We start from the raw sequence: 72,089 nt of genomic DNA on the forward strand, positions 1-72,089 counted from the left end.
TTGGACACTTGAAACTTGGTTTTGGAAGTAGCTAACCTTTTAGAGAAGTTACTATGTGTGAATTTTATCCTGTTCATTCCTACTTTCAAAATGCAGGAATTAAATCCTGAAGTCATCTTAAGGGAAAATGCATAAATGATAATGTCATTATCATAGAATCATAGAAATCATAGAATCACAGAATCATAATGGTGTAGGTTGGAAGAGATCAGAAAGATCATTTTTTCCCAATCCCTTCCACTGTGGGCAGGGAGATCTTCCATTAGACCAGGTTCAAGCTCTCAAAATCTGATCTAACCTGGCCTTGAACACTTGCAAGAATGGAGCATACACAATTTCTCTGAGCAACCACTTCCAGTGCCTCACCATCCTCACATTATGGAATATTTTCTTAACATCTAACCTAAACCTACTCTCTTTCAGTTTGTACTCATTCCCCCATGCCCTGTCAATACATGCCCTTATAAATAGTCTCTCTAATTTTTTTTTATTGTAGGCTCACTTCAGGTACTGGAAGGCTACAAGTATGTCACGATAAAGACTGAACAATCCCAGATGGTATATTTTCTATAAGGATAAATTGTGACCTAGCTTTGTACTCTACTTTTGTTTAATTTAAATTTCTTGTTGACAAACACAAATTTCTCTTTATTTTCTCCATCTGAGTGATTCTGGCTTATAAATTGAAAGTTCTGCCAGTCATAAATTACTTCACTTTCTCCAGCAAGATACTACAGAACAATCTCTGACGAAAAGGTAAATTATTTACATTATTCTAATTCCACCAGTCTTTATATATGGGCTAAAACAACATTATGTTTAATTAATAAACTTCTTAAAGAAGGCCATCAGACCATTAGAGAACATAACTATTTATAAAGGGGAAAAAAATTACAATTATTGTTTTTCAGCATAAACATTTCCAACTGTCAGGCTTTGTGTTTGAAAAGACGCCACTCAGGAGGAACAAATTTGGAGGTAAAACAAGACCAAAACTTTCGTCTCAGATTCCAGCCAGGTTATTCCAGTCAGGTGTTGTTACCAAAACCCAGTAAAACCAGAACTCCTTAACAGCAATGTAGTATTAAGAAGGAGGCATTCTTTATTCAGCAGGATGCAAATTGGGGTGTCTTCTCCAAACCATTGTGTGTACTGAGTACATAAAAAGCTCTTGTTTAAATACTGTATTTTACATACATATTTATAGGTTTTTCCAAAGGAAACACACATTTAATAATCATTTCCCCAAAGTCACTGGCATGTGCTCTTTCCCATCAGCACATGTGTTCTTCTGTCTCAGGGGTCTCTTTGGTGGTCCCTGGTGATTGGTGACCCCAAAGTCATAATTGACTACTTGGTGAACTGGGCTGGTTACTCCAGTTCTTCTTTTTGCTTAATGTTTAACATGATGGTGCAAACTAAGCCTCATGTGGTTCCATAGGCTAGAGGGTTTTGAAGAATAAGCATTGTGTTAACTCCCCTGTGGAAAGTACATTCCCCAGGTATGCAAAGCAATTTACCTGCAGCCCCTGGAGGGCATGACACTACTGCAAACAGACATGTCCTGAAGAAAGCTGAAGTGCATTGGAAGCCCATGCTGGAGCAGGCTCCTGCCAGCACCTGCAGCTTATGGAGAGAAGTCCACACAGAACCAGGTTTTCTGGATGTGTGGGGGAGTCGTACTAAAGCAATTTGTTCCCAAAGAAGTGTACACCATGGAAAGGCCCTATTCTGGACAAGGAAGGAAATTCCATTCAGAAAGTGTTATGGTCTGACCACAGCGCCCATTCCATATCGCTCTGTGTTTACTCTGTTATTAATTGGCAATAAATTAAAATAATCTTCTCTGACCTGAGAGTTTTTTGCCCATAAGGGTAAACTGGTGAGTGATGTTCCTGTCCTTATCTCAACCAATGACCTTTCCATCTTCTCTCTGGGTTTTGGAGAGGAGAAGTAGTGAGAAAGGATCTGGGTGGCAGCCAGACAAGGCTAACCTACCACACTTGTCCTTATGGAATCAGCTTTTTCTTGGTAATGTCCCTAGGATGAACGGAAGCAATTTCTAAAGCTTAAGGTTTTCAATTTTCCATGAAAATATGTGCAAAAGTTTCTTAACTGATCTTTAATTGATTAATAGAAATTTTCTCTGCTGGTTTATGACAAAACTTTTAGTCATTCTTGAAATCTGGACTGATGTGTTGTCATGAAAACTGTTTTGTTTCCGTAAAGAGAGGGGGACGATGGGATCAAGAGGAGTAACAGGTCAGCAATGACACTAGCAGTCAAGACTCAACATATTGAAGTGTTTGCAGTGGTACATGATAAAGTTTGACAGCATTGCTCCTGGCTCAGAGGCAGGAATCAGTTGCCAAATACAGCAGAGTTTTTAAATATTATTATTTGTTCTGTTTGATAGCCAGAAATCTTTTTTTTCATCTGCTGAACTGCTTTTCCATTAATTGAATGGATATGCTTTCACTGCTGTAGTGTTTCCCAGATATGTCCTGAGCTAAAAACAGTATGGAAAATTTTGCTTACTATGGCAGAACCACAGCCAGATATTTTTATTTAAAAGCTTGCATTTAAGAGTTGCTTTTCATGATGCTATTTTAGAAAATATCTTCAATTTCCCTACTCCAATGTATGGATGCATTCCTAATGGATTATCTGTGGCTGCTGAGGTGTGTGACTGTCCTATGCTAGTGCGAAAAGAATGGTTAATGATGCTTTCTAACTGAGCTGCAGCAATGGGTTTTGGCAGCTGCCAGGACCCACTGTGACACTGTACACATGTAAGGACTGGTGTGAGCACTGTAAGGCTTTTCTGGTGCTTCAGCTGTGAGGGCTCCATGCATGCAGCAGACACAGAAATGTTTTCCCCAGGCATGGTGGAAATTGGCAATGTGGAAAACTCCTGGAAGCAGATTTCAGGAATGGTTTTAAACTGTCCTTTGCAACAAATTTTGGACCTTCAAGTTCTCAAAGATCTTTTTCAACCTAGCTAATTCTGTGATTCTGTGAAGTCAATTCTGAAACTCTGTCCATTGCTGCCGTGCCTACCCTGAAGCTCCCTGGCTTTGCCTGCCTGACCGAGGCATGGTCAGCAGTGGGGGACACTCCCCTGTTTCATGAGGAGATTCGGGGAGTGGCTAAGACAGAGCGCTTCGCTGTCTGCCTTGTATGGAGGAGAGGACGTAATGAGGGAGTTGACTCAAGGCTGGGGAAAATGTCTCAGGTTTAATGCAAGCTCCTGGGAGCTCTGAATGCCATTGTCCTGGCGGCCAAAAGTGGCCTCAAGGCTCTCGAAATTGTCTTAAGTACCATGGCGGTAACAAGGGGGAGGGGATGCCCACCACCCTATGGGGGAATTCGGGGGAGTGGAAGGTGGAGGGACAGACAGACACACAAACCAATGGGGGAAGTTCAAGGGAGGGAACCCTGGCCCTCATCCACTCACTCGATGCCCAAGGTGGAAGATTCTGGGAGAGTAGGATAGGGAGCCGAGTGATGGACAGGGTGCCAGGGAAGGGACAGGGGAATGACTGAGCATTTTCAGGGAGATTGGCATTGAGGGAAAGGCGGGAAAGCTCGGGGTGGAACCACCGTGAGAAAATGGGGAGTGAAGGGGCAAACCATTACAGGACTGTTACAGAGATATAAAAACACAATACAACAGTCCATGACATATTAATATAAGGAAATGATCACATTAGTGTATGCAATTCTGTCCAAAAAAAGTCCATTGTGTTTGTGAGGAATGTGTTCATGATCCCACTCAGTTATTTTAGAGAACATTATACAACTAACAACCCCATATTTTTTACCAAAAGCTGTACTGCTAAACATGAACACACAAGACCTAATTTGCAAGGTGCCTCAGTCATTATAGACAGTGTAGTAATGCTTTCCAGGTGGCAATTTGGCACTTAACAGCTCAAATAAATTCCCTTTACTAATTTAACTTTCTAAAATCTCCCTAACACTAACAGGCCTGATTTATTCATTGCTTCTATTACAGAGGAAAAGAAAAAAACAAAACAAAACAAAACAAAACAAAAAAAAAAAACTGGTAAACTCTGCTTTCATTGGGACATAAGCACAGCTTTTTTAGAAGCTGACAGTTCAGATGAAAACCTTACAGGAGGTCAGGAACCCTTCCCAGTCTTGTGGACAGAGTGGTCAGGATAAACTTAAATTTCACGGCAGATACGACAGTCTGTTTCCAAAGGCTAGGTTTGTTAATAACTCCTGCTCTTCCATAATGCTCTGGAGAGCTTTCCTATCACTTCAGTTGTGAAGGAACCATAAGGCATGCACAAACTAAATGTCATCTTAATTGCTCTGGAAAAAAAGAAACTTGAAAAAAACACTGTTGTGTTTGTCTCTCTTCATCCACTAAATATAATTAAACAAGCCCCCATCCTGCCACACCTGCAGTTAATAGATTTTGGTACAGTTTCTCACTTGCATCAGTCAAGCTGCTGTAACTTATTTTACCATCTGTTAAAGCAAAAAAACTAAGTACCTGCTAGTCCACAAATAATATCAATATTGTAACCATTGTGAGAAAAAATTAAAAACTGAAGCCTTGATATTAAAATCGGCAGCCAAGGATAATCCACAAGAACCTATTAAGGTATTGTTTTTTGGGTTTTTTGTTTGTCTGTTTGTTTGTTTTTATTTTTTTTTTTTTTTGTTTTTTTTTGGTTTTTTTGGTTTTTTTTTTTTTGCTAATACATTAAGTGGCTTGGCTTAACTTACATTTAATGTAAGAACTAGAACTCAGCAAATTGTGCTTTAAAGTTTGTTATAGTGACTATGATCTGGAAAATAACTTGTTATCAAAATGAAATCTTTTTTTAAAAGAAAGAAATGATGAAAACAGCAGAGGCAGCTTTTTCTAATTCAAATGAGAATTGCCAGAAAGAGGACACGAAGAAAGAAAGGGATAGTTTGAAAGGTCATGACAGGATGAAACAATAGAAAAACAGTTACTCTGAAGAAACTGATGTGAAGAAAGGTATTGAAGAGCAAAATTGGTAATGAAGATCCAAGCACTACTTTAAGAGGACATAAAGGTGAGCATATGGCTTATTGTGTTCCAATTCTGGTATGTCTCATTTAATAAAATACAATAATAAAACTTTTTTGAATATGAAAGGGATAAGAATTTTTTTTTTAATAAATTCCTGGGTGTGGAAGTCCATAAACTGTGTTCACACATGCAATGTCATATGCATGAAAATAAAAACATTTTCTCAAGAAATGTTAAAAAAATATTTAAACAGTTGACACAATAAGATAATATAATAAAAAGCCACTCTGCTCTTCACAAGGATTTACTCCTCTCTTAAAAAATAAGATATCTTGTATTAAATTATCATAACTTAAACTATCCTAAATTATACCATTCTTCATTATTTTCCTTGATTTCGCTAATGTCTAATGGTGGTGTAGGATAGTCAAGACCTAATGGAAAGGGGGAAATATTATTTAGGTAAAAAAACCTTATATTTGTAATTTCTCAGCAGAAAATCTAATAGCACAGTCTAGTTATCATTTCCAACTGCACAAAACCCATAATAACTGGCAAATGTGATGTCAAAAAAAACCAATATCACTGAAAATAACATTTTACCTATTTCTCCCCTTGTCTCTTTACTTGTATTCTTTACTTAGCACTACTGTTGCTGAATGCAGACAAATATTCACCACGAGAAACTCCTCTTAATATAATGCAAAAATCTTTTATTGCCATAGGACATTGATTTTTTTTTTAAACTCTGTAGATCAAAGAAGTGAAACTATGTGCCAGGTTCATTTTATTAATTTTAATCATGTCACCAGGCCCATACAGGTTTGACTATTGTCAAATTTACTATTGACAGTTATTTTGGATGTTGTAGGACTGTGGATATACAGACTTATACTGTATATAAGGTTTACTGTGGTGAATTCAAACTAGTGCTCTGAAATGATGTATGTAGTTCATAAAAACTGCATTTTAAAATTTTATGTGAGAAGATTTACACAGTATCTCCTGTGACATAGCCCTACTGAAGTTTTCAGGATCAAAACTGTTTAAACACTGAATATATGAAAAGAGAGTAGAGAGTGCTTACTGGTTATAGGATCAGGAAAAATTAAAAAAAAAATCCTGATATCTTTATACATTTAAGAGATATTAATACCTTTAGCAACAACTTCTAGATGAGTTGCACCATTTATAAGGAGAAGAATCAGATGGAAATAATTGGAATGAAGGTGCAAGTAAGACTTTGTAGGATAAGGCTTTCTTTATGCTTCTTTATGGTTTATGTCAGGGTTTATTCCTGTCTGACAAACAGCCCACACAGCTGTTTGCTCATTTCCTGCCCCTCTCCAACAGACATGGCATCAGAAGGGTAAAATTGAGAAAACTCATGAGTTGAGATTAAGATAGCTTAATAGCTCAAGAAAAAACTGTGGACATAAACAAAGCAAAACAAGGAATTCATTTCATTCACCCCTCCCCATGGTCAGGCAGGTGTTCAGCCATTCCCAGGAAAACAAGGTTCCATCACATGTGACAAAATTGCATTTTGTCATCCCATATCTCAGGAAGACAAATGCCATCCCTGCAAACATTCCCCTTTCTTTTCCTTTAACCAGCTTTATATCCTAAACATGCCACCATAAGGTCTGGAATGTCCCTTTGGTCACTCACGGTCAGCTCTCCCAGCTGTGTCCCCTCCCAACTCCTTGTGCTCCCCCAGCCCACTCACTGGTGGGGTAGGGTGAGAGGCTGGAAAGGCCTTGGCTCTGTGTAACTAAAAGGTCTGCTCAGCAGTAACTAAAACATTTCTGTCTTCCCAACATGGCTTCCAGCATAAATCTAAAACACAGCTTCATATCAGCTACTATGGGGAAAATTAGCACTACCCCAGCCAAAACCAACACAAATAGGGAGTAACTTTTTTCCTATGTGACTGTGCCCTCTCTTTAGCATTTGGAAAAAAAAAATCCTACAAGTTCAATTAATTGTTAGAAACATGCACTAAATCTCACAAGAATGGATTATCTGTAGTTGCCAAATGTTGAAAAAAATGCAAAATGAGACAATTCTACATTTCTAGCCAATGCTTTTATCCATTTATGCATAATTACTGATCCATGGCAAGAAAAGAAATTATTTCATTGCTGTGAGTCTTCTTTTGACTTTGGCAATATTCCCTAGAGGATTCTATCCAAGATTTTCCCTTGTGAAGCCATGCAGACTCTCCTATCCAATATTTTCTCTGGTGAACCAATGCAGAGTTTCCTCCATTTTTTTGTTAGTGTATGCACAGCAGATATGTCAAGACATGTAGCAGAAGTAAACTCAGGAATAAAATTTAAAATATCCACAAACTTAGGAGCAGAAAATGGTATTTTGGACTAAATTACTTGTGTCAGGCAAGGAAAAATCTAGCTATACTAGAAAATGAATGAATCTTAGAAGCAAAATCACTAACTTTGCTCCTTCTTTGTGAAAGAAAGTCTGTACTGCCTACCTAAGAAAATAAGCAAGAACACTAGAATCGCAATTGATTTAGAGAGGGTGGGAAGTATAATGATAAAGACCATGATCAAATTTCCTGTTCCTTTTGCACTACATCTCATTCAATAGTCAAGCAATAGATAGTAGCTGTTGCTTGCTCAGATATTTCAAGATTCAAAGAGGCAGATGTTATAGTTCCTCTTTATGGCTATGACCAAGTATAGCACTATTCCATATTCCAATTATTTTTAGCAGAAAACCCACAAACATATATGATGCTGAATCCTTTTTTTGTTTTTTTTTGTTTTTTTTTTAAACATAGATTGAAAAGAGTGATGTTAGGAATTTAAATAAAAAGTGAGAATTTTGACTGTAGTTTGAATTTCCTTAACTTTTTTTTTCTGGTCAGAAGGTTATGTGTTGAAGAATATAGAAAAAGTCCTTCCATGAACTAACAATCATAAAGCATAAAAGAAAGATGTTTCAAAAATCTTCACTGAATGATTATGCAAGCAGTAGCAACAGCAAGATTTTTATCTCCATTAGAAAAACCTGTCTCCTATCTTGCAAAATAAGCTTAAGTGTTCACACTGATGAGTATAAAGTCTTACGGGAAATATTTAAGCTTATAAGAAACCTACAGAGAGGACACTGGCCCTAAAACTTCAGAAAAAAAACTGGCAATAAATTCAGATCCTATGGCAAATGTTAAGATTTCCACCCATCTGCTTACACATGAAACTTCTCTTTTTCTCCACTGTCTTCACATAAACCTGAATAACCTAGCAAATGCCTCTGTAGAGGAATGTAGAAAACTGTCTTCCTGCAGGAGCTCTGGACCAGGAGCATGCTTGCATATGCCTGTACCTGTGATTTTAGACACTGTCAAAAACGAAATATGTTAACTTGTGCTCAGTGCTACACCAACATGAACTAAGTCCCCACTGGATCAGGTCACAAATGGAAAAATGTGTCTACATAAAAACCTTTAAGAACAAACATAAAAGTATGCAATTATTCTCCAGAAGGCAACAGTTAAAAAGGGTTTTTTTCTTCTAGCATGCTGATTGGCCAAAATGTGTTGAGGCTGTTAAAGGCAGTTCTGAAGCAACTTATGAGTTTCTCATCTTCTTCCTTTAGATTTCACAAGATGCTGAAGTTCCCCTTATGGCTGTTGTAAATGCTCCAGGGACTTTTGGTTCCAGTGATATGGTGGTTCAGCAGACCGAGGCTTCCATTAAATATGGTACTATTCCTCCAAGGAGAGCAAATGGTTGCTCCTTTGACTGACCACAGCCTCTTTCCTGGAGAAACTTTTCCTGTCAGACCAATCCATTACAGAAATAATCAGCAATTCAGTGCCTTTTTGTACTCCAGTTTTAACAAGGTCTCTTCCACCTTTCTTTATGCTTTGTCATTCTCTCCTGTGCTATTCTGTACTAAAAGCAAGCACTCTTGTTTGTAATGCATAAGAATTTTTGTATTCCTGTTAAAAATCAAAAATGGACAACGGGACAATGAAAAGGATCTGCTGAAACAAAAATATTCCAATCATATTAATAGTTGCTCAGGATCCAGCTGCTGAGATTACAGGTTAAAATTCCCATTTCTCAGGTGAAGCTGTGTAGTGGGAGAAGTTAGGTGGTTGGATTCCACTGAAAAAATGCATATAATTAAAATAACACCACTATTTATCAGCAATTAGCTCTATTAACTCCAGAGTGATTGTTGTATGTATTTCAACAAATATTTCAAATATTTGTTTCATTTGTTTGAAATTCAAAGATATCTCATAACTCCTTGATAGGATGTTTAAAGAAAGACAGAAAAACTAAGCAACAATGTTCCATTTTCATGAGGATCTACCCTTCAGAAAGATATAAATGACAGGCTCCAAATTGTAAATTGATAGAAGTATTTGCTTTTGGATTCTTCTTCCTTTGTATCTCATACTTAGTTGTACCTCATCCATCACGCTGCCTGTCCCACCTCATTCTCCTTCAAATGCTCGAGGAACCTGGATTGTCTGAGATCAAGAGAAAGCAAAGTCAGGAGGGTTCTTCTTTTTTTTCCCCTGTACTAGCCCTAAAAAACTTTTAGCCTCTATGAAAAGCGATGAATTTTTTTATCTGTGAAAGTTAAAAGGCCACATACTGGGGAGAAAAAAAAGGAAACTCTATAAAAGACTTCAGTATCAGTTCTAAGTTTATATTGTGGGCACTGCTTTTCCCCTAACTGTCAGGATTTCAGATTTCTTTTAAAATAATTTTTCCACATCTTTGTATTCTTTTTTAAATTTGGAGAATTTTTGACTCACCAACTCAGTGCAAAGATCAAGTTTTTTATTTTATTAGCAAGTTTATGCTAGAAAAGTTATTTTTTATTTTCAGGAAGGACTTTCATAGTTTTCTGCAGCAAGCTTATTAGTGTCACATGCAAAATGGATACTCTGCAATATTGAGGAGAAAGGGTGGTTTCTAGCAAGTGGCACTGGATCCATCTGCCAAAGGAACAGCCATCCCAAAGTTTTTGCTTTCATATGGCTTCCTCTGGGAAGGGACGTTCTTTATACAGAGCCCTACTCTACTTGCAGGCACATATGTTATTTAAAATGGTACCATATAGTCACTTGGAAATGAGTCTTCTGGCACGGGGTTAGACAGAAGAAAAAAGTACTCTCTCTTTTTATTCACTCTCCCTGTTCCCAGTTTCCCCACTTCCCTATTTCCATGTTTGTGTTCTTCTCCATCCTACACACAAAGGAACTGTGATGACTTATGCTGGGCTACAGAACATTTGTGCATGTATCTAACTTTTTAATGGTATCTTCCTTTTTGTTCAAGAAATCAAGTGCTGGCTGTGTGTATTTCTCACAAAAATGAAGTGTTTGCAACTGGACTGCAATGTGATTCCCTTTCCAGTTAACACACCAAGGGAGCATGATGCCTCTTGTACAGCCTCTGGAAATTCATGAAAATGCATCATGAAATGCTTGAGACTCAAGATTTAAAGCATTTGTAGTTGATGTGACCTAACAAATCTGCAGGTGCCAGCATGCAGCATGCAGTATGCAGCTAGGCTGTCAGAAGTAGCCAGCTCCTGAAATTAAAGAGCAGGTAGTCTCATAAATCAAGTAAGGTGAAAAGACATTAATCTTTATAAAATATTTTTTTAAGTTACATATAATTTGCCTAAAATCTTCTTGTATGTTTATACCATGAGTGGACTTTGCATCATACATTGGCCCTGTGAGTGGCTGCAAAGATATTTTTTGCCCTTTTAGGAGGTATCAAGTAAAGAAATTGGTAGAAAACTGCTGGCAAGGTTTTGGACAGAGGATGAAGGAAGCAGCACCTGAGTTCTTGTGCTACAAACTTTCTGCAGTTATGTGGTGGGTGGGAGGAGAAGCTGAGTTAAAGCTTTCAAATCCTGAATGGTCAGGTCCACCACATGGGTAGTATCTCCTTCCCCGCTGGAGCTTCATGACCCTGATGCATGCATTTCTGTGTGTGCCCAAGGGGCACTAATTAAAGACATCCTTTACAGACAACTTTACAGACAACTAATTTATAGTTACTGTTTCTAAATAAAAGACATACCTGGTTTATATAGAACCATATCTTTTCACCCTTACACAGGGGACCACTGACAATGTAAGTAGTTAATTAATGCAAACAGTGTGGTGGAATTTAGCTCTAGGTGACGGTGCTAAAATATTATTTCTACTACATTAGGTGCAATCTAGTACCATGATGAAGATCCAGAGGATGTGGGAAGCCTTTCATGATTCCAAACATAAGGGCTCAGCTGCTCAGTGTAGGCAGGAGCATGGTATGTGCAGAGGCTGCTAAGCTATGCAGTCATCATAAAGGAAGAAATCCATAATGGAACTTGTGAAAAATCCAAGAAATGGGTTTTTTTTGCACACATTAGAAGATGCACATGTGGTATTTGCAGAACATTCTTCTTAAACGCTGCAGGAACTCCACTTATAAAATATTTAAGTCACTGTGCTTATTCCTGAGAAGATAGGAAAGAAAAGATCCTTTTCTAATCCTAAAAAGTTCTTTGGAAAACTAGGCTAGAAAGAAGTATCAGAGAAAGAGCAAACAGGATCATTTCATTATACCTGGTGACCTTGAAACAGATACAGTCTGAGAAATAACACATGCAAGGAAAGAAACTGGGAAATATTCAGAATTAAGACAAAATTCTGAAACAAATAGGAGGAAAAAGGTGTGACAAAGGATACAAATATTGCATTAAAAATTGCTGCTGAGACTGTATAAACCACTAGCAAGTATGCTAATGGAAAAATGGAAATATTTGCCTCTTTTATACCATCTTTATATTGCTCCAATTTTGACAGTCTTTGTGGTTGTGCAGTACCACCACCTAGGTCATCCATTTCCATTTGCTTTGGAAAAGTCACAAATTTCCACACAGTGGAGATGAAGGGAGCAGACCATTGTTGTTGCAGTGTAAGTCAACATAGTAAATTAAAATGCAATAAATTTACAGGACACTAATTTGTCTTCAGTAGCAAATTGTGTATACATTTTGTTCTTTTTAAGATTATGTGAGAGAGCTTAATCAACCTCAGAAACAGAATCTGAGCTTAAGCTGAATAAAGATTAAAGAATAAAGTAAAATAGAATGGAAAGTAAAAAAATCCTTGCCTACAGAAAATAAACCTAACAAAAATACCACAGTAAGATCTATGTTCTTGTGACAAAATAAAAAAAAATAAGAGAGACCTAGAAGGTAAAAAGTAAACTGATATGATTTAACAGTAAGTCATATGAGGTTGCTGTAGCTAAAATATCTCTAGTGAGCATAATTGGCTGCAGCTTAAATTACCGCAAGCTATTCTAAATTATGATGGCTGAAATTATTATAAATAGGCAGAGATATAAAACAAACAGATTGTTTTCCTTAATGAAACTCAAAAGTTTGGAAAAGAGTCAGTGAATTGGCTCAATAACCAAGAATTTAAAGTTGCAGATAAGGAAATTAGGTACTGCTGGGAAGTTAAACTGTTTGTTTTCATTAGCTTTCAGGGCAGTAGCTGAAAGTGTAGGTATGTGGAATCTGGCTTCTTCTGAAAGCGAAGACAAGGGCAGCGAAGCAGGGATTCAAAATCCTATTTGATATTCACATAGATTGCATGAATATTTACTGTTAAACTATTTTATGTGAAAGAGAATAAAAAGCTTAAGCTTGAAATTAAGCAGCAATCTCTATGATGATTGGGATTTCCTACAGAGCTTTTCTACTACAGCTGGTTTTTTTGTCACCACTGGAAACAGGATATCAGACTTGACAGCTAAGGTGTCACAAAGAAATGCTGGGGCAGAAGGAGAACAAAACGACCCCAAAACCAGACACAAAGTAATTTACCAAACTTCCTGGTGTCAGTAATATATTTTGTGCTAAATCCATGACCTATAAGTCACAATATACCCTCTCTCCTGAGAAAAAATCGAACTACTGTTTGGGGAAAGCTGGATAGTATGAAATACCTTACCTGTACAACATGGGATTTTTGGATTTGTTTTGTGGGGTTTTTTGTGGGTTTTTTTCTTCTTTTAGTAAGAATAATTAGTGGAATACAAGTTTATAATGTAAAAAAATCAAAAGAAATCTCAGTGTGTGGAAGAAACTTAGTAATTGCAGTGGCAGATGGGTTTGCCTCCAAGAGACAACATTGTTACTTACATGACATTCTCTATATAGAGTCTCCTCAAGTCATCTGTCCAAGCAAAAATAACTAATTTTTTCCCCCTATTTTTTGGATTACATCAATATGATGCAGCTGCTGCCTCAGCTGGAGAAAAAATCATTCTCCTCAAGTAAGAAATAATTAAGTAAGGGTGAGTGCCAAAAGCAGAATCACTTTGAAACTGAAAGCTCTGAATATAGACAACCCAGAATGTCAGATTTTTTTTTTGGTATTTGAAGTAATAGTAAAAGCATGTTTTTTGTAGTTCGTGTTTCAACCTGTTTAAAATAACCTCTAATGACACATATGCTGTATTCTTAATTATCATTTTAATAAAACTATGAGAATGGTTTTGAGTGAAAAAACGCAAGGTTAAAGGGAAAGTTTTTCCTAAGTTAAATTTTATATTGCAAAATTGTGACAATTTGTAAGTAAAAATGGGCCTAATTTCTCACTTTGTATGAAAATAACCAGGAATCACTACAATGACGAAGGAAATTGCTTTATTGCCTTAAAAGTCTATATTTTTCTCAAGTAATACTGTTTTCTGAAAGAAAAAATAAAGAGACTAAAGACTCGGATAGTCTGTTGTTTCAGTCTTTAGTGACCTACAGGATTTCTTCACTCTTCAATTTCTTCACTCACTATCTGCCTACAACTCATAAAAAAAAAAACAGAAAAAAAAGTATCATAATCCTCTATCACTTGATGTAAAGGAATTCTCCCATTATTAGTTTGAAGAAAAGTGGTGCTATCATAAGAACTGGGATGTTATTTCCCTCTCCAAAATACAAACCTACACATACACTTTGCAACGCAGACAATTGATGAAATTCACTACCTTTTGAGAAACTACAGCAGTTACAAGTCTCCAACCGAACCATCAGAACTGCTAACATGGCCAGTGAAGTGATTAAAAGTGGCCATTGGCTTTTATAATTAACTAGTTTTCACAAAGAAAAAAATAGAAAAAAATGGTATTACAAATTATGCATGAAGAATGGATAATTTTTACTTACATTGGCATTGATGTTATACAAGCATACAGGAAAGCTGGTCTTAGTAATAACGTGACTCTCATAATTTTTGTCTGGAAATAGGTCAAAGTAATGAGGTTTTTTGTGAAAAATGCTGAATACTTATAATAAATCAATTGGTCACATACATGCCTAATGCTGTTAAAGCTGTGGAAAAGCATTTATTTTTCCTCTTTCCAAATTTTAGTCAAAGAGCACAACTTTTTTCTAATATATTCATTTTCTGAAACAGTCCTTTACTCCCCAAATATAGTGAAGCTATTGATGGCTTTCTTGTTATTTGTAGTGAATATTCAGTTGATTTCTCTTATGCTCAAAATCAGTCATTCTCACACTTTTTAGAAATCTGGTGTGCAATCATTAAAAGATAGAGCATTCAAAGCTCCAGTGAGACCAGTTGACTGTTTAATATAGAAGTCATTCATATAAAAATAAAAGGATGCTGGAATAACTAATGACAATCAAAAAGGGTTTATGTAACTTTTATTTAACTCTGCCAAACAACTATGATATAAGAAATTTTGATGCCAAAAAACCCTCAGAAATTATGGCAGATATTGACAAGATATTTTACTTTAATAATATTTTACTTTTTTCTGTTAAAAAAAGAATTTCTCTAAATGAGAGTAGATCATTAAAACTGGATGATAACAAGATACATGCAAAAATAAAAGCCAATGTTTGCCAATGCATCATCATAGCTCATATACAATCTTGACAGAGAGATCTGAGTTTTCCTTAATAGTAGCTCAAAGTTTCTAACAAATTTATGGGAGAAAATCGATGTAATCAATGACAGTTTGTCTAGATTTTCTAGACTGGTAAAAAGTTTTTAATGCATGTCTGTTTTACATAGTGGTCTGCATCAATTGATGGGGTGATCTCCATTGAAAAAAATATTAATTAACAGAAGTAAGTAGAGCTCCAGATGTCTACAAACAATGGACAATATCCCCATGTTGACAGGAAAATTTGATGACAGTACTGAGATCTTAGTTGTACTCATAGGTATCCTAGAGGAAACTGTCAGTATATTATTATAATTAGGAAAGAAAGTATTATCTCTGAAATACAAATTGTACAGTATTAAGATGAAGTAGATTGAAAATTTAACCTGTGCATACATTATCTGGGTTCCATTTTGATGTCCAGAAAAAAAAAAAAAAAAAAAAAAAGTGGAAAAGTGTCTGAGAAAAACTAAATTAATTATGTCTATCTGAAAAGTATTTTTATAGTGTGGAAAATAGTAAGATCACTGCATGTAATATGATCAAAAAGGGATTAAGAGGTGATCTGCTGGTGATCTACAAGTAACAACAGTATGGGAAGTGACTCAATATCTCTGTTTACCATGTAAGTGGTATGAAAACCTGATGAAATCTGTCTGGCACATGGTTTAACCTTTCAGGCTAGTTTACCAAATAGAACATCTCTAGAGATGTGCTAGATTTTACCTCTGAAGTTTTTACATTGAGACTGGACAACTATCCTGTGGATGTGCTAAAATTTAAACAGATATTTTATGTTGAATACAGGAATTGCTGGGAGACTTTCTTCAGCCTGTGTTATTTAATGAGTCAGGCTATTAAAGATCATAATGTTCTCTTTAATTTCAAAATCTATTAAACTTATTTGATTGAGTCTAACAGGTGAGTACCTGTTATACCTTTTACAGGGAGCTAAAATGGTGGGGAAAAGCACAGACTACATCTAACCTTGGAATGGAAAAGCAAAATCAGTTGATTCAGAAAGCCTTGTGATAGTTAACAGAATGTTTAATTGAAAATAGCCCTTGAGAATTTTACTGTGGAAGAGCATGCAAGCTTGAAACTGCCTACATCTTCTTATTAAAGGCTCTTTACTGATGATATTGCCAATTAAATGAACAATTATTTGTGCTAATTAAAATATGATATAGTAATATATTTTCTACTGGTTCAAGATATATTCAAGTGAGCTTATAGAGGAACTAGCCTACCAAATCATAGCTGAACAAACTGTCTTTTGGCTAAAAGCATGGGAAAGAACTAGCTGCCCTATATATACTTCCCATATAGCCTTTGCCCATGAAGAATTTCTGTTCTGAAAAAATGTTTGAAATAAAGCCCCTAAATTAGATACAAAAGTAACAAGCTATAAATATGCAACCTTGGCAATAATTTGGAAGAGTCATGGGGTAGGACTTGTCTGACCATATTTTAGAAGTGAATGTTAGGCTAAAATTATTGGATCACAGACTATTTCACTTGTCTACATTGATTCCATAGAGTCCATCACCCATATTAGGTACAGTTGGATAGCTGTCTTGGAAGCCTGGACACCACTCATACTTAGACACCAAAATATGAAAAAGAAATGGTATATAAGCAACAAGTGCTTTGGAAGACTGACAGGAAAGCAAGGAAGTGCACCACATTGAACCTCTGTTGCAGAATCAGTTTAAAAGACAGTGCAAGGTCCCACACCCTCCCCATCCCACTCACTCCACGCCACAGAGCAGAGCAACCTGCAAGTGCTTTCTCCAGCCAAAGGGCTCCCTGTAGTGCAAGTACAGGAGTAAATACAGGCAAGTGACTCCACCCTCCCTTCATATGGTCTGATATCTGAGACTGAGGCTTGCAGAGAATAAAATGGCATGAAAACACAAACCACCTTGCAGCATCTACATCTGCTGTGGTCCGTGGGAAGGTCAGGAAAGGCAGTAGAAATGAGGCAGGCTGTAGCTCTGTAAATTGTGCCAGTACAGTGGCATTGGCTAATGCAGCACTCTCCACCTGGGAAAGCCTGAAGGAATTACTGAGTTTCAGTATGTATATCTCCTCCCCTTGGTTCTTGGGTGTAGCATGGAAATGCACTTTGTTTAACTTTCTTGAAAATCTCAGTACAGAAATAAGTGTACCTAAAGCATATGCCACACTGAAATCTCAGCTGCCCATTTCTAGGGAATTTCCATCCCTTGAAACAATCTACCCACTGCTTTTTAAAAAAAGGGACTCTAATATATACCTTGCTCAGAGCAAACAAGGCTGTCTTTAATTTTTCCAGCCACAGTAAAATGCTCCTGCCTCTTCCTGACAGTTTGACCTGTAGGAAAATTAAGCTGATTGACCCAAAACCTAGAGATGCTCAAAATGATGTCTAAAAAAAAAAAAAAAAAGAAAATATTTAGAGGATGGTCATAACATTCACAAAGTAACTTGAAACCAGTAAAATAGCAGGACAGCAACTCAACATTAACAGCTGTGTTTCTCTGGATCAGCCCAGTTTCCAATAATTGATTTTTGACTCAAGAGCTAAGAAAGTCAGGGCACTTCTGGAAATTAGGTCCGCTTCAAACCCAATTGCTGAGTCGTATATTAATGTTTTGAGTTTTTTCTAAACACTTGATTTGAATGTCAAGTTTAAGAATAAGATCTTTCTTCAATTCTTTACTTCAGTACTTTAGCTAAGGCTTACAATTGGCTTTTTAGTTAAGTGCAATGTACCACAATTAAAAAAAAAAATAAATGCAGTGTTTCTTTTCACTGACCAGTCTATAGCTGTAACTGGTAAACATGAAACAGCTGTTGAATCTTTGGAATAATTGTGACATCTGAGAAGCTGGATAATCACTGGAACAATTTTCTCACTATTTAACCTAATCTGTGTGTATTCAACAGTCTGGCCCTTCATAGGGTAAATACAGCAGCCATGCAGATGGGAAAAGAGAGAAGGAATGACTGTCTAGCCATGCTGTTATTATGTAGCAAGGAGTAGGATGAATAAGTTGTCGTTAAAATTATCAGATTCAGACTAAGCTCCGCAGTTCTGTTTTATTGCCTTTCTGAAACATTGCATGTTATTAATTTTAATATGTTGTAGGAATGCCCAAACGAATGGATCAGAAATTACTTGCCTCACAAATGGAAATGATTAATGTGCATTTTCAATTGGTACTTGATGGATTTTTGATCCGTGATGATACTTCTAGTTGAAGTCCTTGTCCCAGTGAAATCAAGTGAACAGGCAATTTGTAACTGATTTCAAAGTACCAAACTTTCCTGGTGGCTCTTTGTTTTCATTGGTTTGGGCCTCATTTATCTAGCCATTGTACTTGGGCAGAGAGATAGTATATCACATATTCACGGCTGGAAAGCTCTATAAATGTGATGATAGCTGTACTATTATAAATAGCATTCACTGACTAAATAATGCATGGTGTTTCTAACTAATGCAAGCTTCTTTAAAGCTCTGAGTATGTAAGCAATGTTTTTGTAAGCCCTTTAAAGTATCTGAGAGATTAGATAAAAATATCTTACTAATTCTGAAAGACAAAGTTCATGCATGACTCAGATGATCATTTCATTTCCTTTGGTTCCCCCATGCCCTTCACTGTACACCAACTGAGGTTGCCCTTTAATAGAGAGAACAAAGAGTAGGATACATACAATTAAAATAAACAGTTTCTTTTAAAGTACCATTATTATGATAACCACTGTTCTTTTACATTTATTTGTTTAAAGGTGAATTTATTTGCTGCTTTTCCCATATTACTTATTCTTTATGTCTTGGATCTCCCCACTGAGGTAAGAAACAAAACTTTAAAACCATGAACATTAGATGAGAGACTGATTAAATAATTTTAAACCTTGAATCCTTATTTTCTTTCCTGATCTGCTGTGAGGTATGTGTAGGATACCCCACGAGAACCATATCTGTCATAAGTGGGACAGGATGAGGCATGACCAAGATGAGCAGTGACCAAGCCTAGGCCAAGCTCTGTGAAGATGCTCTCAGGCTGGGCTGCATGGACTCTTTCAGATGCTCTCACTATTCAATGTTACTGCTGCCCAGAAAATTCAGCTATTGCTCTGAAAATCTATTGCTTGTTTCTGTGACTGAATTCAACTGAACTTGTACAAGGATAGACACAAGAAGACATCTTCATTTTAGAAGTCTTGCATGTATTTGTCTAATATAGTGGACTGTGAAATTTAAGTCCTGATTGAAAGTTAGGATTGGAGTAGGGACTTTGACTTAGGCATCACTTGTCTCTGCCTTAGGCTTTTTAACTACACTGGGATATCTTTCTCACCTTCACACCCCATTTGAGAAGTTTATATATATATATGTGAAGCAGTATTTTCTGAAAAAAAAATGTTTGAAAATCATTTGACTTGCTATATTCTTTGCTGTAGTGTAGTTCTGAAAGATAAGAGGAGGGAAAATACCTGGGGATGGAGGTTATGAACAAAGCCAAAACAAATTCAGATGGAGCTGTAATCTGTTACAGTTTAAAAAGTTTTAAAGTTTTTTTTTTATTTAAAAATAAAAAGAGTTAAAAACAACCAGGTTTATCCATTAATTTATCAATTGCCTTCCTGAGATGCTTTTACCTATCTCTTTCAGTGAGAAAAATTTTGTAAAGTCTTCAGGCCTTTGTATAAAATGCTACTGCAGATACCCTTTAGTTGTTCTTAGTTGTGTGGACCATAGTCACACATTAAAAGTGGACTGAATGTGTTTGTTCCCTGATGCCCAAATATCATGGTGCTGAATATTAGGACAAGGTATCATTTAATGTTAGACATTACATTTCCTGAAACACTTTCTGGTTCACATCTCACTCCAGAACAATTAGCAGGATCAATAATGGGCAAAGCTGTTTCCACAAGGAGTGTAAATTCCTGGTTGCCCAATACTGGCATTTTATTTAATGAATGCCCGTCATAAAAAAGAATAAGAATTCTGTCTGGAAGCATCAAAACATTATTCTTGGGAGAGACTTGTTGCTATAACTAGAATTAACCAGATTTTGCTTTCTCTTGCATTGTTAGAGCAAGTAATATTGAGCTCCTCAAGAATGGAGTGAGGAATTTCATGCCAGTAATTTGAGAAGTCACAGAAAAAATAACAAAAGAGTGTAGTTGAATCTACTTAATTAAAAAAAAAAAAATTCGCAAAAGAAATTCGAATGTTTCTAAGTCAAAATACAATGTTATTACTGTGTATTAATTTTGTATCTGTATCTTAGTTGTATGTCACAAAAGTTGACCTGAACCATCAAAACTGATGAAAATGGGAAATATTTTTATGGATGAGGGATAAGTGCACTGTAATTTACTACATCTATCAGTTATAAGGCACTTTACAGAAAGATAAAGCAGAAATAAGAAACAAATATACAGTAATACAGGCAATCAGGTTAAATGAACCCATACTAACAGTAGGTCATGAGACCAGACTCTTTATATTATTGCTTCTTTCTAGGGCTTGACAGATGTAAGGAAGAGAAATGTACAGCTGAAAATGATTTATTCATCACGTTTCTCTGGATATGATGCTATAATGTCATTATTAGTTACAACAGAGGGCAGCTAGATGACAACATTCATGCTGCGTGGTGCAAGGTAAGACTGTTGGACATCACAGGTGGCACTCCCACACTTAGACTCTTATTTAAAACCAAGATCAATTGAGAAAGTGGAAATGTAAGAGCATTCCCAGATCCCTTTTTCTGGACCAAAGATTTGGGTTTATTTGTAGAATATACTTTTCTACATGGTAGATTTATAGAGAAATCACATTGCTCTAATTTTAATACTCGAAGAAAGACTTCATCTGAGAGCAATCATTCCTACACATGTTTTTCAGACAGTGCAGCATGCTTCCTCTGGTGTGCCCTCTTGTACCACCATATCCACCTCCTCCATGATCATTTCGGGATGATTCACTCTTCATTCTTGCACAGATGAATCACTGTGCCCACAATCCGCATGTGCGTGTCAGTATTAAAGCTCAGAATTTTGGGGAACAAGATGACAATGTTCAGAAGACATGATGTTACATAAGTGTACTCTTGTACTATTTTCATCTGTTTCATCTTTGAAAGGCAACAATGAACAAAACATTACTGTGTTGGTGTATGAGAAGCAAGGCTTTAGCAGGACACTGCTCACATTCTACCTTGTGACTTGGTCCATATGTATTTTCCTAAGGCTGCTTGATTTTTTTTGTTTAAAATACAGGGATTTGTTTTCATTGATGTTATTTATATGTGATTTTATTTATTTCTATGTTAACTAGCTGTACTTCTTTTCAATGACTAGTCAAATTCTATTGTACCAAGTAATAAAGTCACACGAAGAGGAGAAGACAGACTGCCACCTTTAGTATAAATGGCAACTGTGATACATCAGTCTGCCAGGAATAAAGTCAAACCAAATTAACGCAAATGCATGAATGAAATAATGAAATGCCTGATGAAATAAGTAGAACTCTAAATTATGTTTTCAAATCTTCCATGTTCAGGATCTAGTGAACATGTTCAGCAGAGTAAAAACAGAGTCAAGTAGTGTACCCTCTTGAAAGTGTCTTTGCCACACAACGAGTTATCACAGCATAGAAAGTTATTATTTACGTATTCTGTAGTGAGTTTCTGAGTCTGTTTTGATGCCTGGATGACTGTAAAACAAGAAAAACAAGTCAGAAACTCTAATGGCTCTAAGAGGAAAAACATCTGAAAGCCACAGATGAAGTCAAGAAGCAATTATTCCCATAACTGCATTTGACCCATTCTACCAAATTATAAGAAACTTTTGTTTATCACAAATCAGAGGATCAGAGGATCTTTCAGACTGGGAGGGACCTCAAGAGTTCTCTGGTTCAACTTCAGCTCACAGCAGGGGCAGTTCTGAGGTCAGACCAGGCTGCTCAGGTCTTCATCTTTTCAGGAACTGGAAACCTCCAATAACAGAAACTGCACAGCCTCCTTGGACAACCGGTGCTGCTGCCTGACTGTGTTCATGGGAAAACAACTCCCCTTATATCTGTTGTGACTCTCTAGTTTCCATTCATGTCAGTTGTCTCTTACCCTTCTACCAATGTGATGAGCCCAACTCTGCCCTCTGTGTGAATTCTTTGCAGGCACTGCAGCTGCTGTTAGGTACTACCAAAGTTATTTCTGCACCAAGGTGAGCATATTTAGCTCCCTTAACTTCTCCCCACAGCACAAATGCTCCAGCTCCCACCACAGTGGTGATTTCTGCTGAAGAGTCTCCAATTCCCTGATGTCTTCTTGTACTGTGGGCTGACAGCTGGACATAGTATGCAGGTGTACTGCAGTGAGTGTTGAGCAGGGGAAATAATCACTACCTCTGTTCTTGCACATGCAGCCCAAGATGCCTTTGGCTGTTTCTGTTTCTGGGGCACATTTCTGGCCAATGCCCAGCTTATTGCCCCCATGAAGCCTAGGCTTTTCCCACAGGCCTGCTTCCCAAACAGTTGATCCCCAGCCTGTGTCACTTGGAGGGGTTCATCTGCCCTAGATACAGAATTTTGCTTTTGTTCTTGTTCAAATTTGTAAGGTTCCCACTGCACCATTCCCCCAGTCACTTTGAATTGCTCTGAATGGCAGTTTAGTAGCTGCCCCCACCCCCTTATTTGGAGTCAAGGGCAAACATGGTAAACAAGGAGTCTGTAAGTTCCTCTAGCTCATTAATAAGGGTGCTAAACAAGGCAGGTCCCAGGACAGACTCCTGCACTACTTCTCTTGTTACTGGCCTCCAAGTAAGGTATACAACTACTGCCCTCCGACCATTCAGCTGTGTTTTATTCATTTTCTTCTCCATCCATTCTTCTTTACCCAGAGACCAAAGCTTCTTTATATGGATACAAGAATATTGTGGAAAACAGTGTAGAAAATATTGCTGAATTCAAGCTAAGTTATGTCTAGAGATCTTTCCTTGTCCACAAATCCACTCATTTTATTATGAAAGGTGATGAGGGTGTCTGTTTTACTGCAGAAGGCAAACAGCTCGGTCAGGCATGATTTGCACTTGATAAATCACTTCTGTCCATTTCTGATCACCTTCACCTTCATGCTCACAGAGATGTACTCTATGAGGACTCATTCTGTGGTTTTACTAAATACCTGATGAGAGGAAGTAAAGGAGATGGAGCCAGGTTTTTCTCAGTGATGTTCAGTGATGGCATAAGAGAAAACAGGCACAAACTAAAATACTGGAAATGTCCTTTAAACATAAATACCCCCCCCTTTTTTTTTTTTTTTTTTTTTGGAGGAGGGGCAGTGTTTGAAGTTTGTCAAACACTGGAACAGGTTGTCCAGATATGTTGTGGAATAGCTATTCTTGGAGATATTGAAAACCTGTTTGGACACAGTTCTGAGCAACCTAGTGCAGGTGACTCTGCTTTGAGCAGGGATTTTGGGCTAGACCATCTTCAGCATTCCAGTCACAGCCATTCTGTAATTTTTCTCAAGCAACCCCTTACTCAGCCACAGCCAGTCTGTATCCTCTTTCTTGAGCCCCTTTGAGAAGCAGAGGCCTGTGAGACCTTGTGGTGATGGCTGAGGCAGAGAAGGCATTGACTACCTCAGACTAATCTGTGTTCACTGTCACTAAATCAAACATTCAGCTACAGCCACAGCCCCACCTATCTGGCTTTTTCCTACTAAAATTAGGTCTTCTGGTTGCTCTTTCATTCCGCTGTGAACATCTTCTCCACCAGAGCATTAACGTTGTTGATAACATCTGAACTCCTGTATGTCTGGGAAGTGTTTCTAAGTCCTCCTTTCTAATCTGCTTCTCCCTTCCACCTTTTCCACCACCAACTCCCAGCTTAGCCACACCAGTTTGCTGATATGTCTATTTGTTTTCCTGAGTATTGGAATGGATCATTCTTGTACTCAGAGTCTGTCCTTAAAGAACTACCAGCTTTCCTGAGCAACTCCTCTCCTCTGATCTGCATCCCATGGGATGACACCTAACAGCTCCCTGATCGATCCAAAGTGTGTTTGCCTGAAATCCAGGGTCAGTGCTCTGCTCCAGCCTTATTCACTCCCCTTGAGACCTTCAACTCCATGATTTCATGCTTGTTATAAACGAGTACCGTGACTTTAGCAAACTCCGCATATGATGATTCTTTCACAGCCTCTTCATTTTCACTCTTCTCCTCATCTCAGCCAATAACTGGGTAAGCAACGGGACATTGTCATCTGAATATGATGAAACCAAGATGTTAAGAAGCATAAACCAATAAACTGTTCAGACTGCAGGATCATAAACTGCTTCAGAGGCAACTCTAAAATTGTACATTATAGCATCTAATCTGAATAATATACTTAGCTGCAAACCACAAATAGTAAATTTTGAACGAGTATTTGTAAATTGTGTGGCATTATGAAAGCTTAAAAATTATTGGTATGTATAAAGCTAGCTATAATTTAAAGAAATGTTGACTTTCTATTTTACATACCCACTACTTCACTGCTTACAGTGTTTATTAATAAACACTGAGTTGCTGTTTTACTTTCCACCTTGCAAACTGAAAGCTCTAAACTAAACTTACAATTTGAACTTGGAACACTTCAACACATTAAATAAGGAAGTCAACAGACAATCCAAAGTATGGCATTGGCACTGACTTCATGCAACACTAAATCAGAGATCATATTTATACAGATTGTTTTGCCAGGTGAATGATCACCTTGGGGCAAGTGAAGCTATAAAGCTGTCATTTCCCACAGAAACCCTGTTTATGCAGAACAGGGCACAATGGTGGTTTCATTGTGGAAACTATTTTCCTGGAATTCTGTTTTCTTAAACTACCCTTGTATTATTGAAAAGATAGCTGTAAGAACTTTTTCTTCAAAAACTAAAATTAACCCTTTATATTTTTGACAAGTAAAACACTGGTAGAGGTTCAAAATCTTTTTTTTTTTTTTTTTTGTTCTGGGGAACAGAATGCCTTTGTGACTATGACTGTGAACTCAAAGGAGCCTTAGCGAATATCATTTACACTCTGTATTTAATCTCATCTTTCTTAGAATAATATTCTGCCAAGATTTCTATCTAAAAAATATTTTGATGCTGCTGCTATTTTCAGAGACAGAGATAGCAGGTTTAGGATTTTACTGATGATTTTCAGTTAAGGGCACACAGTTTAAATTTTTGTCTGAATGTCTGAAGAACTTACTAACCTTCAAGACCATCATAAATATTTGCTTCTGCACTGTTTTTGTGTCATTCTGTTATGATTACATCCTACACTGTGAACTGAATGCTGATTTCAAACAGTATGAGAGAGCAACACAGTGAATGTCTTTTGACTAATAGTTGTTTAGAATGATGACATTTCAAACGAAAATGCATGCATATGTTGTCTTTGAAGACATAATAAAATGAGTGTCTAAACTGTAAGAAACATCAGAAAAATCCACTGCTTTTTTTGAATGCATACTTCTGGACATAATCTTTCCTTGCTGTGTGGGAATTTTATGTTTATTTCCACTGTACGCTGAGATAAGAATACCCTTCACAGGTCTGTGAAATCAGATAGATCTTCTTCATGGAGGTGAATTGTATTACATGCAAGCTGTCTTCCAAGTAAATATTTAATTAGCTGCTCTTATTGAGATGTAATCATTCAGCATCTTTGCTCAGTTCAAGTGGAATACATTGCATAAGAGATGACACTAAGGTCTGAAAAGGTGACAGCCTGTTCTGCCGAATCACTCCAAGCTTGATTTTCTGATAGCCCACAATACAGTTCAGAAAAACCTGTGTTAAATGGTGGCTTCAGCATGACACAGAGGAGGTGACATAGGGTAAAGGATCAGAGAAGGCAAGCATGACTTTGGAAGACAAACAGGAAACAAATCTGCACTGTGCAGACAGTTTAGGCAAAAAAAGGCATGTAAAGCAATTGTTTTCAAATTTCCTGTGAAGTGAAATACCAGGGACGGGCTGAACTTGTGCAGAACTGCAAACCACTTTATAAGAAAGTCTTTGTGAAAATGTGGCACATAGGACTGCAAGGAAACCAATACCAACTAAGAGCAAAGAGGCACCAATCAAGCAAAATATATCTAGAAAGAACAGGACATTAAGAGTCCTTCCTTACTCAGTGGGAATTTGAGAAGAGAATTCATGCTATTTAATTTTTAAGAACCAGAGTTGCTTGGATTTGTATGTGGTGTATTTTTCATGTACTGTATAAAGTTCAGAACTAGACCAATTATAATTACTAACAAGGACTTTTCTTTACAAGAGGTAGCGTGTCCTGGATAAACTCCATTATAATAAATTGGATTTAGCTTATCTAATTTTAAATTCAAACTTATTTGGCAAGTAATATTGAACACTTTCTCTATTTTTTTTATTTGGCAAAGCCATTTAGAATCTGTCAAGATAAAAGACATGCATTTATAGCTGCAATTACTTTATATGCAGATATCCTTCCTCCTGCAGGCTATTCCTATACTCTGAGTTTTCCAGAGGTGTGGAAACACATTTTAATTATAAACTAGATAAAACGTGGTGGTTTTAATATAATTTATGTAGAAAACTTTACTTTTGTGAATGTTTTAAATATGCAGCCATAGCAATATGGAGTGTCTGTCACTTTTCATCTTTCCTAGCCCAGTTGTGACATTCACTTTGAACTGTGTGCACCTTCTAAATATTTTTTTATGGACCTCTAGAAGAATCTGCAGAAACACTTTAAAAAATTCTAAAAGTGATTTCTGTAGCAGAAACTTCTATATTAAATTAAAAAGCAACAAACCCATGTGTATTTCTACCATATTAAATTTAAATTTGGGACCACATCACAGATTTCTGTCTGACATTCCTTTCTAGTCACAGATGCAACTGTCCACTTCAGAGGAATAAGGAAGTATTGAGATTTTAAACATCTTTAATTCCAATTTATGAAAGTGAAGAATAGGGCCGGACAAATTTAATAATTTTGCCAAATTAAAAACATTGCCTCCCAGATTTTTATTTTTATTTTTATTATGTAGGGAACTGAAAATATTTATTCAGCTCTCCTTTTTTTTTCAGATAAACCTTTGGAATATTTTGGTTCCCAGCCCTCGTGTGGGTGCCTGGACATCTGTCTGCACTGGGCACATGGGGGATTTCTATTGGACTGCTTGGAGGATCAGTGGATGCTCACATCAATGCTTCTTCTTTAGGTTTTGCCTGTGCATTTACTTGTATTTTGTAGCTTATTCATCCTTGTGCCTCAAATATGTGCTGTAACCAATTTTTCTTTTTTTTTCATTGTGAAGTTGAAAACTTTCTGTAAAGAGATGTACTGGTCTTTTCTAGCACAAGAAATTTTATACTGTATATCTTCATAATGGAACTTTCCAGTGAAGTTGTAAGGTTCTTTGTGAGCATGTGGGAAGGTGCTAAAATATTCAGCAGATTCATTCTCTTCTTGAAATTTGCACAGAACTTGTATCTCAGAAATGAAACCTCAAGAAAGGGTAAGTGTTTACAACTTTTACTGACCTGACATAATTTTGTTGTTTCAGTCAGAACAATATTACTTCACTAGCTTTTGGTTTTGGTGCTTAAATCTGATCTCCCCCATGATCCAGCTTTAGAATTAAATGTTTTAAGGAATGAAATCTGGTAGAAGGGATATTCAAGCACGTTCTAATGAATGTTGTCAAGGATGCCATTATAGTCCAGGAACAATCTCCAAGCAGCTTCTTACTACTTAGAAAAACCCACCCATTAGCAAGACTATTGAAATTGGCAGCCCCTTCGCCTCCATATTTAATCAGAAGTGTCTGCTTGAATGCCTTCTGGACGAATCTTTGTAAACTAGGTTGTGGTACACTGGTTATAAATTAATTGGGAACATGCATTAGGTGGGATGTTGCACACAATTTTCATGGGCAGGTGTAGTCTTAGCCAAGTAAATTCTACTTGCTTCTCTTGGAGGAGAAAGTATGGATTGGTGACCTCAATTTGGTCATTTGAGGTTACCAAATGGTCACCTCATTTGGTCACGATTAAGTTGGTCACCTCAATTAATACATGAAACAGTATATTGGGAACTAGTTGATGTGGATTTACTTCTTGGATCTGACATTGATCTGCTGGGTAATGGGAAATCAGTTTTCTCTTGTCTCTTTGCTTTTTTCCTGTTTTATTTTCTCCATCTTTTGTTCTGTATTACATCTGGTACAAAGGGTCTTCGAGGAGGGTTTAGGCTTTCTGATGCCATTGTTACTCCTTCTAGTTTTGTCCCTAGAAAAGTGAACCAAATTTAAAGCAGAGATAAGATTTGTTTGTCCTCATAGATTCTGTGAAATACTAAAGATAGATTTAATTGTAAACTGCTATTTTCCAACATTGAATGCTAGTTTAGTTGGGAAATATAAATATTAGAGCTGCGGTTCACACAAATACTTTTGAAAGACAAACAAATAAATAGCAAAGAAACAAGAAGAAAAATTAGTCCTTACCACCTTTGCAGTTCTCTTTAATTAGAAAATTTAATGACAGATTTCTAAAATTACTGACAGCTCCTTCATATGTTGGGATTTTTAAAAGATTGTTCAGAAAAAATCACTTAGAATAACAGATGCCCATAGGAAACCAATCATTCATTGAGATACTCTAATACATCAAACATCCTATCCCATCCTGTGGGAAAGAAATTATTTGTAAGAGAAGCACAAGAAGTCTTCTTCGATTTCAAATGAGCTGCAGAGAAGAAAATTGTACTCCCCAAATGCCTGGCTAATGGCTTCCAAGAAGTAACTAATATCAAAATTGTCTTCGGTAACAATTCTGCTGAAAAAAATCAAGGGGGATTTCGCTGTTTTTCATTTCTCCCTAGCTAGAGACATAGGGCAAACTGCCTAGTCCTCTATAAATTGATGGTGAAACATGAATTATTAATGACAGATGGGTGCCTTTGTTTGCAAGGTCAGAGCAAAGTTGTCAGGCAAAATGCAAGCAGGCAATACTCACTGTGTAGTTGTTCTATATCAGGGCATACTTGCAACTCAGATTTAGTGTTGCTCATGAAAGAATATAGGAAGTAAAGAAACAGTATTTTGAGTGTAATTCATAGCTGTTTCACAAGAAATCCCTATAAAATTTCTCTGTTACTACAACAGACAAAGTTTGTGCAGGATGGGGACTACATCACTTTCTTTTGAAATGCAAATGCTTGATAGTGGGGAAGATCACAGAGAAGATTTACTCACTATAGAGTCTTAGGACTCCTATGATGTTTTAGGAAGGACAGATGGTCTTTCAAATCTCCACTAAGCTTAATTTCTTGAGATCCTTAAAATTACATGTGCCATTTTTGGATACCTGCTCTGGGGGAACTTGAATATAATTAGGCCCTCAAAGGTGCATTACAAGTTAAAAAATGGTCTCCTTAATCCAGGGACAATTTATGATGGGTATTCTAGGAGCAGAGAAACTCTAGACATAAACAGACATTTTGGGTCATGAATATCTCTCTAAAATATATGCACACAGCAACATAATCCATGCAGCTTCTCAGAACGTGCTTCTCTCCCTGCTCTGGCACTAAGAGTCAGAGACACAAAGGTAGACATGCTATACTCTGAAACTTCAGTGGAAGCAGTTGTCCAGTTTCTAGAAGCAAGAGAATGATAACAAATAAGCTTTATCTCCAAAAAACTGCATGAAACTGCGCAGTTGTGTCTGTGAAATGTTAGCATCACTGTATATCTTCTTGGATACATGTGTAATTCCCTGTTCAGGTATTTTTTTAAGTAAAAACTTTTGGTGCACAATTTTTTTTCAATATTTGATATGCTGTAATATAATTGTACAACATCTATGATAAACACTACATCCCTTGGAAAAAAAAATGTAGAAACAAATTTTCTTTCTATCTCACAGAGTTTAGGAGACAGAGGAGTTTGAAAATGGTATTTTCAAGTACATTGACCTCGGTACTGTGAAATATTTGCTATGCCAGCAATGAAATGAAACACACAGGCTTTGTGAACAGAAGCAGTACTGAAAAGTCACAAAGGAAAGAGATACCCAGACAAATTCCATTCACCAGTTTCTCTATCTGTGAGGCTGATGTTACCCTGTAAATCCATGAAAATAAAAACCTACAACATATGCCAGATTCTGCAGCCCAGCCCTTACTGACAGAAATACTGATGTCAACATCTCTTTCTCAGAGGCCTCTGAGACTGTGGCAACTGTGGCTACTTCTTCTGGAACACCATAACCAAGTTCCTTCCTGCCCTTTCTGAGATGCCAAAATTGGAAGAAACAACCGGCTGTGTAGTTGTTCACCCAAAATCCATGGACAAGTCTCAACTGTCTACTGCAGCCTTCACTAATGGTTTTAGAAAAAGTGTATCAAACACATCACTGATTTTTGCCAGACTAATGGAGCAAAACAAAGAGCAGTGATAGTGCTAAACCAATCCTAAACAAATCTGGTAGTACTCCAAGGTACAACTGGTACCTCAGTAAAACCATCAACATATGGAATTTCTCCAACAGAATTCTCAGCAAGAAGAAACTTCATAGTGTGTTATTTTGGAAACAGCTTCAGCCTCCGAAAAACAAACATATTCCACTCTCCAATATCATTAAATCTAGCTGGATGTTAGAAGTTTAGCAAATGAATAAACTAAGCATCAAACAAAGAATTCTGTTTTTTTTTTCCACATTACCTGTGAATTAAAATTCACTATAGAAGTTTTTTCAATTAAATAAAAATATTCTCTTATTTGCTGCCTCTCTTTTGTCACTTCCCATTCTTTCCTGGTCCCCAGGTCCCCCACAAATCTCTACTTCCGCCACTCCTTCTAGTTACAGCAATCTCCTATTTAGTTACCTGTTGTAGACCTGCAGCCAACCCTCTTGCACAGCAGCAAAGCCTGCTGAGATACGTTATGTATTTTTCATTTATAATTTTAACTAGAGGGTGCGAGGGTCAGAGTCTTGCTAAAGTCCATAAGCTATAAATAAATACTGTCATCAATTCTATCAATATTTTTCCAATATGCTTTTCTTTTGGAATGACATAAAATCTAGTAATTACTCACAGAATTATTGAGTAATAGTGGTGGTACCTCTGAAATCCTACAGTGCAGCAGTTAGGCAACCTTTTTGGGAGGCAGTGCTGACAAGGCCAATACCTGCTCTGCCTGATTCAGACCATGGCTTTGAATTCAAGTCTGCTACCTCAGCAAGTCCAGCTGACTCCAAAAAAAATTTAAACCACTAGTAGGGTTCTTTGTGCAGCCCTTGATGTTTTTTATTTTGGGCTGTTTTGGTCTTTTTCCACTAGGGAAATTAATTTCTCTCATTCAACTCTACACAAACAGTAAATTGATCCTGATCATGCTTACAGGAGGTCAGCAGAGGGCTAACACGGGCTGACAGCATGCCACAAATATAAAGGATTTTTTACAAACTTAACCACAGGTTTTTGGTTTGATAAGGAACTTCTGTGGTTTGTTCAGTATGAATAGCCTGTGGAAGTATACATTTTCATCCTGTGTCTGTCATGATGGAGCAGATCTCCTGTGATCACTGGAGGATCCTGATGCAGGGTATCTTCCACTGGGGTCAGACCAAGGGTGAGGCTCTCTGAGCAGCTCAAGCCCTGCACAACAACAAGAGGACTGGACTCAGGTGCTCTTACCTTCTTGTGTCCCTTTCTCCCCAAAATATGTCAAATCTGAGAATGGCTTATAAGTGTTAACAAACAGTCTGTAGTCCCCCACAAAACTCCTGAACAGGTTACTTCACATGAAGATATATCAGGACAAATCTTCCTAACTGTGTAAGAACTCCCTGTTCCCTTCTGAAAGTCTTATTCTGACAGAGATACATTTATGATTAGTGTTTTATTTAACCTATTTTGCAGTCCCCATGGTATGCTATCTCACAGGCTAAACTTTCCTCTTTGCCTAATTATAGAAAGGAAGGGAAACTACATTCAGATGAAAATAAAGTTCTTACAATTTCACCTTTTCCCTCCAGAAACCCAAATAAAGTGAAGAATTAAATATAGTAGTAACAGTTAATGATAATTCCTGGAATGAAAACAACAGGAAACAAAACAAAACAAAAAAGCATTTCTTACTTTTTCAATGAAAATAAGCAATAGTGAAACAATTTCTTTGGAACTAGAGCATCAGGGAATAGTCATTCTCATTCATTCTTCTCACAGTAAATCAATTTTTATTACTGAGCAGAGTCAAGCCTGAGATCTTTGCCTGCTTGTTCTTAGCCACCAAGATATTGGAAAGTTACATGAGAATCTCTTTCCTAGTTTTGATCCTAAGGAATAGCTGAGTTATTTTGCTGAAAGCTTGAGTCAAAAAAAAAAAAAAAAAAAGAAAAAGGAAGAAAATCAGCCTTTGGCACAAAAGGAAAAAGAAAAAAAAAAGCAGACTAGAAAATGAAATACAACAAATTGATATTCAACAAAGACTGGACGATCTTAGCTAAAGATGTTGCCAGTAGCCACAGAGATAATGGAATAGTTTAGGTACCTATGTATATATCTATATTTGATTAACATCCCTGGATCTTTTATTGAATTATTTTCACTAATACATGTTAATGTAAATTACACTAAAAAATTGCTCAGATGATAAAAGAGAACTCTTAATTAAAATTATCTCAGAAAATTAGATTTTTTTTAATGGAAATATTTTTAGTATAAATCTTTGTGCTTCCTATTAAAAAGTCTTTCTAAAAACTTACTTCACAGCTAGTTGCAATTTCTTTTAAAATAGCTGGAATTACCAAAAGCACCAGCCATTTTTTTACAGAATGAAAAGGCAGAGAAGAACAGACAAAAGGAAAAGAGTCTCTTTGTAGAAGTTGTTTTATAAAACCCTTTGTTTTCTCCTCAAAAATAGTCTGTAAGGGATTCAGTTTTAAATAATGATTTCAGAGAAAATTGTGAAACAGTGGTAATGTGAGATTTAAGCACTAGAGTATGCATTGTGATGTGATGACAAAGAAGAGGAAGCTGAATGACGTCAGACTGGTAGTTATCCAGTTACAGGCATTTGTGTTTGCATGGCTTATATGTGGTAGACTGAGGCACACAGGCTGTTATAGCAACTGGCATGTGGTGAGTTTAAGAGAGAAGAGACATTCCTCCCTTTTGTGCCCAAATTAACAGAAAAAACTGTGTTATATGTGCCTACCTCTTCACAGCAATATCACTTACCTAGAGTCCATCTCCAGAGGGCACCTCATTGGGTGGAAGGGGGAGGTGAGCCCTAGGACTAACCCTACACAATCAGTGTGAAGCCCTCAGCGGTGGGTCCCAGTGCAATCCCATCCACGGACTCAACACTCAGACTGCAGGAAGTGGCTCATCCAACTTCTATATCAGTCTATTCAGAAAAGAAAATGTAAACACATCTCAGAAGTCATTTCAGCAAAGTGTCTTGATTGCTGCATTATTCTCTGCAATCACACTAAACTGGTCTTTAGTGGTCTGAGGGCTGGAGATATGTAAATAAATTTTGGACAAGAGTGCTTCCATAGAAACCACTTCTGCTCTTTAACCAGTGTGTCATCTTTCTGCTGAGTCTTCTTTTCCAGCAGTTCATTAGTGGTAAACTGAAGAGAGTCAGGGCCCAAGCTCTGCTGCAGAGGGTGAATTCATCTGTATTACATGTGGGGAGCAATCCTGGCACTGCGCTAGCTCATAAGCTGATTGTGGGCATTTGGCTGAGACCCTGTCACTTGTCACAGGCTAAAACTACATAGAGACTTAGAAATAAGTTTTGTGGTAACATCAGCAGCTTTTGAGTCTATAAAACAGTAATGCAATAGTTTCACATTTGTAAAAATATTCCAAGTATTCTAAAAGACGAAATGCTAACAGTGATTACTGCTAGATTTTGGACATGGTTTGGGCATATATTTATATTTAAAAATTTCCTAAGACCATCTGCTGAGAAAAAGGAATCCCAAATGCAAAAAAAAAAAAAGTAACTGTGGTGAGATTACACATTCTATCAAAAGGAGACAGGAATTAAAATGTTTTCAATTATTAACTCATCTGTATTTGGGATAACAGGCAAAAAAGGAGTAGGACAAATATTTTGTTATTGATGCAAAATATAAAACAACACAGCAGATTTATGTCATTAAATAATATTGAGATTTCTGAATGCACATCAGCTCAGAGGAAGCAAATAAGTATAAGTAGAATAATAAATAAATAAATAAATAATAAATATTATAACCTGGTAGCTTTAGCAAATGAAATAGAAAATAACAACTATAATAAGCTAAGGATCCTCCACCTCCTACAGAATGAGACTACTCTGTGAGTTGCCTCCTTTACAGTGAGTGCATGTTTTCACCTTCTGAACCCTGAAAAAACATATGTTCCTTAAAGATACTGCAAAGCCTATCTGCAGATAAAAATACCTCATTCTAAAAAAAAAATGATTCTAACAATTATTAACAATTCAGATAGATAGCAAGATTAGCCACATATATTGTCTATGAAGAGTTTCTTTATTTCTCCAAGGAAGTGAAAACCAGATAAGATACTGAGTTGGCTGATTCCTTTGTGGCAGAAAGTGTTTTATGGCATACAGGCTGCCACCTCTGCAGTAATGTAAAGAAAAGTGCCTCTTGTACCACAGCTGTGATGACGGTGTATTCCAGAGAGACAATGAAGAAAAGATGATATAGAGACTTTTCTACATTTCCAAATAAAAGCCCAATTATAATACAAAGAAGATTTTGGAAGCTGAACAGTACTGCCAGTGTTCATGCCTGATCCAACAATAAGAGGACTCAATCCTGTTCAGTATCTATTTTGATATTTTGGATGAGGTCATTGAATGCCCCTTCAGTCCGTTTGCAAACATCTTCAAGGTGGGTGGGAGTGTTGATCTGCTGGAGTGCAGGAAAGGTCTGCAGAAGGATCTGGACAGGCTGGATCAAGGGGCTGAGGACAACAGTGTGAGGATCAACAAGGACAAGTGCTGGTCCCTGCACCTGGAACACAACAACCCCAGGCAGTGCTACAGGCTTGGGGAATAGTGGCTTGGGAGCTGTTCAGCACAAAGGTACATGGGGGTGCTGGTTAACAGCCAGCTGAACATGAGCCAGCATGTGCCCAGGTGGTCAAGAAGGGCAATGGGATCTTGGCCTGGATAAAGAATAATGTGACCAGCAGTGTCACACTGTGACACGAAATAACTCACAGAAGCAGGCTAGATGTAAAAGGAAAGAAAAAAAAACCCAAAAAAGCAAACTTTATTTTCTGACTCTACTATACAATACAATACCAAAAATGGCAGTGGATTGGAGGGTGAAACTGCCACCTCTCCAACCACAATGGTCAAACCAACAGTCTATCAATTCTCTCCACCCACAAAGAAGAATGTAAAAAAATCATTATTTGCATGAACACATGTGAGAAAACTCAGTTGAAATATGTAAATATCAGAAGGTATAGGAACTTTTAGAAGAACTTTAAAACTCTCAAAAGAACAGGTTGACACAGCAGGACTAGGGAAGTGATTGCCCTGCTGTATTTGGCCCTGGTGAGGCCACATCTCAAGTAGTGGGTCTAGTTCTGGGCCCCTCACTTCAACAAGGACACTGAGGTGCTAAAGTATTCAAGAGAACGGGCAACAAAACTGGTGAAGGGTCTAGAGAACATATCTTATGAGAAGCATCGGAGGGAACTGTTTTTTTAGTCTGGAGTAGACTGAGGAGACTCAAGTTAGATCTTGCTCTCTACACTAGCTGAAAGGAGGTTGCGGTGAGGTGGGGGTTGGTCTCTTCTACCACATCTCAAGTAGAAGGACAAGAAGAGATAACATCAAGTTGTACTAGAGGAGGCTCAGATTAGATGTTAGAATTTTTTTTTCTTTTTTTTTACTGAAAGAACGGTTAGGCATTGAAGTAAATTCCCCAGGGAGGTGGTGAAGTCACTGGAAGTGTTCGAGGCATCTCGATAAGGAACTTGGGCATATGGTTTAGGGATGTTTTTTGATGGTGCTGCATCAATGGTTGAGCTGTATGATCTTGAAGGTCTGTTCCAACCCTGTGATTTTCTTCCCTAGCCTCTCTCTAAACTGCTTATCCTCCTGAACCTTGGTTTTGCACTTTTTTCAAAACATTAAGGTCCATATTAATGAAGCAGCGTGTTAAAATGTATCAGTTCCTCTTTGCTGACCTACATATAGCCAAATACTGTCTACATATAGCCAAAACAACACAAGAAAAACTTTCTTAGAGGATATCCTTTCCATATTGAGTGGTTGCTGGAAGATGTCAGGTATCTTGGCAAACCACTGTCTGTATCTTCTTCAGTCTTAATGAATATAGCGGGAATGGATAGATATTCCAATTAAATCTAAATGTATGAGATGCCATTAATTAGCGAGAGAATGATCTGGAAGCTAACCTCAGCCCCCAAAAAATAAAAATCCAAAAAATAAATCCAAAACCAAAAGCTCAGCAATTGCTTGCCCAAAACTCATTAATAAAAAATCATATGGAATAAAATCAAGGGAAATGTTGACCTTGAAATTGCTGTCTTTGGCTCCTATGACAGGCAGATGCTGTTTTCTAATTTTCCCAATACTACAGTCTTTTTTTCTCCTTTTTCTCCTCCTATCTAATGCACAAAGAGTGACATTTTAAGGCCAAAAGTTCAAATGGCACATACAGATGCAAGTCATGCATCATAAGAGTTGTGCTTATAAAACGGCAAAGGTTTATGAATCTCACAAAATGCATCCTCCTCATCTAGCTCTAAAAGTACTTCATTTGTTTAGTGATCTTCTTTTCATGGACACTGCAGATGCACTATTATATTTGTCTAGAATATGATTGCTCAATCTCACCATTATCAAAATCAATATAAAAACCTTTCAATTTTTCTCCTCAGTATAGAAGTTCCCATGAAAATCAAGACTTTTTTTTCATTAAAAGATTGTGTTATCAGGTCATTATCTTGATTTTTTTTTAAATTTCCTTGACTTTCCTTGTTTGTCTCCATCTTGTACTTGGTGTGTATGCACTGCTTAACTGCCACTGTCCGGTGTAAGTGTAAAGGGACCTACTGTCCCTTGACACAGCACAGAGGTCTGTGCCTCAAGTGCACAGCTTCCAGCTTCTCCTGCCTCCAGATGCCAATGACTTCTGGGTCCCTTAGCCTCATAGCAGCCCATTTTAATGCCTAGCAGTCATGCCCCTACCTAAAATCACAATCCAGATCTCAGAAAATCCCATCAACACACTCTAACTATTAATCTTAACTGCTCAAACGGCATGAGAGATATTTTCAGCAAGGCCCTTTTTCTGTACTTAGGAGGGTGATATTTCCAGGCTGTCTATGAGGTCTGGTGCTGATGGGTTTCACGAAGATACAGGAGGGCCTCAAATAGCTTCCTCAAACACTGTTCCCTAGAGCAGAGTGTGGAATAGGCTAAATTGCTGAGCATTTTTGGGTTCCTTCTTTTATATTGTAAAACTGATATTGGCTTTCTCTCTTTATTTTCTTCCAAAATACCTTTGGCTGTTGAGAGAAAAGGAAACACCCCTGTCTGCTTCTGTTACCACAACAAATGAAACTATTCAAGCAAGGGTTGCTTTCCTGAAGGCAGAGCTGACACTTGCCAAAAAGTTGTTAATTCTTTCATCATTGTGAAATGCCACCATGCCCACAGTGAAACTCTTGGCCCTTTCCTCAGTTTTAAAAAAAAATATATTAGCTGAGGAAACAATGGCCAGTAGCAATTCTGCAATCCCTAGTTTCCAGAATCTTGAATAAACAATGACTGTTATAAGAAGAAATTACTTGTTTCACTGTCATAACAAAACAGTCCAAACCTGAAATAGAGGAGAAGGCTGATTAATTTCTCAGAGGGAAAGCACTGGAGTGGTGGCCATTCTCATTGTGCAACAGGCTTTGGAAAAAGACTGCAATGAAAGGATGCAACATATATTTTAGAGTTATTGCATATAAGATCTTCACATTATCATGTGATAGTGTTTGCATGATATGTTCTTATAAATTCTGAGTGACACCATAGTAACAGCCATAGTGCAGTTCCATGAGCTCAATCATTGTTCAACCACAATTTTCTTCTGCAGACCTTGATGACCTTCCTCCCTGAGGATAAAAAGATGAATCTTCTTATAACTGCTCAAAGTAGTACAGGCTCTCCACCATTTTGTAGAGCAGATCATTGCAGGATCATCTGGAACAAGTCAAGAAGGCATGTTTTTCTTCACTCCATATTGACATAAATAGAAATACTCCCATCCTGGTATGCCTATAATGCATTTTACTTTTAAACATAAAACTCATGCATAGAAGGCTCCTGAGCTGGAAGTGTGGCTTTTGAGAAAAAAAAATAGAATGTGCCATTTGGACTGGCCCTCTGTGAATAGTGAGTGCCTATGTAAGCCTAATCATCTGGAGAGGAGCCCTAGTTGCTAGGAGGACCCTTGCTCCTCGAGGTGCCCCTAGGAGGCTCTGCAAGAAGAAACATCTGTATGACTGTCATGGGAAAAGATGAAGGATGCATCCAAAATAGAAAATATTGCAGGATTCTTCAGTACAGGAAACTGGTGCTGATTTTTCTGGGATTTCTTTTCAGCAGAGTATCAAAGGAGATACTGTCATGTGTCATCTTCTACTTCTTTTGCTTGTATGTATATTCTTTCCCCCCACCAATTATTCTAAAGGCCACTGAATACTTGTCTCAGAAAAAAGGTGATAGTACTGCATGATTTCACTGTGAGTCCATCAGTCTAAAAATAGATAGACAGTCCATTTCACAGTAAAATTTGATCTGACATTATTCATTAACCACATCCTGTCACTATGGATTAAGATGCTTATGATTTTAATCTACAGAGTGGGTTTTTTCCTGTATTTATTTCACCCATCTGTCTCTGCTACTGAATTTAGATGAAATGGGACATAGTGAAACCAGTATTTATGTTACCGTGTTTGTTATGGTGATGTTTGTCTTAAAGGTAAGTAATTTTTTTGAGAGTAAGTATAAAATCTTATTCTCTGTTCATGCAAGAAAAGGAGAAATGCAAAGAAAATTGTTTTTCACAGGAAGTTGTATGATGTCGTTATATGTTCTGTTATGCACAATAAAATAAAATTTTAAGATGTTAAAATTACCAACAAATATATATTATGAGAGAAAATTGTCTTTTTTGAAGTGTCTACACAGCTGAAATATTTTGCTCAAATTTGAATTTTGTTGTTTGGCAAAAAATGTTTTTTTGCAAAGAAAAGAACCTCACTCCTTTCCAGAATGCTTAGGATATGATTCACTTCTTGCTTTAATCAAGATCATTAACATGTAAACACTTTTAAATGTTTTCATTTTGAGAATTGGATGTATCTCTACTGAGATAAAAGTCCTTTTAAAGGAGAGATTCCCAACCACATTTATGACAGTACAGAGGATGCAGTACTCCCACCTTTATATTTTGTCAGTCAGACTGAATTGCTCAGAGTGCTTTGGTGTTAAACAAATAATTTGTCCCTATTAGTTGGAAAATACCCTCTGAAGTAATTCTGACTGATGCTGGAGACATAACAACCAGTTCTTTTGGGACTTGCTCTATTTTAAGTAAGTTCAGGAAAATAATTTTCTTTCCTTCCTTACTGTATGGATTATGACCTGACTGTATTTCTACTATATGAATTTTAAATGACACAGTAAAGATGAACATGACTCTGAATTACAGGACACAGCACGGAAGCACTTGGCAGACAGTCTTTGAAATATGTATAATATCCTGTATAATTTCCTGCTTTTTTATGCTCAAAAACTGCAGTAGGCATAGTCTCCATATGCTGCTCTGTTCCATATGCAGGGCGTGATATATAATTCCAGCTTCAATTTAGTAGTGTTCTGCTAATAAAGGATAATGAAATACCATAATATAGCAATATAATTTATGAATAGCCATCAAATAAAGGTTTGCAAAAAGAAGTGAAACAAACAAGTGAGCCGACAACAGCAATAACCAAAAATCCTCTTTCTAAACTCTGGTCTCCATAGTCTGCCCTGAAATTAAATCAAAATCATGGAAAGAACTAATATTGGAACATTGTGAACCAGCTGTTTTTACAGCTGACTAATTAGTCTGTGTACCCAGCAAATCAAAAATATTTGTTACTGCTTAGGCGAAATAATCCTACAGAAATTTGCATGTCAGTAGAATAAACTTTGTCTGAAATAGTGGGCTTACCTCCTGCTTGAAGTAGCAGCTCTCTGTGAAATGTTCTAGAGGGAAGAGAGGGCCTAGCCCACACCTGAGTTGCACCATTTCCCTCACCGTCACTCTATAAGCTCTCCACTGTTGCTTTGTAGTGATAGAAGTGATGCTCCAAAGCCCCAGATGCCTGCTTATTTCAATCTTTTTCCAACCTTTTAGTGAAGTGAACTGAGGCTGGAAAATAGGAGGAAAGGAATGCATGCTAAGTGGAAGTTACTACATGAAACTACCTTTCTGTGCCCCTGGTAACGCACTTAATATTTTCCATACCAAGCAAATCTTTATTATCTGACAGAGGACTCAAGCTAATCCCTGCCTGGAAACCCAAGAGTGACAGGAAAGAATTTGATGTTGTGGCTTTATCTGTTGCAGTGATGGCGCTCATGGCTTACTACAGCTTACACAGTGCACATCCTCCTTCTTGTACACGTATTTTTTTCATTAATACACCAGAAAGTTACCCAATTGTCCATACTGGGAAAATTTTGTGTGATTTGGGATGGATCAAGGAGAGAGAAAGTGAGGCCAAAATTGAAGCTGTGCTACCGCTGAGTTTTGAATTTCTCAGGAAATTGTACTTCATTGTAATGAAGCAGTTGTGCGTAGCTGTGTTCCAGCCACAGGACTCTCACCCCAGTGCCCTGGCAGGTGAAAAGCCTGTACACGTCTGAACTCAGATTAAATGTGCTGAACGTGCCTCTGGACCCACGTGGCTTTCTGGGGAACTGAAGGTTAGGAAGGGAAAAGGAGTGGTTTCTGGATCTAGATTCCTTGTGAGCTTGGGGTCTGATGACAATGCTGTCTGATACTTGTGGAGTGGAACACAAATCTTGTCCCACAGGAGTCAATAACTCTTTAAGTTCTGGGCTGGTTGGTAATCCCTGTATTGCTTTTTGTTCTACATATTGTACAGACACAGTCCAAATGGGATTCCAGTATATGGCTTCAAAATATAAGTGAAATGCAAATGAATAAGAATTGTAGTACTCTTTTTTTGGGGCAATTTGAGAAGGAAGGTGTTGATTCTGAAGTAGATCTTCAATCTTGACTGTTCCAATGTTAAGACTGGTAAGAGATAGGTAACTGATTGCTGCTCCCAAGCAGGGGAGATAACAGTGGGGAATCAATTCTTTAAAGACAGTTGAAATGTAGTCAAATAACAGTAAGAAAAGATGGGGTTGTCAAGAGAGCTATGGGAATGGGTAAACTACTCCAAATATTTGCGTGACAGATCTTATAATTAATGTACTTGACTGCACTGAAGATGAAGCTAAGAGGTTATTTCAGACTACCACTGTCACATGAAACCTTTACGTCTACATAGGTATGTGTCATCAGTGACCCTAACCAGTAAGGACCAGACCGCTGAGTTACCTTCATTGTGCACCTGAGTCATGTCATTTTCTCTTTTGGCCTTCCTGTGGTGGGATCCAAGATACAGTGAGAAGAGTCCACCAGTAATTGTTGCTCTGTTGTGGAAGTTTCTGTGGCATTCAATCAGAGTATTACTAATAGAAAAGGTTAACTACAGAAAGAGTCATGTTTAAATCTAGTTCTCTCAGTGAGAAAAAAAAGCTTCGGGAAAGATTATCAATTGTAACCTATTAAGACAGAAGAAGAGTGACCAGAAATCAAATCTTTTCCCAATATTTTCTTTAGATTACCTGTTATGTAGTTCTAGTTCTGTTAAATTGCATGCTGTCTGAGTAATATCTACTCTGCCTTTGCTCATAAAAGTAGCATAAAAAAACCTCCCTCCTTGAATCTCATTTTTAGCTCTACTGAGAATTCTCTGCACAGGAATGGTAGTACTTCTCAATTGGAAGTTATCTATGCTAATTTAGCAAATAATTTTTGTGAAGCTGTATATTACATAAGAGAACTAAATAGCTGAAATATGGTGGGAAGAGCTGCATACATTTAAACAGTGAACAGTGGTCAGAAGTAAAGAGAAAAGAAATCCTAAAGTATGACAGCATTAAAACAGTGTAATAGAACAAATACCATTATGTGATGGAGTAAAGTGGCATAATTTGTAGTCAAGATAGCATAGCCATCATCTACACAAAATTCAGCCAAACATTAAAGCAGTAGAAAACATTTCAAGAGTTGCTACAGCAGTGGTTAAATGGATCATTTATAATACAATAGGATACAACCTAAAGAATAAAATTTTAGTTGTAAAAATCTGTGCATCCTACTTGCAGGACCCATGCCAATGTGTCTATACAGGTAGACTTAGCTCCTTTAAGCACTTCAGAGACAAAGACCATTTTGCTTCTGTTATTATAACTTTATGTGCTTTTTTATCAAAATGCCACTGCATGAGAAAATGCTGTTTTGTTAAATTTATTTTGATGATTTCAAAATATTTGTTTGATTCAGTGAATACTGGATCTAAGTGAAAGTCCTAAAAAATAATAAATGGGTTTCCTCAGACTTTCCAGTGGTAAGATGGAATCTTTACCCAGGTGAGTTGATTTGATTGTCTCCTTGTTGAGGACCTCTGAAAAGCAGTTTCTTTAGGTCTGTAAGTTTTACTCAGCAATAAGTACTTAAGAACTCTTTAGATAAATCTGCAGAATTTATATTCCTTATTATATCTATATTCCCTGTTTCCCCTCTGACACAGATGATAAGGGATTATTAAATACTGGGTCGAAAAGAAGATTTGAACACAATTTTACCATGGAAAATCAGAAGTTATAATTATTGTGTGCCAGAGCTAGTGCTCATAAAGATTTTCTTTGCTTCATGACACAGTTTTGTCTCTGCAATGGTCACAGTGGGTTCTCTAGGACATAGCTATGAATGAGGCGTAGGATGGACCTTTAATATTCAATCTCCTAAACTGACAGCTTTAAAAATAAGATTCAAATCTTGGATCAGGCCTAGGAGTGCCATGGACAGAGAAAACCAAGTGAAGATGCATTAATACACCTGAACAGTCTGTATATCTGCAGAGCACTTGTTTCTTTTGCTGTTCAGTATATTCAGTGAATTATACAAGGGGAGCAAGACAAGAGATTTGATGAGATCTTTCACTCCAAGTGTCATTTTCTCCCATCCTGGCTTCACAACGCAGCAACTAGAGAAGACTTCACACAGCATACACCTGGGATCAGGGCATGCTCTAAGAGTCAGCAAGAGAAAAATGCAACAGAGGTGATATTTTTCCACTTCCTGGCTCCTGTCTGAGCTGCTTACTCAGGTCAAGGTAATAAATTGACATCTTATGCAGCAACACAATGCCTTCAAAAAGGTGGCCAGCATCTACTCACTCTGTGTGGTATGGTCTCCTAGCTTTCTCTGAATTTCTGTCAGCTCAAATGGCCTGTAATGTGGGAAATAAAAATGCAGGCTGGCAAAGACCCCTTGAAAGCCTGTCCACGTCTGACAATGTCCACCCCTTGAATGGACTTTAAATAGGCCATCTGGAAATACTTTTCTCTCAACTTTTCTTTAAAATGACCGACTTAAGAGGTTCCATTGTACCTTGGCACCATCTATTGTAGTGTGTCCCTATAGTGAGAACATCTGCCATAATATTTAACCTGGGTTCCTTTTGTCACAGGTTAGGATGTTTTCTAGTCTTGATGTCCCTCACAGACACAGTGAAAAAGGTGTTGCTTTAATATCCTTTATAGAAATTAGGAGAAACCCTTGTGTCCTCTTTAAGAGAAACAATCTCAAATATTTCAGTCTTTTCCCACTTGTCATACTGTCTTAAACTACTACCATTCTTTTCTAATTTCTACTAAACTTACCACAATTCATCTACGTACCGCATGAACTGTTTTTTTTCCAAAACATAGATACTGTATAAATATGGCCAAAAGGGGGTGTCCATTGTACAGAGGAGTCCTGCTTTGGTGTAAGTTTGACATTGTGGAGTTTTTTTTGGGTATCAGGGAAAGAATGGTTGTGAATATGAGAGACGATATTTTGTCATTTTTCTTACATGTAAAAAGTTAAAAAATATGATGGGGAAATTTTTGGGAAATTCATTATCTTTCTTTGAATGTCTAGAAGCATATGGATTTTAGCAATGGATTTACAGGAATCTCAGCTCTGAAGCTTGCCCTTGTTAAATTATATTCAATGTCACAACTGTTTACATAAGCAAGGATGATTAGTACATCTGTAATTACTTCTACTGGCAGTCCATGAAAGAGCTGAATGCTTCAACTTTAGCCCTTTAATCTAAAGTAAAGAATAAGTCAATGTTATGCAATCTAAACTATAAATATTGAACAGAAAATTTCCAATTAAGGTTATGTATTAATAGGTCTCTAGGAATAATAATAATAATAATAATAATAGTAAAAAATATAGCATTCTAATTTAAAGCAAAGTTTAAAAGTTGGGTTTGCAGAATCTTCATTAGAACATCACCTTTTTTTTTCAGCATGTGTTTATACTGTTAAATACTAAACAAATATTGACTGAGTGGAATAGCAGTAAAATTCTTACAGCAGTAAAAATGGTTCCTGGGACTAGCACATGGAGCTTGTAAATAAAAGGAATACACCATCAAGGGAATAATTTCTCCTCATGGCAACTTTTTCTTTATTTTGGGAATCATGCCCTTCATGTACTGAAAAAATCTGTTTCATAATTGCTTCTAAAATATGAACTTCTCGAGGTATCTTGCCAGTTACTTCTTTCACAGTTATTTTTTATGAAAAACAGCATCCAACTTGATTTCCAGGATTAGCCACAATTTGATATACTTTCATATGACCCGAAGTCAGTCTGTTGTGCCTTAATAATGTTATTTTAAAGGATGCTTCAGGGGTTTTTTTTGATATTCAGAAGGCCTGATCACTTCAGGTGTTTTTCTTTCTGAAAAAATTAAGTGTATATATAGTTATTTTTAATGTGGATGAGGTTTTATATATGTTTAAGCAAAACCATTAATATTCTAATGATTCACTTTCTTGTAATATCTATTTGATAGAGAAATTTAAATGAATAATATCTTTGCTGTGTGTGTGTAGAACAGCTAAACTTTTCTTATTTATATCATTGACTATGTAAATGTTCCTCAAACCTACAACATTGCTTCTAAGGATTTCCTATGATGAAAAGTTCTAACCTCAATCCTTTTTTTGTTTCATTGCATATATATATTTTGAAAAATGTCCTAGTTTTTGATGTTGTTTTGATACTGTACCTCTATTTTGTGAGCCCCCTCCATTTTAAGATTATAAACAAATAGTTCTCCAAAACAGACAATATGGGCCAAGTTCTTCCTTTAGGGGATTATTTTAGACAGCTGCACAGCAAATAAGCAGTGTGAGGCTTATTTACACACAATCATTGAAGCATTCATTCCACTGATTTATAGGACAGCAAAAGGTCTTTGAGACACAGACCCAGCAATTTTGAGCTGAAGTTAAAGAGAGGATTTTTTATCCTGCCCACCCCACAGCCCCAAAGGTATTTTAAAAAAATCAATTGAAGGATTTGTTGCCAGAACAGATAGATACAGTACAGCCCTACATCCTGGATAATATTGATCTCAGATGCTGAATCTCCATTTTTCATATCATAATCATAATATGTGTTTTCTAAGGTCATAATAATATAATATTGTTACATTGTTTCTGTAAAAAGTAAAAAGTAGAACATGTAAACTTGTTTTTAACTAAAATATGAAGGTAATGCTGTGACTAATATCACCAAAGAGTTTTGATAGTGAAGTGGGCTAATTGTTAATTTGCTTATTCATGGAGACCAAAGCACAGCATAATTTTTATAACCATTGAACATATCCTGATCCTACTGACATGGTTTATTGATACTCAGCATTTCTTAATTTCATCTGCCTTAATTAAAAACAAATACATTCTGCATGTGTGATATAATTATGCAAGCTCTTATATGTAGGTATTTCCAGGGATATTTTATGTCTTATAACACGATGAAACCTCCAGGCTCTAGAGGTGCCTATTTGACTTTACCGTCTGTAGGGGAAGGAAATTATGAGTTTAGACTCAGAAATATGTTATAAATTGGTTAACATTATCCTCTCCCACCCCCCCCAGGCATATAAGTGTAAGTAAGTAAAAATTAAGGTATTTAAAATCAGCATCCACTTTTGAAATTTGGGAAGCTTTACAGCAAAGGGCAGGAGAAAATAAATAAACCTTTGATTTTCAGTTTGCACCACAACCTGAAATAAATCAAGCAGCAATCTAATAAGTTATCAAATTAAATGGTAACTTCGTGGAATTCATTTTGCTGAGCATCCACACAGGTTTAAAATATATCTGTAACAAAAATATAATAGAAAGAAGATTTCATATTATATGGTGATATTAGTATTGCTACTGTCAGTGATATTATTGGAATATCATTATTTCTAAGTTCCAAATAAATATTTTTTAAATTGGAAAAAGTTCATAAGAACGCCAAGTAGATCACATTTATCTGAAATCTGGAAAACATCCCTTTATTGACACTCGTGAATTTTAGCCTATTTAGTTTATGCGAAGCAAAGATTCAGAAGTAGAGTGTTCTCATAATTTATGATCTCTTCTACCAAGTCAGGCTGATGAGTAGGTCAAGAATACACAAGAAAATGGAGAAGAGTCTGCCAATGCCACCTGGTTACATCTGTAAGGACAGACCTGACTTGTCTTGTTTGGGTTTAGAGTCCTCCTTGTGCTGCTACTGTGTTGGAGATGGGTAGGATAGGAAGCAGGGCCCAAGAAAGAAAAATAGGGGTTTTTTTACAGCATATCAATTTCATTTTTTTCAAAATTAAATATAATAATTGTTATGTTGAAGGTCACAGAAATGCCTCTAACTTCCATACAGTCTTCAGGCACTGGAGCTTTGATATGTCTTGAATTATAAATATTTGGGCAAAGAACGTGTCAGCTGGAATGAGAGTACCTGCTTTTTCAATTAAATCTAAAGTCTCTCTCTATTCCTGGCTTCTCCACATACACACTCCACCCCCAGTATGCATGTACAAAGTCTTAACGTTATACAAAATTAATCTTTATCATGGACTTTTGAAATTAGGTGATCTGAATAACAGACATCCTTTAGAATTTTAAATCAGTAGTGTGACTCTTTACTTCTGAAAATGTATTTTGTCATTATTGTTATTGAAAACAAATTCTAAGGATTAAAAATCATTCACATCATTCTTGAATAATGTGTATGAAATTTTATCACTCCAGATTATAGAGTTTTAAAAATGACTCACACACAGATGATAAAATTGTCTTTATATCTTTGCTCCCCTATTCAGAAAATATCTCAGCTTGCAAGCCTGTTGGAAGTCACAATCAATTTGTGTTGGTGCACTAGCAATGTTATTATAAATGTAGCTAAAATGAAAATCACAGAAATATCTCCTAAATTGACTTTGGGATGTCTTTAGAAGGAATAGTCTCTCAATATCCAAATCATTCAATTCAGCTGCATTGCTGGATTCAGGTACCATTATGGTAAATGGCACATTTTCTCTTGATTTATTAGCCAAAGGCAGAAAAAAAAGCTTAAATTATCTTCTAAAGACTAAAGACACATGTTTATATTAGAAGGAAAAAGCCTCAAACAACACTATTATATTTTATGAGCGCAGATTCCTTTAATATCCTTCATACCACATACTTTCCAGGTACCCACATCACCACTCTCAAATAAGCTATCAAATAGAAAATATTTTAGGAAATTTAAAGACTGTTTGGGTAAGATGTGATAAAGGAGCAGGGTGCCCCTAAGCAGACTGATTTTTAAGACTCTCAGATCTGACAGATCAGCGCTGCTATTTATGCATTAATTTAGATCAGGTTAAAATGCATAAATGACATTTATGAATAAACAGCTGTGGTGATTTTAAGGTTTTTCACAATAATGTCCTTGAGATTTTAAATCCAAACACTAGAGCTTCTCATAATTTAATTCAAATAATTGAAATATTCTATACCATTAAAGCTCAGTTTTCCTACCTTGTAAATACAGTGGATTTACTATTTAGCTATCTTTCTCTAGTCTAAGGAAAAGTCTTTACTTTCCTTTGAAAAATCATTGAAATGTACTTTGACATAATTCTGAGAGAAGTTAAATTACTTTTAGTAAGTAACTAGTACTTTTTTTCTCTCTACCTCACTGTATTATCCTGGTACTACTTTTCATCGTCTTTTGAATTAAATCAGTCAAATTTAATGAGAAAGGTAGTAGAAGATATAGAAACATAAATTACAATGTTATCCAGATGTGTTTACACACATATGTACCAGTCTTGGTATGGACATTGATGTATGGTCAGCTACTGCAGTTATTTCTCCAAATAATTCTAATACACTGGTTGCTCACAGAGGGTGTGAAGACTTAGTTCCTATCAAAGTCCAAATCAGAGAATGAAGCCTTCTTTATTCTTTCCTTCCTTTCAATCTTTCTCCCTGAGAGCTAACTTTAAGTGACAGTGTTGCATAATTGCCAGGTATTATTCCCACAAAATATATTTAAGAGTATAAATACTCCCTTGAAAAATTAAATTTAAGGAATTCTTGAAGGGCTGTCAAATAAACAAGTGCAAACAGCATTGAATCAGCTACAGTGTGAAAACAACATGTATAAATTAGTGAAGTACTCAGCAGGTACTAGGCCTCTGCTATCTAGTACTTCATCTTGATACCACTGGAGCAAGTTAATGATGTCTAAATCTACAATAAATTTATGCTTTAGTCTCAATCAAGCATATGATGGCATTGTTCAAATACATTTGTTAGAAGAAATGCTGACTCTATTAATAATTTTTTTTATTTCAGTTTGTCTCAAAGAGCCTTCTCCTTCAAGTAGAGCCTTGCATAAGCATGAGGAAAGAGACCAAAAGATTATTCTGCCCTGCTCTGATTCCTGCTCAGCCCTTCCCTGGGTACAAGCTCTGTGAGGCCTTTTGGAGAGTCTGGGGGTATATGGAGGGCAGGGCCTTCTCCAAAAACACTGAGTCTTCCTCCAACCATCCCCTGCATCCCTCACAGGCTCTGCACACCAGGAGGCACAGTACTGGCTGTGAACTCATCCCAAGATAATTTATTGTTACCAGGACTGAGGCCTTTGTGAGGAAGTTTCGATTTGGAGTATATAGCAAATTCCATCCACTAAATAATGTGATAGACATATATGGTGTAACAGTCATTGGAATAAGTTCACCAATCCCTTTATTTGTTTCCCATGTAGAAGAAAATGTTGAATGATAAAACAAAACATGAAAAAAATAACAGATTTAGATTAGATATATGAAATAAACTGCTGACTTGCCTCTACTTTGAACTGTAAAGAGGGAATCATCTGAGGGCAAAGGTTTCCAGCTGAACACATAGACATCCACAGTCAAAGAAATAAATTTTTTTCAAATCAATTTTAAAGAAAAGAAAGATCAACTATTGATCAAATTTAGACATTAACAAATTTAGAGGAGGAGTAGAAAGCAAAGGAGGTTTATAATTGTAGAAAGATCTGGATTTTGTTTGTCTGCACATAAGTTAATGTAGTTAAACATGAAGCCATCTTTGTCTGCTCTGAAAAGTACTTTGACCCGCGAAGGACTTTCAAAGGGATTTGTCTGATATATCAGATGTCCAGCTGAGGTAACCCTCTGATCTGATTCTTCGTCCATGGCCAACTAAACAGCAAAATGCCAAGAAAAGACATTCCATTTTACCACTATATTTAGTAAAGTGAAGCCACTCCTGGTCAATTGTAATCCAGACAAGTGGAAGAAAGCTGTAATGCACATCTCAGCAGATATTTTCATACCTCAAACTACAGAAATCCAAAAATGTTTAAATGTGCATTGATACTCTCATTTGAATGAATGCAAACTCAGTAAAATTTCAGCACAATGTATTTTTGACAATCAAACTTCATCCTGGAATTTTTCTTTGCATGGAGTGTTTAATTTCTACATAGCTGTAACTATGCTAACTCTGGTGTTCAATGACGGGACCTATGGGAATGGCTCAAAACTGTATCAGGCAAGCTTTAATATTATGGAACATTTCTTCACCAAGGGGATGGTCAAACACTAGAACATTCTTCCTAGAAAGTTACCCAAGCCTGTCAGTGTTTACTGACAATACCTTTAGCAGCAACATGAATTAACTCTTGGTAGCCCTGACATGGTCAGACAAATGGGCAAGATGATCACTGTAAGTTCTTTCCAAATTGAACTGTTCTACTCTGTTATAATCAACTAGTCCCTATATTCCCTTAGGAAACAATTTTTTCCTGTTTTCTTAATTATTACATTAATCAATAACAATATACAGACATCACACTGTGCAAAAGAAAACAGCACACATGTTGTTGCTAAATTTGTCCCTCCATTAAAAATAAACTTTTTTTTTGCTTTATAATAAGAAGTCTAAGTAAGAAAACATTGTGTTATTTATTAATAAACTAAATTATCAATGCTACTAAAATGTTTAAACATTTAATGCAAATATAATTTTAGAAACCATTTTGCTATGGTACTCATATAATTTTTATGCTTTTAAAAGCATATAAAAAGCTGAAAAAACTTTTATATCACACTGTCCTGAAGCATCTTATGACATTGTAGAATCATAAAGTCATTCAAATTGGAAAACACCTCAGGTGGTCCCTGGTCCAACCTCCTGCTCCCAGCAGGGTCAGCTTTTGGGTCAGAACAGGTTGGTCTAGTTGGGGCTTAAAAGCCCTCAAGTTCAGAGACTGCACAATGTGGGCAGCCTTTGCCACTGTCCAACTGTCCTCATGGGAAAAATCTTCTCCATCCAGCCTGAACGGAATTTTGAAATGACACTGTTTGTCACCTGTCCTGGTACCATGTACTGCTCTAGACTGCCTCGCTCCTTCTCCTTGACACTTCAAGTTTTTTGGTTCAGAGTGTTAAGTGTTGCATCACAATAAAATATTCTTGTATTTTGCACATAAAAAAAATAGCCAGTTTGCTTAAATACTAGAGAGCCCCTCCATCAGCAACCATTTTAGCACCATATTCACTGATTTTCAGTAGGGATTTTGGTGGCACCTGTGCACCATATCTATGAGCAATCATGTCAATTTAATACAAAACAACTTCACAGCTAAGCACTGGAAGAGCTATCTCCATAGTTTAACAAAAGAAAAGTTATGGCATGACCTGATATCAGGAGGACAAAATATTGATGTCTTCTTTGATCCAGCAGAGCACAACAAAAGCCCAGGGCTTAATGTTGAAACCATGCTAATTCATGCCAGAAATAAGGTGTACACTTTAGCATTGGAGATAAATAATGTTTCCAATAACCTGCCTTAGGTCACGGCATCTTCTTCTGGAAATATTAAACAAGACTGAATTTTTTCTCCCTTAAAATATATACACTTCAAACAGGAATTAAATCAGGAGCATCCTGTAGCTTGTGTTAAGCAGGGGGTCAGACTAGATGATCACAATGGTCCCTTCTGGCCTTAACATCTATGAATCTAAATGGAACACAGCACCAGGAGAACTCAAATCCCCTCACAGATTTAATAAAAGCCAGGAGCACATGACTGACCCAGAGGCAATTTTGAGAGTTTCTAGCATGACCGACTGCTGATAATGTAGGGCTCTGCCAAGTGGCCAGACACGGGCACTGACAGGACATATTTCACAGCCTGACATCTGGGATTCCACATAGTTCTGTGCATCACATGCAGGTCTAGCTAATTACTAGAGAAGACAAGGAAAGCATTAAGTCATTAGGAAGCTGATTTTTTTAAATAAACAAATAGAAGAAAATTCAGCTTGCTTGAATTTTATCTCTCCCCAAATTAAATAAAAAGATTAATTAATTGAGAATTGCAGCTTTTTCCTTTTTTTTTTTTTTTACTTATTGTAATGATTAAATATCAGACACCGACTAAGCCTCATGAAGTCATTTTCTCACTCCCTTGGGTGGGATGGGGAGAGAACTGGAAGAGTAAAAGTGAACACAATTATAGCAGCATAATTCTAAATAAATATCTAGTAACTATGAATAATACTTAACAAATTTATTTCTATTCTAATGCTGATATTTATTTGGAATTTTTAACTGAAAAACTTGTTAATAACTTATTAAAAACATAAAGGAAGAAGATGTAGCTATAGCTGATAGAGTGTCTGAGCCTGGATTTTTAATTTCCATATCTCTGTACACAATGCATGAGTCAATTTTATTGCTTAATAGTTACTTTTTTCTTTTTTTTTTTTTTTTTTTTTTTTACCAACTCTATTCATTTCTTGCATGCTGGAAACTTTTCACCAATTTCCACATTTTATCTCTCATTTACAATGTGATAACTCCCAGAAACAGAGTATGAGACTGATTTCATCTAAATTTAAAAGTACCCAGCATAAATGTCTGGTTTTTGGTTTAGTCATCCTAGGCTCCCTCAGAAATCAGTAAAGAGAAATTAGCACTTTTGTAGCGTGATTTGTCTTATCTGCTGTAGATGTATATTTGAGGACAAGAATAATTTTTAGATTAGCACTCTTCAGTCTGGAAAACTGGCAACAGGGAAAAAGGATGTGAAATGCTTAAGAGCTACAAAATCATGAATGGCCTGCAAAAAGGTGAAATGAGATAATCTGTTTAGTGTTGCTAAAAAAAAAAATAAAAATAGAAGACATTAAGCAAAGATGACTGTAGCCTCCTTAAATTAATGGCACTGAAAATTAACAAAAGGAAGTGGAATTAAAAATGTATCTGTAGACTTCCATGCCAAAGGGCTGTGTGGCTGTTTAAAGAGCGTATGGGTGTTAAGATTGTACAAGTAGATATAAAATAAATAATTTGCAAATTGCTAAAATCTCAAAATTACATGCACAGGATGAAAACTCTTTGAATTGAAATAGCCAGAGACCAGGAAAGCAAACAGGAAAAGGGCCATGTATATGCTTACTCTTCCCTGAGGTAGGTGGACAATTGGCCAGCCTAAATATGGTTGGTTCTGTCATAATCATACCCTGACTATAATGGGTGGAATGGAGAGAGTTTGAGGAGAATGTTAAAATTTACACTGCAGATGACTGTATTTGATCAGATGAAATCCACAGAGTGATTTTGGAAACAAGATCAGCTCAGGTTTAAAATAGGTCATATGTAGGAGAAAAAGGAAAGTCAGCCAATAAGTTGCTGGATTTAGCATTTTTGTGGGCAAACCAGTTTCCCACAACAGTTCTGCTTGTACCTGGTTCCTGCAGTCCATTAATATAATCATAAGGCTATCAGCTTTTCAAATACTTTGCTGGTTCTTGAAATTTGAAATTGGATGGGTTTATCCCCCACATGTTAAAAAGGTCTGCTGAGGGTTACCCACAGTTGGCAGCTAAACTGCAGCAGGGTGAGGAGACAATCAGAATGGCAAAAGTGAGAAAATTTATTTACATAGCCCACCAAAGGGACCTGATTCTCTGTTATTTGCAAAAGGAGATTCAGAAGAATAGTCACCTCTGTTTTAACTAAAGCTATATGAATTTAGCTTCATTCCTGTCCTTTTCAGTAAAGGTTGAAATTATTCTGTGTTAATATATTTTGGAGGGTAGGGAGTGTATGTCTGTACACATCCATGCAGTCATTGAACAGAAAAACCAAGGTTTATTTCTACTATCTTCCTGTCAACTCTCCTCCACACTAGCATTAGATTTAAACAAAATATAGTATGCTTATCTGTGAACTTAAAAGAGCATCTCAGCAGATTAGGTCAATTAATATAAATCTTGACTATATTTTTCAGATACCTAATAAATACTGCACACATAAAAACCTCCATGTTGTCTCCACTTTCCTGTGACTCTTGGATGTCTACCTGAGTCCTGTCAGATCTTGTAACCCAGCTTTATGCATACATATCACCATGTTCTCTTTGGCTTTAACTGGCTACCCTAATGGAAGTCCTGGTAAGAAGCAATACAGTCTTTGAGAGCAGAATAAGAAAACAGTGTTCAAAGGGCTCTGCAGAATGTGGGGTCCTCCCCATGGTCCATTCTCACAATGTTTTCTTGATTTCCTGATGGACCAGGAAAGAAATCTGAGCAATGTCAGCAGCCATGTGTTGCTACATGCTTTGCTTCCTTCTTACCTTTCTCTCCCCTCTCGGAAACAGGTGTCAGATATATAATGAAGTCAAATATAGTCTGTAGGATCCAGAATGATGTGTCCTATATTTAGGATATACTGCCATATCAGCCAAGACAGAAGACACTTTATACATATAATGCATGAGATTTTTGAGCAGCTGAATTATAGTTTCCTTAAATCAAAAATTAAAAGGAAGCTAAAATGTGTAGCAACATTACTCAGATCAGATCTTCTGTATTGATCAAGTCGAATTTTTCATACTGGAGATTTTATGCATTTAACCACAGAAAAGCTTAAAGCAAGTGACAAAAACAATCCTCCAGACTTTCCATATGCTTTCAAACCAAATACCACCTTTATAACATATTTTCAAGGATAGATGACTATACTTCCTGTAACACAATCCAGTGTGTTTCAAAAATGTTCAGCATCACAGAATATAAAGAAGTAAATAGATCTTCAGCTAAAAGCAGAGGAAGGAGGTATTTAAAATATTTGCTTTATATATGCAGAGCAAATTCTTCTTCAATATTTTAGATTGAAATGGATATAGATCAACAGGAAGTTTTTTTGATAAAATGTTTACATTTATCAAGCAGTTTTACAGAATACATGAGATGATTGGAAAAATATGGCATGTTGTAGACGACATGGAAAGATATTCTGCTGTAACAAATAGAACAACACTGTGAATAACTATGGTGGAAAATATAGTTTAGTGGGTTTTAGTAAGAACCAATCCAGTTTAGGGCTTTTCTGTGTCTTATTCTGTTCATGCATTTTGAGTGTTTGATGATAAAGGAACTAACATAAGGATTTATGGGGAAATTACAATGCTGATTTTTCTGATGGCATTAACTGTCTCAGTTCTGTGTATTGATGGTAAACAGAAGACTGACCAAAGAGCAAGCAAAGGAAAACAAAACAATTTGGTGGTTTCATCAATGAAAGGAAGACAAAAATATTGGTATTAATGTCCCCAAAGGAACATAACTTCAGAAAGAGAAATATTAAAAGAAATAATTCTGTTTTCCTATCAAAATTGGAGTCTTGCAATGAAAATGAAATTGTGGTAGAAATCTGGCAAAGATGACCGACTGCTTCTACTTGCTTTCATAACCTTGAAAATATTCGGAAAATTAGCATGATTAGCATTGTCCCAAAAAATTATTTTTCAAAACTGTCATCTTTATGAAATAAAGATTTCATAAAGATTTTAAGTTCTTGTTAAGAAAAAAGTATTCATTCAAAAGCTTTGATTGAAAGAGTTTCTGAAAACTTTTTCAGAAGCTCATTATACTGTAATTTCTAACGTAAGAAACAAAAGTCATTAATCAAGCATGAGGGAAGAATGAAGACCACCATACTCAGGATAAGCTTTAAGAATAATATCAAGATGACCTTTATGTCAAGCAGTAACATGAACACCATTCAGAAGTAGAAGATGAATGAGAGTTAAGAAAACTTAAAAGACAATAGGGAAAGAAGCCCAGTCCATCAAGATGACACTAAAAACCTGAAGACCATCATAAAAATAATGAAATAAATTGCAGAAAACAGGGTCCTGCCCATGAACAGGATGGTGTAAAAATAGACAAGAAAAAGAGAAAACAATCTTCTTCACCAAAGATATTATAAAATATTTCAACTCTTCAAGGGGACCTGAATAATCCTTTTAGGGTTTATGATTATTTTCTCACTGTTCAGAGTTCAACTCTGCCTGTAGTCCTTCCCCAGCATGTTGATTTTGCTTAAGAAATGCTAATCAGCAAATTAGTTTTAAAAAAACTAACTATGATATGAGACACTGTGAAGAGACACAAGGGATTCCTTCATGGCCCCCTACCAGTCAGATTTAAGAAGCAGTGCAAAGTGTAATGAAGTGATGTTCTGAGTCAGCTTTTCCATATTTCCCTTAGGTGCTTTGATCCAGTGGCAAAAAGTCTGCCTGCTAACATCTAGGAGCATGGCAAATGTATCTTACCAGCAGAACTACATCGTAACAAGAGTCCATGCTCTGTATTGAAGGATCTTCTTTCTGATACAAAATGCATCTATTTTTTTATCCCACCATTTTCTAATAAATATATTCAAAATATTGTCCAAAGCTAATGTTTTACTATTTTGTATTTGATTTTAATTTCAGGCAGTATATTCAGGATTCTGTATTTGTTCAACATCAATATTTGAATAGGTAGACAGAGATACATGCTAAAGCCATGGCCAATCAAGCCTGGCTGATGTTATACATCTATTTAAATCTGACCTTCAACTGCTCTCTCTGATCAACCTGTGTCTTCCTCAACTAATGGATTTTAGCACCATCTGTGAAGTGTGGAATGAGCATCAGGATCTTTTCTATTCACTCTCTTTAAACGACAGAAAGAAAATACCTGACTAAAAATACCTGAATGGATTAGCACAAACACAACCTATTCATTTGCACAGGGGAGACTGAATAACAGAGCTAAGTTTAAATGTGTCAGACCCCCCAACTTAATTGAAACTAATAAATATGCATATGAATGGCAGCAGACATCCAGTTTATTATTTGAGGTTTTTTGTTCCTGTAAATTCTGCTCAGTGAAAGCTGGTTAAATCTTTATATTTGACTAGAAAGAGTCCCTTTTTCCGGACCTTATTTTTATTGAATTTCTTTATATTTGCCACAAGTGTTTTGGGTGCTCCTTTGAAGCCCTCAAACAGATACAGAAAAATGCATTGGGTATGAGGAGGAAGAAAATTCATTATAAGGTTGCTACATCTCTCTTTAGTACCTTTGAAAGTAAGAGTAGGGATTTCCACAAAAAAAAAAAAAAAATCAGATGATGGCATGTCTTCTTTTAACTTAATAGAAACATACAAATGCAATATGATATAATATCATACTAAGTAGAGGTACTTATATATTGCACTAGCTTTCATCTAAGCAACTAGAAACATTGTGGGGGAATCTCTGCTCTCTGCATAGACTTTAAAGCATTTCTTTTCCCCATGAATCTCTCTTCCTGCCTGCTGCCCCTCTATTATCACTACAGGTTAGTTTTAAAACTTTCTAGGAAATTTTTTACTTGTAACTTCAAGCATTCAAAAAATCTTCCACAGTTCAGTAGCAAAATTCTTGTTTGCAGCATATGAATAATTGGTGGCTTGCAATGTTAGGACACTGAAAATGAGAACTTGGCCACAATTCCTGGGCAACAAGTGAACACAAAGGCAAATGGACATGGGCAGCTAATGGTTAACTAGTACTGGTAGTGGAAAGAAGTCTGTTTTAAATGTGATGTGATGTGTTTGGGATGCTCTGTGAAATTCATAGTCTTTAATTCTGACTACTGAGAAAATCTTAGGGGGGTTTTATGTCTTTTTTGGCATGCAGTACCTTTAAATTCACTTTCTTGACCTTTATAGGTCAGAGTGCATGCCAAACCTTTCAGTCAAACGTATATGTCTAACAGGATTTGCAGTCATGCAAAACTCTTATGAAAATTTATGATAGGAACCAAATACCTTAAAATCAAGACACGTAGAATTCAAGTCTAGTAACACACTCATAGCAGCTAATGAAAAATCTGATATATAAATCACAGAGTTTAAGGACAAAAGGGCCTATTATTCCATCTATTTTGATCTCCTACTTTACACTGACTATAACTATTCACCCAGTAATTTTCTGATCTCTGGATGAGCTACTCTTCTAAATAGACAAACAGCTTTAGTTGAAACTTTAGTGGCAGATCCTCTGTCTGAACTCCTTGCAGATTTCTAGGAATTAATCACACTGATTGTCTCATAGATGTTGATTTCTGGCCTGAACTTACCTAGTGCTCTCTTGTCAGCCTTTGGATGCCAGTATGCCTTTGCTTTGCGAGATAGCTCTGCACAGTAGTACTGTCATCATTTCATGACTACTAAATCTCTTCTTTGATAAATTAAATTAAATTAAATGGAGGGAGATGTCTCATCCTACAAGGATTTATAAAAAATTGGGATTTTTTTCTACATTTGTTCTGACCTCCTTTAATAGGAGCCATTGAAGCATTGATTTAATCAGTTTATGTGGCACAGAAATTGGCCTAGTAATTCTGTACATAACATTCCCTTTCTATGCCAGCAATTACCTCAGCCACAACTGGGGAAAGTGCATATCAGGCCCATGTGACAGATATTCTAGGTTACTAGGCATATGGACTTATATTTGGCTTAAAATGAGAAAAGCACATCCTTTTCTCTCAGCCAGTTTCATTCATCTGCAAATTTCATTACAGTTTTATGTTTGCTTCCAGTAAAGTACTTGATTAGCACTGGGCCAAAGAGAGATTCTTCTTGATTGTCATCCAAACTTTATCAGCTGAAGATGCCCATGTCCTCCACCAGCTGTTACATGCAAATTAAAGCCTGGAATGCTTATAGTCTCCATAAATTTCTGCATTTGGATTTAACAGTCAGGCCTCAAGGACAGGATACCATACCAAACATTACGTACAACTTACATGATCTACAGTATTAAATCCTGGATATGAAGGCAAGAATTTGTTCTTATCAAAATAATCATATAAAAAGAACTATTATCCTGGTTATAATGGCAGTAAAACTTACCATTTAAATATGGTAAAATAAATAAATTGATACAAACAGACTTCCTGCTGTCCCCTCTTTCCCTGATACTATGCTCATCTTTCATTTCTGCAGTAGATCTTGATAAAAGGATTTTGTCAAGAACTGGAGTAAGAGTGAGTCATCTCTAACCCAAGTTCTTACTGCACTTTTTAAAGAACTGTGATACTGATGTTGTCTTCATTTTAGATACTGAGTCTGCTTTAGGTAATTTTTTATATTTTTTCAAAAATCACCTTAACTTGTTCTTTTTTCTATTATCCCTAAATCCAGTTTTAACGCAACCTGGAAACTGGGTAAACTGGATTCCCCCAGTTTTGCAATCCCCCTTTAATAATCAGGGAATGATCAATCATTTGTGACCTGCATTTAGAGCTCTGTGGCCTTTTCTATCATCTTGTGCTTTTACTTTCAAGGTCTTATAATCTTGTGTTTTGAAATACAAGAATTGCCCGTTGAAATTTTTTTCAGCATCCTCTATGCTTCTCTCAGTTCATACAACTAATGTTTTATTAGCTCAGCATAGTGCCACACACATCCTTGTCCTAGAGCCATTAATAGCACATCTTACAAAAGCAGCAAACGTGGACAATGTGCTCTGATAACTGCTGACTGTCAGTTTCAATCAGTTACGGCAATAATACCGGTATGGTTTTTTTATTATATAATCCATAGCTGGAGTTGAGTCCTCTAGAAGCTAAAAAAACCCCTAACACGGTTTGGAAAACATTTCTCGACAATAAATCACAAAATCTGAAGTAGCCACTGAGCTGAAGTCTGTTGATTTACTTTACATCAATGCAACTCAAAGAAGCATTTTGCTCCAGGGAACTTGCTCAAAGAAATTCTTTGCTCAAAGAATTTTTTAATAAAGTAATTATAAAACAATCAATACATCAAACTATCAAACTTTTGAGATGCAAGTTAGATCAAAATTTGTATTTTATGAATTTCTGAATACCACACAACATGGGTAGTCTTATTAGATTTCAAACATAAGCATTGCAACAAATGCTTACTGTCATAAACCTGCAGTTGTTTTTGTTATCAGCTCAGTTCCTTTAAGTCAGAAAATACAACTTTTAAGTTAGGAAATTGCAGACAATATATTTTGATGACTTAATACCTTCATTCATTCATCTTAAAACCTTTGTTCTTTGCAATGCAATTACTTCAGACTATCTGACAGAACCTTCTTGACATAATGGTTCATTGGAGGTAATGAAGGAAAATTCACTCCTACAGATTTTCAATTGCTCGGGCATAATTTCTCCCTGAAAGTGACTGAAGAGAATTGGTGGACTCTTTAAGTTCCTCCTAACTGGACTAACTGAAGATACCTGATTGTTTAGTGGGCTCTATATAAGTTTTTTTGGAAAGCAAAAACAACAAAAATTGTACAAGCTAGGTTGTTATTCTTGCTGTTGTACTTGTCTTTCTACAGACTCAAAATGCATATATGACAGTAACACTAACAGTCTGAGACTGACTTCTTTGTCACAGGCTGGTCTTATCCTCTGATCACAGCACAACACTTTCATGGCTGAGACAGAAAGATTTCTTATGAGTGCTATACTTTACTGAGACCCAAAACCCACTCTTGGTAAAAGTCTGCACAGGTCAATGGCCCTAATTCTTTGTCAGAATGCTACAGTCCTCACAAAAGTCAGTGGAAACAACAGGAATTTTGCCCTGTATGTTAACAACTGAATTTGATGTGCTATCTCAGGTAAGCACCTTTAAAGACAAATTGTATTGCAGCTATATGTCTAGCTGCAGTTTCTGAAAAACACATTCTAGTGTGGATGTGTGGTATGCACTCATTTTAAGTGCCTAAGAGCCTTGAGCAGAGAGCATGAAATATTTCAAACACAATGAATTTAAAAAAGCTTTCTGTTTGTTTTTTCTTAGGAAGAGTAATCTTTGCTTTGGTAGCTACCTGCTGATGAAGAACAAAATTAAATGGTAGTCTCTGTAAGTTTTCCTAAGAAATTAGCAAAAATTTTAAAGAATCTTTGAATAAGTTTGTGAAAGACAAAATTCACAGGAATTCATACATTGCATCTAAATTTGCCTTTCAAATGATCAAGAATCATTTGCAAAGAAAAAGATGGGTTTGACAGGGAGCTGGCAAGGATTTCCTGCAAAGTTGACTCAATCTTCAAGTCTGTCATAGTTTTATTAGGCAACTTTACTCATACAGAAGCAATTAATTAGACCACAGCTAGCTGTGAAGAAGAATAAATGTCAACAGAGATAAAGTAATTAAGTTGCCTTTATAGTCAATGGAGAGAAAAAGAAAGTTTTAGGTGTAGTTTACATACTTTTGATATACCTTTGACACTTGGTTAATGGTGAGTAGAATTATAGCTTGGAAGTGCCCATTTTTCAATCTTGATTTAAAAGGGAACCTGAAGTCATTGGCTTCCAGGTGAATATCTACACCGTGGAAAACTACGACTCCTTGAATAAATCCTGCCACTTGTGTATTTGTGCCTTATTTGCTACATATAAGTTGAGGATAACTATGTTATTTTTACAGTTGTTTCCTTTTTCTAAACCTGTATGGACCACATGTTCCCAAGATAAGGTCTTCTCTCATTTTCTGTACAAATCACATTTCAATGTGGAACAGTTCAGCCACTGCATTGGTACAAAAGTGTTCAAATTTTTAATAATAAACCACTAAATTGATTTTAATAAATTCTTTTCCTGACCCATACTGGGGTTTCTTTATTTTTGCTGATAATAACATAGTGGCAAGTTGCCATGGTTTTTCAGTGTCAAGACATACTTTGTAACACTCAACCCATTTTGCCAATTGCATCAACTAGAGCCACACCTTACAGAAAAAAATAATATTTTTCAGTCATTTCATCATCCTCAAGAATGCAGGTACTGCAATTTGCTATTAGGTGCTGTTGCCACTGTCAAGAGGGTATATGTGAATTAACACTAAGACAAAACACCTGAGTGATTTTGGACCCTGCATAATTTGCTGAGAAGGTGTCTCCTCCTGATGAATACTTTAAGAAAGCAGAAGGTGTAGGATATCACAGAATCATGGAATACTTAAGCTCACCAGTGGCTAGAGAAGTAAATTTGGACAGGTAGATCTCTGATTTTCAGTGATGCAGAGAATTTAGTTTTGTTAGGGTGTTTTTTTTTTGTTGTTGGTGGTGGTGGTGGTGGTTTTTTTGGTTTTGTTTTTTTGGGTTTTTTTTTGTTTGTTTGTTTTTTGTTTGTTTGTTTGTTTGGTTTTTTAAATTCTGACATTTCTCAACTGGTAACATTTGAAAAATAATGCTAAAGGATAGAAAAGGATGAAAGAACAAGAAATGTAAATTCCACTAGTCTTAAATTATTTCTGTTCTTCAACCTAATGGGAACTTCCAAGTGTTTTCCAAAAGGTAGATGGGTATGTAAGTACAACAAATCAAAGAGAAGCTTTCACCTTGTACAACAACACAACTGAAAATGAGCTACCAGACTACCATGTGGTGCTAGAAAATCATCTGGCTTGCTGTGAATGAGGGCTTGACACTGCAAACTTAAAATCTCTAAGTGACTCTTACATGAGGGGGCCTCAGTGTAGCTGACTGGCTGATGTGTTGAGCAGGCTGGCTTGGCAGGGAAGAAGAAATTGCAGAAGGGTGTCCACCCACCAGAAAACATGAGTAAGCACCCTGATGCTTCAGGATGGCTGACTGCACGAGGGAAGTCATATGCCACGCTCAGGTTTTATTTTGCTCTTTCAGGAGCACTTTCATATGTGAACAAGTTTTCTGATGGTATCTTTAGAACAAACACCTCTGTAATATCGTCCAGTTAAATATCTGAAATGTCAGATGGAAACTGAAAATGAAGTAGGAGTGAAAAAATGCCACCTAATTACAATTAAGCAAAATATTTGTTCTAACATTTCAGGAACAATGCAATTTTAAAACACAATTTTATACCAAATTATTTTGTTAATATTTTAATAATTCAAAATATTTCAGCTTTAGAAATAATTAATTACATATGTCTATATTCAGACTTCCCACACTAAAATTTCCTGCCACAAAGTAATGTGGACACCAGCAAGAGATGTGTCACAGCTACTAAACTAAAGATATTGGGTTTTTTTAAGTAATTCTATAGTTAATATCCCATGAAAACTCTGCCTCTCTGTTGATTGAATCACACTGAAGTAGAAAAACTGAGACATTTTAATTAATATAACACCTTTTCCCACCCAAAAATCCCTCAAAAACCTCGGGCTTGTTTTTTTCAATAGAAAATTAAATACATTATTACTTCTCAATTAGGTTTTAACATTTTAAATTGCAACTATTACTTTTATTTTAATTTCTACAAAGTCAAAATATTCTATAAATATTATAAAGCTATTTGTGTTTTATTGTAGGTAGACAAAACTTAAAATTCTTCAAACTTCTTTTCTTTATTGGAAGCTACTTGGCAAATTTAAGATAACAGAGAATAATTCCTTCTTTTCTCTGCAAGAACTTGCTTTCTCTATAGATGCAACATGTTTTATTTTTATTCATTTAAAAAACTTTGAGAGACCTGCAGATTAGTGCCATGTAAATACAAAAAGTAAATTAAATTGCAGTCTCTTCTTGACAGATTCATCAATATTTATTTTTTAATTCATGTTTCAACTGAAATTTCATCCTAATTATTAGCAGGCAAATAATGAGCTTCTTTTATCAGGCCACTATGTCATGATAGCTCAAGAGTATTTGAAGATTTGCACTTCTCATAAGCTTCCTAGTACTTGCCTCATACTTCACCTGGTTTGCACTCAACTCTTATATATAGCTATTTTATCTACTAAGTATTTTGCTTACAGATTCTAATCTTTAAAACAAAGCAATCTCCTAGTCACAGTCTCCTAGCAACAAAGCTTACTTCCCTCGATTCTGAATGCTGAAGAATTTATGGGTACTTAAGCTTTTATGTCTTATTTCAAGCAGTCTGACTTTTTCTCAAGAAAGCTTTTGTTTTCTTAAAATGCTGCAAATCAATGCAAGATCACAAATAGGCAGTTTTAAGCCTCTTTTGTTAAACAAAACAACACCTTAACATGTTAATCAAATTCAGTAAGGTCACACACATATTAAGCTTTTATATTCTGTATATAATGCTGACAGTATCAGATAGCAATAGGAGAAAGCTCCCTTCTTAAAAGTATAGGAGTTTGCAGTTAGTAGGGCAGCAAATTTCTCAAACCTAAATTCCCTTCAACACAAAGAAAACAGCTTTCTTTTATTCATAGATGGTTCTGCCGTATAAGACACCCTAAAGTAGCCAACCTTTATTGATAAAATAGTATTCACCACTCAACATAAGATTTGGTTGAAGATTTGGTTTCTTTGTTCTGTAAGGCTAAAGATTAAAGGCAAAACATGGAAAGCTCACAAACTGCTTCCCTCCTGTCCTATGATCGTTGCATATGCTGAGTGCTCTCCAGTTCAGAACATTGCTGCGCTCCTTTCTGCTACTGGCCCTTGACACTGAGAGACCAGGTCAGTAATTCTCACCCATCTATCAGATCAAGTGTGTAAGAGATTTGAATTCTACTTATCTGGTCATCTTGAAGGTACCAAATATCATTGTACTCATGCTGTAAAATCCTTGTGTTATTGTACAGAAAGTGTATTTAACACATGGCAGTCTCCCCTGCTAAAAGCAGAAAGCTTCACAATGTCTTTGTTTATTAAGCATGAGCTTCTAAGGAGATGCAGAAAGACTGTGAGTGCCCTTCTACCACTATCTTTTCTTCTTTATGTTCCCTCAAGTATGATTCTTTCTTGATTATTCTGTTCTATTTATTTTTTCTTCTGATTTGGCCAAAATTTGAAGAGGTAGAGGTCTCAAAGGTCTCAAGATGCAAAGGGGTGTTGGATAGAGGAAAGATCCTTCAGATACTGAGCCTTTATAATGTGTAAGATCACAGGAAAGAGAGAGAATACCAGGTTCCAAGATTCATTAGTCCCAACACTTAGGGAAATAATAATTATTATTAGAAATCATCAGAGACTGTACTCTTGTCTCAGGTCATTTTTCAGGCTCACAAATAATTTTGGCAAGTTCATAGTATTTTAAGAGGGTTTATTTTACTATTTTTTGGATTTTGTACCTTTTTGAGCTTTTTTTCAGTTACTGAACAACAACTACCATGGTGTATTTTGCTCTTTGCCTAGATATTTTCCTGTCTCCCCTCTGGCTCAGATCATAATCTGCAAATCATGGCAATCCGTATAGCAGTATTAGGCAAGATAACACTTTTTTTCTACTGAAGTGAACTTTCAGAAGATACTTGATAATCTGGTAGCCTTCCTACATGGATTTGATGAAGAAGAATTCAGTATGTTACAGCATGGTTGTCTGAGCCAATTTTCTATCAACATTTTAATTATTATTATGATCTTGTGTCTTGTAATGCAATATTTTTGTACTACACTTCTCTCTATGGCTATGGCCTTGGAGTCCTCTGTTGTTCACATAATCCTTGTGATGCCTGCCTTATTCTGTGGACTATTTCTGCAGGAGATTTTCCTGCAGTAGCTTCAGAGAAATGAAAACTAGTGTCACCTTTCTGATTTGTGCTATCTGAACAGAATCTGACTGACATGATTTCTGTTTTTCTATTATTTCATGTATATAATGCTGGAAAGATTTTTATTTTTTTATTTATTATTTCTTCAGTTTGTCAATGTTAGAATGAGCTCTGAGGATATTTACAGGCAGCTTATTATTTGAAAATTTAACTTGAGTCCTGTCTCTTTGTAAATTATGATCAGTTCTGTGTTTAGGTCTTTAAAGAAAAGATTTTCCATCACACCTTGATAGTTCCTTGTTGAAATGATGAGGCAATCAATCTGACTGTAAATCCACTGACTTATCACTCATGGAAAGTCCATTACCTTATTGCTTGAAAGAAGCATGTTGTTACTGTGAAGTCACAAGAGTCAGCATCCCCTTCTTTTTGCCTTGTCACACTAAAGCATCTGAGAACAATTCAAACAATCTGTGGAAGCTCTTGTCAGGGCTCCTCTCCTGAGGAGACAGGGCAGTGCTTGGCAGTCAGGATTAGCCCCACAGCCCCAGACAGGGACCAGGGCATCCAGGACAGCCAGGGCAGCCCAAGCCCCCAGCAGCAACCCTGGGGATAGGGATAGGGATAGGGATAGGGATAGGGATAGGGATAGGGATAGGGATAGGGATAGGGGTAGGGATAGGGATAGGGATAGGGATAGGGATAGGGATAGGGATAGGGATAGGGGTAGGGATAGGGATAGGGATAGGGATAGGGATAGGGATAGGGATCAGTCAAAGCCAAGCTGGGCTTGGCTCAGGTGAGGGCCCATGGGCAGGTGGAAGCTGGAGACCAGCTCTATGTGGTTTGCTGGGCAATACCTGACATCCTGCAGGAGCAGCTGTGAGGTCCTGGGCTGTGGGCAGAGTCAGGAGGAGGCCAGGCAGGGCTCTTAAGGCCACTGGTGGTCTCCAGACCCTGTGTCTGACAACACCTGAGCTGGAGACTGCACCTGGCTCACCCACTTCAGTAGGCACAAATTGACCCATTCTCCATGCATTCATCTATCCCCTTTTTTCAACCAAAGCTCAAGTTTTTTCAGCTCCTCAGTGCCTCTGGCAATAATTTCTACATAATTATCTGCATAATGAAGGCCTACAGGAGGACAGTAAGAGACTCTTTATCAGGGAATGCAGCTATAGGTCAAGGAATAATGATGTTAAATGAGAATCTGGTAGAGTTAGATTAGATATTGGGAAGAAATTCTTTACTGTGAAGGTGGTGAGGCACAGGAACAGGTTGCCCAGAAAATTTGTGCCATCCCTGGAAGTTCAGCACCAAATTGGACAGGGCTCTGAGTAACTTGGTCTGGTAAAAAGCATCCTTGCCTCTAGAGGGGGGCTAGACTAGACAATCTTTAAAGGTTCCTTCCAACCTAAACCATACAATGACTCTATTATTGAAGTCTTCATTCCTGGGTGGATTGCAGCTCACATTTGCTTTTCAGAAGACTGCCTGAAGTCTATATTGTGTACTGGGGAATTTTCTACCCCTCCTGTTGGAGCAAATCCACTGTGCAACATAATATATGGAAATGATGGCTCCAGAACTGCTACCAATAACTCTTTGTCATGGTTTGACACTGGCGCAATGCCAGCGCCCCCATGAAAATGCACCTTCCCCAAATAAATGCTGTGAGATGTTATCAGGACCAGAGCAGAGCAGGCCCAAGCTTAATAACAAAGGGAAAAAAAACCCCTTTATTAAACTACTACTACTACAGAAAACACATAAACTAAATCCAGGATGAAGACCTTTTAAAACACCCCTCCTCCTCCCAATTCCTAAAACACCCACCATGAAACATCACCCGGGATTCCTGATCAAATTACCACCCTTCAGATAATCAATACTCAAGCTATCAAGGGAGAGAGAAGTCTCTCTTGCCCCACAGACCCCCCAGGAAACACAGTTGCCACCTCCTGTGTTTCCATGTCACACATGGCAACCGCCTGGAGAAAATCTGCCAGTGTGACACTCTCCTTTCCATGTCACAGTGCTCTCATCACTGTGCATGGACAGACTGCTCATAGGGCTCCTTTAAGGATGCTTTGCCACGGACCCAAAGATACAACAGTTCAGCTTCTCATCTTGGGACTACAGTCCCCCCCATTTTCCCCTGGGGCCAAGGGTCCAAGAACAGAGATCATCTTCTTCCCGAAGACAGAGGGCATCACCATTCCCTCCTCAGCTTTCTTCTGCTCTTGCCATTCCTGTGCTGTTAGAAGCTGAAGCAGGTCTCCCTGGGTCACCACTGCATCCCCCTAAAATGTAGTCTCTATTGCAGGAGATTTTGGTTCAGTCCATGGCTAACAAGAAAAGTCCAGCCAAAAGCTACTTCATCATCTCCTCCCACCTAAATATTTCTTCTTCTAATATCTCAGGTCCCAGACTGTCTCTCTTCCACTACAAATCAAGGAGGAGTAATATTTTACAAAGCCCTCATTTCCTGGAAAGGGTTAAAAGTTCAGACTCCCTGGACGGCGGATATCTCGGTCCAGCATCCCGTCTCCCACGCTGGGCATCACCCCCCCCCCCCTTTCTCCTTCTCCTCTGCCGGCAAATTTCCAGGTGCCGCCAGGCTCTCTGTCACTTTCCCTCTGTAGGGGGGAACAAAGGCATCTCCGCTTCTCTCCACCCTTCCGTCCGCAGGAGCTGGCTGGGTTCCAGACCCTCAGCCCCTCGGCCTACCTGGACAAGGCCACGTGGCTTCCCCTCCCCCACCCAGCCCATGGCTGGGCAGGGGAGAGTCTGCACTCTCTGACGACCGGAACCAAAGAGACAGTTCTCCTGGGAGTTCTTGCTTTTAACCCCCTGTGTTCTCAGAGGCGTGTCCATACTTTCAGTGGTCACTCCAGGTGCCAGTATCCAAACCTGACCACTGATTGGTTTGACCCAACTTCCTGGAAAAAAATTCACTTCCATGTCAAACCACGACATTCTTGCAGGTCCAGACCTCACGTATGAGATGTGTTCTGCATTGGACAGAGAGCAAACAGGTGGCAGACCACCTATGTATTTTGCACACCTTTTCTGGCCATAATCTAGAATTTCTGGATACTATCTAGTGAGCCAATTCCCAAAGCAAGTAGGCGATAAAATGCATCTTATAGAAGATTGGAGGATATGGTGGTCCTGCAAAAAGCAGGGCCTGATTCAGTGGCCTAGTGATTCAGCCAGGAAGGTGAAAAGCTGATATCCATTGTTTAATTTCCTAGAATTTATTTTTTGATACTTTTCCCCCCAGAGAAAGATTTCTGGAAGTGAACTGAATGCAGTGTCTATGCCATCACCTAGAGCAAACAGCTATAGGTAATTGCTGCGACAGACTATAAATTATTTCAGAATTAAGCCATTGAACTGAATGATTTTAGGTACCTGAAATAAAAGTTTTGGATTGTTAGAAAATTAATTCACTCTTCAAACAAAGTCCCAAATTATGCAGAATGCAAGCAGCCTGGATACATAACCCTAATTCTCCTAGCCTCCCCATGCAGGGGGCTTATAACTAAATGATTTTTGAGGTTCATTCCAACCCAAACCAAATTTTATGTTTCTATGATAACCTCTCTTGCTTTCTTAAAATGTCATCTGACCCTGGAAGAAGGTAAAGATCTCTCCAGAGCCATCATGTCCTTGCCTGCAGGCCCTCTTCTGTTTGGTGGTCTCAGAGCAAGCCTAAGAACTCTGCTCTGTCCAAAATGTGTCTGCACACATGCCCATCTGCCAATTGCACTGTATCTGGGGCACTACTGATATTAAGTACATTCAGGTGGCTGCTTTGCTTGAAAGCTTCTTTTACCCAGGCCTTTCATATATTTTTTAATCTTTTTGTACATGAACTGTTTGGTATGTCAGGATAGGGTGAAAATAAATACATTCAGTTGCTGCTGATGGAAAATCTCTCTACTTTGAATATCTAAATATGCATCAGACCCAAGAGAAAATAAGCACAATAGTAACTGTAATTAAGTGTTTGGGACACATGAGGAGGAGGAAAAACTGAAATTTTGCCATTGTTTTATTTTTTTAATTTTATGGTAAGCATTCAATGGACAATGGCAGACAACTAGGCTTGCCTCCCTTTTCTAGTTGAGTTCTCTAATCAACACATTCTAGACTTTTGGTTCATTTTCTTTCTTTCCACTTATTTCTGACACACAACAATGCCTTTCAGTTTCACTGAAAGGGTCTAAGAATCCTCCCCTCACTTCATTCCTCAAGGGATGGGTAGGGGAGGTTATCTAAATATTTAGATCTTTCTTGTGTGATAAGACATATGGATTCAAACACTGTTCATACTCTGCTGTAAATGTAGGGGATTGCATATTCCAATGAGAATTTTTTAAAGTTCTCTGTGTATCAGAAATTTCCAAATTATTTTCTGGCAGAGGCAAAAATCGAGGATACAGAACAATCCAGGATAATTAGGCGCAATGCAGGTAGTCACTTGGAGGAGGGATTCACCTGCCTTCACCTTCTCCTATGCTGCATCTCTTCCTCTTGTGTTAACAACTTCTGCTCCCCAAGGAAGAGAAAAATTAGTCCTCTGAACACAAAAAAGCATATCTGCTATTCCTTATATGCCTTTTCTCTCTGAAGTGGAGAAATTGCTTTTCCTCCAGTTCAAAGCCTAGACAATATCTATCACACAATCTGGCCTTTTGCTGTCCTCTTCTGGTTCAGGCTTCTGCACGTGTTTTCTAAGTCCCTTAATTCTACATAGCCCCATTATATTTAGGACATAAATTTTTCTCTCAGAGTTCTAATGATACATTGGTGGGGCTGGAATTCTCAGTGGTAAAAACTTCTTATTAGTGGTGGGCCAAAATGGCATTTTTGTGGTCCTTGATTTCATCTTGACAGGGACGATCATGAATCCATTGAATTTCATGGCAAAACCTTTATTCAGCTTAAACTTAACTGTTTATGAATGTTAGAGGGGTGAATGTAGCATATTTTGCTTTTGTATTTTTTTATTTATTTCTTTTATAGACTTACCATTTCCCACATATAGACAGCATTATAGAAATCATAGTTTTGTGAACATGCCTTCAAGTAGTAGCTATGGTTCAGTCGTCTTACAACAATTTTATATCATCATTAAACCTCACTGAGAGCTCAGATCTCACTGAATCACAGGCTGCCTCACTGATTTAAGAATATAACAACTGTTTTCCATAAACGTAAAATGTATGAAAGAAAGATTTTCTTCTGTTCTATTAAATTTTATTATAAAAAAAAGATAATACATTTAACAGACAGAAGTATTCCATCAAATGTTTTATTATGTCATTAAACCTTAAATATCTTCCTGCTTTCAAGGAATGAGAACAGATTATGCATTTAGGAGACCTCATAAACAAAGCTTAAAATTCATTTAACAATTAAGAGACTAAAGAAAAAGCTTTTTTCATATATTTTTCTCTTTTTTTTTTTTGCACTCATTTACATAAGAATAACAAGAATAATTTTAAATTTATATAAATAGAAAGAAACCTAACATGGGCTTCACTATATAAGTTTGGATTCTTTCACAGATATTATTGTCATTCATTATCCAAAGGTCAACACTGAAAAAAGCAGCTCTGGCTTTGAAGAACAGGAAACAGGAACAGCAAAGCACAGTTACACCTACAGCTACAGAATATAGAATATAGCTAGGCAATACCCTGTCAAAGTTAGCTGCAGAAAGTTACTGTGATGTATTATTTCTGATTTTATAAGAGCCATTTTTGAGTGGCTATAAAATTAATCAGTGCAAAGATCAGGAGCTTTCAAAATGCAGGTCACTACTTTGTTGAGGAGATTAAGTAACTTTCAAAACTACTTTAAGTACTTTTTAATTAATTTATCTTCTTTCTGATGGCTCCAGAAAGGGCTGTGAAGAGCAGGATGTAATTGGGGATCACCACCCAAGGCTTAAGTAAACAAATTCATGGCTAAAAGCAGTCACGTCTGACAAACAAGCTGCCCCTCGCTGAGCTGGGTGGGTGCGAGGAGCACACAACCGCGCCCGGGCAGGGAGCACGGGCAGGGCACACGTGAGACCCCCAATTCCACCTGGGACGGCACCATACGGGAGGAAGATGGTCGTCCTTGAACAGAAACAATCACAATAAAGTTCCTCTAGCTAGATAAAAAGAGAAATGCTTGTTGTTGTTGTTGTTTCTTTTGCAGAGGATTTAACTGAGATAGGACAGTCTTACCCATTTTTAAGATGAGAGTATTCCAGTATATTGTGAAAGACAGAAATGTTAAAAAGTCCAATATTAATATAGTCTGGATGGTCCCAGGATAAGTTATTAACTCAATGGCTGATTGGGGAAATCTTGATTTTGTATTCAGGTATGAAAATTTTGAAATCTGACTTAGGAAACCTAAATTTCATTTTGCATGAGACCCTGTGTGGCTGAGATGAAAAG

Source organism: Vidua macroura, chromosome 2, assembly GCF_024509145.1.
Source record: "Vidua macroura isolate BioBank_ID:100142 chromosome 2, ASM2450914v1, whole genome shotgun sequence".
In the NCBI taxonomy this organism is placed as follows: Eukaryota; Metazoa; Chordata; class Aves; order Passeriformes; family Viduidae; genus Vidua; species Vidua macroura.